At 47.5% G+C, this 71,276-nt stretch overlaps 1 protein-coding gene and 1 long non-coding RNA gene across 4 annotated transcripts in view; both read right to left on the reverse strand.

Annotated features, from left to right (window-relative positions):
* Positions 1-15,989: 15,989 nt before the first annotated feature.
* LOC140905792 (GTPase IMAP family member 9-like) lies at positions 15,990-40,771 on the reverse strand. 3 transcript variants are annotated; one of them, XM_073329276.1, is made up of 7 exons: positions 40,498-40,771; positions 37,357-37,524; positions 34,395-34,469; positions 33,362-33,491; positions 32,609-32,643; positions 28,082-28,131; positions 15,990-17,219 (listed from the first exon to the last, which is right to left on the reverse strand). In XM_073329276.1, exons 4-7 carry the CDS (start codon positions 33,398-33,400, stop codon positions 16,330-16,332), a joined length of 1,014 nt encoding a protein of 337 aa, XP_073185377.1. In that variant the 5' UTR covers positions 33,401-33,491; positions 34,395-34,469; positions 37,357-37,524; positions 40,498-40,771; the 3' UTR covers positions 15,990-16,329. The 3 variants fall into 3 exon arrangements, with proteins under 3 accessions (XP_073185377.1, XP_073185379.1, XP_073185378.1); XM_073329278.1 differs by lacking the exons at positions 33,362-33,491; positions 40,498-40,771 and having other exon boundaries at positions 37,357-37,713; XM_073329277.1 differs by lacking the exons at positions 33,362-33,491; positions 34,395-34,469; positions 40,498-40,771 and having other exon boundaries at positions 37,357-37,713.
* An 11,687-nt stretch (positions 40,772-52,458) lies between these two features.
* The window catches only part of LOC140905818 (uncharacterized), a 26,307-nt gene continuing 7,489 nt past the window's right edge, over positions 52,459-71,276 (reverse strand). The window contains exon 3 of the long non-coding RNA XR_012156955.1: positions 52,459-54,235. This is a non-coding gene — a long non-coding RNA (uncharacterized lncRNA). The remainder of the gene's footprint in view (positions 54,236-71,276) is intronic.

Consider the following 71,276-nt stretch of genomic DNA (forward strand, 5'->3'; position numbering starts at 1 on the left):
AGGAATAAGGAAAAATGGAAAAGGTTAAAGGAAACACATCACCCCACTCTGTGGCAGGGAACATCACAAACAGTGTCTCTGGAACGTCAGGGCAGTTCACCGTCTGTTCCTTGTCAGTCCCAGGCCCCCTGCTCAGGCCCTGGCCGTGCTGCAGGGATGCTGTGATTTGGACACTTGCTCTGGTGGTGGCCACGCGCTCGCAGGCTCTGGGTGGCAGGACCCTTCTTCCCAGCGTCGCCCCCGCCCTGTCGGGGTTACAGTCCCCCTCCAAGCCTGGCCTGCAGAGCCTCTCGGCTGGGGGCGTCTACCTGCTTTGGGCCCACTGCCCAGGGTCCCCCTCGCTCTCCCCAGCTGCTCACGGCGCCCGGCTCCAGCCCCACCACTCTGCCCCAGCACGGCTGCTGCTGCTCTGCCTCCAGCTCCCTGGGCTGCGTCTCTGGCCCCTCTGGCTGGCCCAGCTCTGCCCCCCACTCAGCTCCGGCCCCTGATCTCTCCTTAGCTCGGCCCCCCTCTGTCTGACCCAGGCAATTCCAGCTCACACGGGGGATGGGACCTCCCTGGCCTCCTGACTCCCTGATTAACCTGCCCGCCCTGTCAATCAGGCTGACCTGGAGCATTGGCCTCTCCCCATTGCCCCTGGGGACTGTCAGTCTCAGGGTCCTGGTTTCCCATCCACCCTTCCCCTTTTGGTACTGGGAGCTAGCAACCAAAACACCCCCGCTGAGTGTTAGTAAGGGGGCAACAGCCCCCTTACATTAAAAAGGATCCGTCAGTGAGGGGCGCGCAAGGAGCTGAGAGTGAGAGGGCGCGCTGCTGGAGGACTGAGGAGGACAAACGCTCTCTGGCATCAGGGGGAAGGTCCTGTGGTGAGTATAAGAAGGTGTTGGGAGGCGGCCATGGGGAAGTAGCCCAGGGAGTTGGAACTGTCATACCGCTGGTACAGGAGATGTAGACACCTGCTATCCCCAGGGCCCTGGGCTGGAACCCGGAGTAGAGAGCAGGCCCGGGTTCCCCCCATCTCCACCCCCTGCCCAACTCCTTACTTTACACAAGGGGAGTTGACCTCGACTGTGAGTCACATCAGATGGGGAAGGTCTTTGGCCTGTCCCCGACCCACTGGGTAGGACAAGAGACCGCAGGGTTTCTTCTCCTCCCTTTCCCCATGCTGGCCAGTGATGAGGTTACCTGGGCAAACAGCAAGTTTGAGCCACTGGCAAAAGTGGCCTAACGGAGGGCTGCCGTGGACCTCTGAGGCGAGCAAATCTGCCGGAAAGCACAGGACCCGCCAAGGCAGAGGAGGAACTTTGTCACAGTCCCCAGATGAAGTTATTCTTTCTTGTTGCTTGTGCTGCGGGGAGCTGCCCCCCTGCTGTCTTCTCAGCCTCTTTATAACTGGTGTTTACCTCCATTACAAATGTACTTACATTGTCTCTGGCTTACAAAGCTGGACCCAGGCAGCTGGACAAATTCATACTCCTTTGTGTAGAATAAACCTCTTTGTTAGCTTGGTCTAGAGATGTTTTACTAATGTATTTCCAGCATACATACATAATTCTCTATATCACACAATGATATTCATTACCAGCATGACACCAGTTTGGTCTGATATCGTGCAAGATACTCTTTGGATAAATATTATGACACGAGTGAGTGTTATGTATAGTGAGTTTGTCAGGCCTGGTAAGGTTTGTAGTTACACGCAGTGAACCGTTTGCCAGTGGGCATTGAGAGACTTATAGGGTCAGACCCTCTTTTAATTCTGTATTAATTAAGTCCAGTATCAGCCACTTCATTATCTTGCCTGGGATCAGTCAGACCTATAATTACCTGGGTCATCCTATTTATCCATTTTAAACATTGGCACAACATGAGCTTTCTTCCAGTCTTCTGGAATTTCTCCAGTGTTCCAAGACTTATTAAAAATCAACATTAATGATCCAGTGAGCTCCTCAGCCAGTTCTCTTAAATCTCTAGGAGGCAAGTTATCTGGATCTGCTGCTTTTAAAAGGTCTAACTTTAATCGGGGCTGTTTTTGCATCCTCCTGTTACTAATGGAATGGAAAATATTTCATCATCATATGATATGACAATATCATCTACCTTTTCCCCAAATACTGAAAAGAAATATTTCTTGAACACTTCTGCTTTTTCTACATTATTGCTGTCAGTTCTACCATTTCCAGATAGCACTGGACCAATACCTTTGTCAGGTGTGAGCAGGGTCCCAGGGAAAAGAAGCATGAGGTCACTTAATTAGGGCCAAACTGCAAAGAATGGGGCAAACAATCCCCAAAGCTGGTGGATATTCCAATACTTAGATTTACCAAGCCAGCATAAAGCAGCTTCTATAATACCTTACTGGTTACCCAGAAGCCAAAACGCAGTTCCGTTAGAACAACCCAGCCTTATGCATTCCACCTAGACACCCCAGTCAGATGTGATAAGGGAGCGGGTGCAACCAGTGTTTTTCCACACGTCTTTCCGGTCCATTACATGGGTGGTGCACCCCAGAGAATGGTGGGTGGACCAGGTACACCCCAACTGCAGCACATACATGGAAGGGTTGAAGCAACAATTTAATTGAGGCGCGAGAAGACGCACATGGAATGGTCGCTGGAGAAGGGATGTGTGGGCAGCACGAAACACAGGGTTGGGTGTATGAAATCGGGGGGGACCGTTGGGTAACTAAGTAACTGATAAGTCAGAATGTAAAATTGCAGCAGCAAATCAATGAGCGACTGGCACAGCAACGGTCTGCAATCTCAATGGGATGGAAAAGGGCAGCAAAAGTGAACCTGTGGCTCACTCAGTGGACAGGAAACCTCGCGATATGGGTGGGGGATGGCTTCAGAAGGCTAACTTGGGAAGGGGAGGTGTGTATGGGGATACAGAATGCTCAGCTCTGGGGCTGGCACCTGTTTAATAGTTACCATGGTGCCTTGGAATGGAACCGCTACTAAGGTGGTCCCCATGAGCCCTATGGGAATAATAAGACAGCGAGGAGCTCTCTGGGAACCACTGGAGGAACGGTGGGGAGAATGGAATGGTGTAAAATGGACAATAATTCAGTTAAGTAATTGTTTGTCCAGAGAACATATTTGTGTCCCATCCCAGTGGCCATGGAGGTGCAGAATTAATGGCCTGTTGCAAATGGGGACCATTAGGGGTAATATGTATGGAGTGTTTTCTGAGAATGTACACAACGCTTGGGGTCCAAGCATCTGGCACAGTTACAGACATCTACACGCTGCCATCAGGACTATGGTACACGAATGGATCTGTGGAACTCATGGCTGTGAACAATTGAACCAGTGTGTACTACCCAATTCCATACCATGTGGTCAAGCTGGCTTGGACAAAACCCCATTTTTCTGTGACTATCCAGTGGACTTGTGATATGGACAAAAGTACATGGACACTGCAGAGGCAGCTCACTGCAACTGCGAATAACTAGACACATTTCAAATATACACTCCAGAATGGTGTTACCGGATTTTAACCCTGTCAGAAGAAGCAGGGTTTTTGGTAATGGCCTGAATGTTGGACTATATCACAAGGGTCAGGGTTCCCGATGTTACTGTGAATCATTATGGTTGTTGACCTATTATTAAGTACACTAATCCTGCAATGTACACTGTGCTGGCTAAGGGGCGCACAGCCCCACAAAGCACAATCTCTGCTTCTCACGTATAAGCAATGTAATAGGCCCTCCACCAAAGTGTAACGGATAACCCGGCCCCAACCTTCTCGGCCCATCACTGTGGGGAGTCTGACACACTAATTGCACTCTACGTGCAGCACATCCGTACAAGGGAAGGTGCAGGGCACTATACTGCATAGGGAGCAGTGGGGCAAATGGAGCCCTGACACATTCCATCTTAATACCTGGCCCTCTCAGGAAATGTGCCACCACGTGCCCTGTGTTTTTCCCGGATACCTGGGCAGGAGGATCCCAGAAGAAAGAACGGGGTGGAGGGTTAGCATATAAGCCTGTTTGTTAGCCTGAGCTACAATTTTGGGTTTGGCTTTTGATACTCTTACATCCTTCCTAATGTGTGAAGAACAAAGAAACTGTGCTTCATTTTCCACAGCCAGCTGGGTTTGTCAGTATAATGGGAAGAGAAAAGGGATGGAGCAGGGCACGGTGGGAATGCAATGTAGAGGCGCACACTGTCTCAGCTCCTATCTTGAGGCAAGGTCAAGCAACCAGTCAGGAGGGGCAAGAGGGATTAGGGGGTGGTACAACACACTAAAAGACCAGAGAAATGCCTGCCCCTGACTGGAGTATAACCTCACGCCTGACTCCTCCCGTGGGGTACAAAAGAGGTGAGACAAAGACCCCCAACTCACGACCCTCCAGAACAGAATATGACCAGAAGTGGTAAGGGGTGTGACTAGGGGTGTACAGTACAGGTATATTTGAGCCTGCTAAGAAGGAGGAGGGGGGAGTGGGAAGGGGAATGGTAATAGGGCAATTGGTAGTTGGGAACAGGGGAAGTGGGCCATGGGGTAAAGGCCTGTGGTGTCAGAGCTGGGAACAGAAAACTGGGGAACAGACTCAATTGGCGTATGGAGATAAGCCCGACAGGTGTGAAGGGCTTCAGAATATGCTTGCTTGGAAACTGAACCCCAATAAACATTGCATTGTCTGCACTTGGACTTCTGGTCTTTTGCTGCTTGCTGTCTGCATGAGAAGAACCAGGGGAGGGGGTGAAGGGAAAGCCCTCTGATTGCAAGCAGTCAGAGCAGCTGCTTTACTAAGGGCCATGTGTCTTGTTCAGTTGTAAGAAGCGGAGCTCAGGAGCAGAAAGCAGGCTGTGTTCCCAAACGCCGAAGCATTTTTGCAGCAGGTTAATTATACTGTTAACCATCTCCCAGGGAAGCATGGGCAATGCTAATGATAGCAAGGAGAAACTGGGAGGGGAAAATAACTTCTTCTATTTCAATTGTATGCATTGAATATTGTTTTGATTTTAGCCAAATGGTTCTAGTTACTTTCTCAACTAGTGCTATTCACCAACTCTGCTTTAAATGTAGTAATGGGGAAAGAGTCATTTATATTTTGTTATTCTCCATTTTTGTATTTTCTTATGACCATTTTTTTCACAATCTATACACTTAACCTAGTAGTTGGTTAATCCGTTAGCTGTTAGCGTTAGCTGTGATTTCAGCAGAGGAAGAGGAAGAGTCTACGTGGATTCCAGCGGAAGATTCTGTTTGAGACTCAGCAGACCGTACAGATTTGGTGATCAAAGACTCTAACTGAGACTTAGGTGAACTAAATCTAAGCTTTTGGGGCTCTCAGTTTCTTCTCACTGTGTGTTTCTGTGGGGACTGAACTGTTCAGATTTTAATTTGTTTTCTGAAGATAATGTCTGTGCATTATAAAATAGTCATGCTGTAAAAATTAGTATTATTTCTTTCTTCATCAGAAGTTTTTATAAAGTTATTTAATTAAATTCATTTCTTTAGTTCCTTTCAGGACTTGAATGTGGGGAGGTTGACCCTCTGCAATTCTTACTGAAAATTCTGAGACTGAACTCTGGGTCTCCAGCTACTTTTCTGTAGGAGTTGGAGTTTCTTTTAGGCACTGGAGAAGGGCAATGAAGTGAACTCTAGCCCACCCAAAGGTTACATATGCATGCATCATTTTTGTATCTGAAGTTAGGAATATTGACTATGTATCTGTATTTCAAATGTACTACTTTGGGTGACACCCACAGCTAACCCTTCAGGTACAACGAAGAAAAAGTCAGACAGGGCTGATGGCCCATCTGCAAGGACAATGGACTGTGAAAAAGCGTAGTCTTCCTGTTGATACTCTAACAGCCTCTGCCTCATAGCAGCCGTGACACTACAGACGCAAGTGACCATGTCACCTGGTCCTAAACTCCATCTTAAACTGCTAGTATTTTTCCACTAGCAAGGGTGAGGATCAAACAGGGAAACAAAGAGTTTCCATTTTATGGAAATCCTTTCTATTTCTTTGCCTGTAGTATATTATTTCTACTTTTCGTAACTAATAAATTCTGCAATAGAGGGAAGAATATGTCCTCCAGGGGGAAATAGTAGACATAGACACAAAGGAGTGCTCGTGGTCTTGACCATCAGACTAACTTGGTATGCCTTGCGGGTGACCCCCTGTCTCTCACCATTAGGTCTCTATGGATATTGTAATTGTGGAAGGACCCCTCATTGCACTCCAAGGGCATCCTTACTAGGTATTATTGACTAGTCACTGGGGTTTAGAATCTCACAAGGAGATTCCTTTATAAACATGTAAAGGGGGCTTTGTAAGTTGAATTGTGATATAAGGGTACCTGAAGTTAAAAAAGGCAGCAGCACAGGGCTCGGTAATCCATACTCTGTGATGGCAGGGGAGTTGATTAATCTCTGTTTTTTATTGCTGCCAAAAGGCTGCAGTAACTCAGAACTTGTACCGTTCAAGCTACCTTATTTCAGTTCCCTCAACTCTCCCGGCTTGTGACTAGATCCGTCTACCAGCAACCTCCCCCTTGCTGCTTGGTAGGTCCCGACTGGGTAACAACATCTCGATCAGCTAAGAGCACATTAGCCATCAGGTGAAGAGAGACGGAGCTGACCCCTCTTCTCTCTGCTGTTTCTTGGGACTTGTTTAAGTAATCATTGAAACCGGTTAATGGGTTAATTATTTAAGGAGGGATGCCTCTAGGTATGTATCTCTATACACACATGTATAGCTTGAAGTGCTAATTAGACTAGCCAGCAGAATTTAATTGAGTTCATTTGAAGTAGGGAGTTGAAGATGAATTAAGTAGAGTTACCCAAAATTTCTGGAAACCCAGTTGTGGTTAATCAAAATATAGCATAAAATACATAAAAAATCACAAAGGAGGTTTAGTATGAATGCAATATAGCCAGGCTATTTTGTGGGGTTTGATTGTATGTTTAATGTAATGTTTAATATGTAGTATGCTATGTGGGGAGTTGATTTTGTTGAACCTTATCCCAATCTGGTAAACTGCAGAAGGCAAACACAGGATGTGGGGAACCGGTTCTGCCTGAGTAAAACTGCCTACAGAAGCCTGAAACCAGAAGCTGGGCTCACTCCTCAGGATGTGGGGGAGGTGAACGAGCGATACAGCTTGTAACAACTCTGATGCAATTAAACAGCGATCATAGGCTGAACGGTCCATGCCTCCGGAGTCGATCCTTCCTTTCTCTCTCACTTCTAACCCCCAACATGCTATAGTCCGGGAAAGTATAGAAAACTGTACTTACAAGTATCACATACAGCTAACGCTCATCAGGGGTCATGAGAAGAGATGGAAACTGTCTATGTGCTGCTGTAAGTATGAGCCGCACTTCCACCAAAGCCGGCTGTTAACAATCCAGGAAACTAAATAGAATAGAAATGGTTAAATAAAATGTTCAAAGGGAAAAAGAAAAACCCTTTACTTACCAAAAGTACTGAAAGCTCAGTCCCCCACCCCCACTGGTCATAGATACTGTAACCCAAATCTTGTACTCTGCCGGGCTGACAGTCACTGTGCTTTTAATTTATGATCTGTAAGCCAACAGGAAACAAAACTCACTGAATCTTTGACTAGCAGCTAAAAAATTGCTGTGGACACCATAGGGGAAATGCTTCTGAGCATTCGGGAGGGAAAAAAAGGAGGTGGGCAAAGTGGATTGGAGTTCGATGTTTGTCCAGAAATTGAAAGAAGCAGGCAATGATCTGTCAGCAGGGTAAAATGTCTACCACACAGCTAAGTACGGAATTTCCAAATTCTGAAGATAATCCTGAGAGATTCTCAATCTATTTGTCCCTAGTTCAACTCAGAAGTAGGGAGTGTTCATGATGGAAAGACAGCTGGTTTCTCCATGCCATTAGCAAAAACAATGTCTACTAGGAACAAATGTCTGAGATGAAACGCACTATCTGGTGCACAGTACGTATGGCATAGGGATAGCATATGCATGGACAGCTGTTTCCTGTTTCAATTGATATAACTGCGTACACATGACAGCGGCTTGGTGCCACTAAGCTCATGGCTTTCTGGGCAGGTATCCCAAGGTCCTTTGCCTCACTGCCAGTCTCTGTGCATTCTAGGATTTTTCTGTCTGCACATTGCTCAAGCCACGCAGATGCTTGTAGAATTCTAGGATTTGGGGTCAAACTCCAAAGTCCCATGATTCTCCTCCCTCTGTCCCATGGCACTTCTCTTTATGGGTGTATTAGAGCCACTTTGAGAGCTTGCATCATTTTCAGACTGCTGTCAACCATCATGGATAAAACAATGCTCCACACTGTGAAGCTGGAAACTCCAAATACACAGAGGCTTTTGGGACATTATCTGAGGTCTTGGTTCCAGGTGGGTTTGGCTTTCAGCGGAAGCATCACAGAGTGGTTTATGCAGCTACAGCAGCAGCAGGGGAATGAGGAAGAGGATGATATCAAGCAACTGCTCCTGCAGAAACTTTTGTCTGAGCAGCATCACACAATGCAGTGCCATTTCTGGGCTTAAGAAACCAGCAGTGGTTGGGAAAGGTGGATAGAAAGCTGGCTAGATTGTCGGGCTCAACGGGTAGTGATCAATGGCTCCATGTCTAGTTGGCAGCCGGTATCTAGCGGAGTGCCCCGAGGGTCGGTCCTGGGGTCGGTTTTGTTCAATATCTTCATAAATGATCTGGAGGATGGTGTGGATTGCACCCTCAGCAAGTTTGCAGATGACACGAAACTGGGAAGAGAGGTAGATATGCTGGAGGGTAGGGATAGGATACAGAGGGCCCTAGACAAATTAGAGGATTGGGCCAAAAGAAATCTGATGAGGTTCAACAAGGACAAGTGCAGAGTCCTGCACTTAGGACGGAAGAATCCCGTGCACCGCTACAGACTAGGGACTGAATGGCTAGGCAGCAGTTCTGCAGAAAAGGACTAGGGGTTACAGTGGACGAGAAGCTGGATATGAGTTGTCAAGGTTCCTTTCCCACTCTGAACTCAAGGGTACAGATGTGGGGACCTGCATAAAAACCTCCTAAGCTTACTTTTACCAGCTTAGGTTAAAACTTCCCCAAGGTACAAATTATTTTACCCTTTGCCCTTGAATTTCCATTGCCACCACCAAACTTTATCTGGGTTCCTGAAAAAACATAGTTTGGACACGTCTTTCCCCTCAAAATCCTCCCACCCCTTGCACCCCACTTCCTGGGGAAGGTTTGGTAAAAATCCTCACCAATTCCCCTCCTCCCAGCTTTTGAAAGTATCTTGTCTCCTCATTGGTCATTTTAGTCAGGTGCCAGCAAGGTTACCTTTAGCTTCTTAACCCTTTACAGGTGAGAGGATTTTTCCTCTGGCCAGCAGGGATTTTAAGGGGGTTTTACTCTTCCCTTTATTTTTATGACATGAGTCAACAGTGTGCTCTTGTTGCCAAGAAGGCCAATGGCATTTTGGGGTATATAAGTAGGGGCATAGCAGCAGATCGAGGGACGTGATCGTTCCCCTCTATTCGACATTGGTGAGGCCTCATCTGGAGTACTGTGTCCAGTTTTGGGCCCCACACTACAAGAAGGATGTGAAAAAATTGGAAAGAGTCCAGTGGAGGGCAACAGAAATGATTAGGGGACTGGAACACATGACTTATGAGGAGAGGCTGAGGGAACTGGGATTGTTTAGTCTGCAGAAGAGAAGAATGAGGGGGGATTTGATAGCTGCTTTCAACTACCTGAAAGGGGGTTCCAAAGAGGATGGATCTAGACTGTTCTCAGTGGTAGTGGATGACAGAACAAGGAGTAATGGTCTCAAGTTGCAGTGGGGGAGATTTAGGTTGGATATTAGGAAAAACTTTTTCACTAGGTGGGTGGTGAAGCACTGGAATGGGTTACCTAGGGAGGTGGTGGGATCTCCTTCCTTTGAAGTTTTTATGATCAGGCTTGACAAAGCCCTGGCTGGGATGATTTAGTTGGGGACTGGTCCTGCTTTGAGCAGGGTTTGGACTAGATGAGCTCCTGAGGTCCCATCCAACCCTCATATTCCATGATTCTATGATTCTAAGGATCATTCTGCAGACCTGACATGTCCAGCAGTGGTGCCAGAATTTTACGAGGACAAAGACAATTTTCCTGGAGATCTCTGCTGCGCTCACCCTGGAGCTGCAGTTACAGCATGCCAACATCTGAGCTCCCATACTCATTGATAAAGGAGTCCCAACTGCCCTCTGGAAGCTGGGGCTGTGGCTAATAATTTGACGTGAGCAGATCAACAGTTGAGGTTGTTCTCATGCAGGTGTGTGGTGTTATGCAAAAGGTACTAGTTCACCAAGTCATACTCATAATCCTTGATAATGCTCAGGAGGTTATTGATGGCTTTGCAGGTATGGGGTTCCCGTATTGAGGCAATTGATGGAACCCATGTGCCTATCATTTGCCTCCTTCACCGGTTATCAGAGTTATAAACAGAGAGGGGTCTTTCTCGTTGGTATGCCAAGGGCTGGTGGATCACTGTGGCAGGTTCATCAGTGCAGGGTGGTCTGGAAAGAGCCACGGTGCCACAGTCTTTCAGACCTCGTGTCTGTTTGCATTAATGAACAGTGGAGAATTTGCCACCATGAGGATCACGAGGACATTAAGGGTGTGGAGATTCCTCCTGCCATCCTGGGAGAACAAGTTTATCCTCAGCTTTCCTGGTTGTTGAAGCCCTTTGCAAGGCCCTTGGATAAAAGAAAGAAGCTGTTTAGCTATTGCCTGAGCAGTTGCAGGAAGAGAGTGGGGTGTCTATTTGGCCATTTAAAAGGCAGGTAGTTTTGGCTCATGACAAAGTTGGAGGCTACCTGCCTCAGATTAAAGCTGTGTGCTGGGTTTTGCCCAACATCTGTGAGAGAAAGGGAGAGACCCTGTCAAAAAATGTATGCAGTAAAACCACAAGTTTATCCTCCATATTCCTCCGTAAAACCCATCTCCATCATGCATACAGGACACTGCCTTCTGATAATGGCTAGACAAGTGGTGATTTGTGTTTACTGCTACTGATCACCTAAGAACTGTGCACATTGCAAACCTATGCTAAAATAGCCAATTATTTTTGTAAACTCATCCTTTCCCCCACCCCTCCGTCTTCTGCCACTTGTTTGTTTCACCCCGCTATGATGGGGTGGATAAAGCCCGCATTGGAGAGATAAATGTGCAAGAACAATTCTGGGCCCATGAACCCCTGCCCTGACAGTTCTGCTGAGCTTGCTCCAGTTGGAGGAGGGACTTAAAGGGGAATCTCCTCAGCACAGCAGGGTGGTGGTTGAAGAAAGGAAGATCTGCGCTCACTGCTACAGAGGGATGATGCCTAGAGGCTATTCCCAGGGGAGGTCTTCTGCACAGAAAAAGGACCCCCTCACTTGCTGAGACCCAGAGACCACACTGCCAGGGGCAACTGGAAGCCATGAAATGCCCCAGAGGGGGGGTAGAGAGATAGGAAGAGACCCAGAGGAGAGCATTAGCCGACTGCAGGTAGAGGACTCCTGCCTTTCAGTGCTCATGAGGGGCCCATGGGTTGGAACCCAGTAGAGTGAGAGGGACTGGGGCCCCCTAACCCCATACCACCAAGCAGTGCTGTCTCCACAGACTCTGGCCACTAGGAGAGGAGGCTTGTATTACATCTTGTGTTTTTCACTCTAAGCTTGTAGACACATGGACTGCTTTTACTATATGTTTGTACTGCACCTAGCCCAATGGGGTTCTGAGCTGGTTGAGGTGACTAGATGCTACTTCATTATTATCATCAATTATTGCATTACTATCTGGAGGGATGAACATTCGATCTTCTGTGCTTGAGTTTTATTCAGAACTGCTTTGGAGGTGCTAGGAGAGCTTTGAGACACAACGTGTGCTTTAGGCAGGTTTCTTCCTGGCTGCTGAGGCATTGGGTTCTTTACTTGTGAAGACTACCTGTGCCTCTGTCAAGGTTCCTTCCCCACTCTGAACTCTAGGGTACAGATGTGGGGACCTGCATGAAAACCTCCTAAGCTTACTTTTACCAGCTTAGGTTAAAACTTCCCCAAGGCACAAACTATTTTACCCTTTGCCCTTGGACTTCCACTGCCACCACCAAACGTTTATCTGGGTTACTGGGAAAGCATTGTTTGGAAACGTCTTTCCCCCCAAAATCCTCCCAATCCTTGCACCCCACTTCCTGGGGAAGGTTTGGTAAAAATCCTCACCAATTTTGCATAGGTGACCACAGACCCAAACCCTTGCATCTTAGAATAATGAAAAAAGCATTCAGTTCTTGAAAAGAAACATTGTAATAGAAGAAACAGTAAAAAGAACAGGACCACCTCTGTAAGATTAGGATGGCAAATACTTTACAGGGTAATTAGATTCAAAACATAAAGAATCCCTCTAGGCAAAACCTTAGGTTACAAAAAGACACAAAGACAGGAATATTCATTCTATTCAGCACAGCTATTTTCTCAGCCATTTAAAGAAATCATAATCTAACACATACCTAGCTAGATTACTTACTAAATTCTAAGACGCCATTCCTGTTCTGTCCCCGGCAAAAGCCTCACCCAGACAGACACAGGCCCCCTTTGATGTTCTCCCTCCTCCCAGCTTTTGAAAGTATCTTGTCTCCTCACTGGTCATTTTGGTCAGATGCCAACAAGGTTATCCTAGCTTCTTAACGCTTTACAGGTGAAAGGGTTCCTCTGGCCAGGAGGGATTTTAAAGGTATGTACCCTTCCCTTTATATTTATGACAGCCTCTCTTGAGGAAAGAGGGTACAAATTCCTTCAATGGATGCTTGTGTTTGGCCTCAGCTCAGAAACACCTGACAGTTTATCCAATTGGGAACCAAATGTTAGTATTCCATTTTGGTTAACGTTATGGAAAAGGCGGTGCCAAAACAACTCAGATTATCCCTCAGATTTCCTGAATCCCGGGTAATTCGGTTTCTAACATGCACATGGCACAGCAACTGCTTCTGTGTCAATGGTTGATATTCTCCTCAGGATGGATGAAGATCAGGTGCTAGGTCCACAAAGGAACTTAAGCTCCTAACTGCCATATTAGATGCCTAAATCAAAAATTTAAATTCTCCAAATCCCAGCTCCACTGTCACCTAACCCTGCAGGCACCTAAATTTCCTGCTGTAAAGTCCCCAAAGTGCCCAAATTTATGCTGCTGTGTAAATCTGAGTCCTGACAACATCTGACTCACACCTAAGCCCCATGAGATGCGCAAACTAGTAATTTCCCAACCCTGACCTAGCTCACCTGTAGTGCCCAAATGATGGCTGAGGGAGAAATGGCTCCCCCCCACTATGCCTGCTAGCCCAGTGGATAGGGCACTCACCCAGGGTATGGGAGAGCTAGGTTCAAATCCTTACTCTGCCTGGTATTGAACAGGGACTTGAACCCAGTTCTCCCACTCCCAGATGAGTTCCCTAATCACCAGGCTATTGGCTGTAATAGAGGGGGTATCACTCAGCCTCTCCTGTTCAAGGTGTTCCACTTTGTAGGCCATGGAATAACAGAAATGTAGGGCTGGGAACATAGGCACTGACTCTGTGGATGCTCCAGGGCTGCAGCACCCATGGGGAAAAATTAGTGGGTGCTCTGCACCCACCAGCAGCCAAGCTCCGCCCCACCTCCCCCACACTTCTCCCCACTCCTCCCCCCCAGTGCTTCCCATCCACCAGTCGCCTAACAGCTGTTTGGCAGTACTTAGGACTTTCCGGGAGGGAGGGGAAGGAGCAGAGACGTGGCCCACTCAGGGGAGGAGGTGGAGAAGAGGCGGGGCAGGGACTTGGAAGCGGGTGGGATGTGGGAGGGGTTGAGGTGGGAAAAGGCAATGCAGGGGTGTGGCAGTCGAGCACCCAGCGGGCAGAGGGGAAGTCGGTGCCTATGGCTGGAAGGAACCTCAACAGGATTTGCGTGAACTTTGGTTTTAAACTGAGTTGGGATATTAGTGTGAGCAATAGGCCCAAAGCATGCAAATATAGTACCAATCTATAAAAAGGGAAATAAGGACAACCCGGGGAATTACAAACCAGTCACCTTAACTTCAGTACAAGGAAAAATAATGGAGCAAATAATTAAGCAATCAATTTGCAAACATCTAGAAAATAATAAGGTGATAAGTAACCGTCAGCATGGCTTTGTCAAGAACAAATCACGTCAAACCAACCTAATAGTTTCTTTGACAGGGTAACAACCCTTGTGGATGGGGGGAATCAGTAGATGTGGTATATCTTGATGCAGTAAGGCTTTTGATACTGTCTTGTATGACCGTCTCATAAACAAGCTAGGGAAATATAAGGTGGGTACATAACTGGTTGGAAAACCATTCCCGGAGAGTAGTTATCAGTGGTTTACAGTCACACTTCAAGGACATATTGAATGGGGTCCTGCAGGGATCAGTTCTGGGTCCAGTTCTGTTCAATATCTTCATCAATGATTCAGATAAAGTCATAGATAATATGCTTATAAAGTTTGTGGATGATACCAAGCCGGGGGATGTTGTAAGTGCTTTCCAGGATGAGGTTAAAATTCAAAATGATCTTGACAAACTGGAGAAATGGTTTGAAGAAAATAGGATGAAATTCAATAAGGAGATAAGAAATATGTGGACAAGTTGGAGAAAATCCAGAGAAGAGCAACAAAAATTATTAAAGTTCTAGAAAACATGACATACGAGGGAAGATTGAAAAAAAATTGGTTTGTTTAGTCAGGAAAAGAGAACACTGAGGGGAGGACAAGATAACAATTTTAAATTACATAAAAGGTTGTTACTAAAAGGAGGGAGACAAATTGTTATCCTTAACCTCTGAGGATAGGACAATAAACAATGGACTTAAATTGCAGCAAGGGAGGTTGAGGTTGGACATTAGAAAAAACTTCAGGGTAGTTAAGCATTGGAATAAATTGCCTAGGGAGGTTGTGGAATCTCTATTTATGGAGATTTTTAAGAGCAGCTTAGACAAACACCTGTCAGGGATGATCTACATAATACTTAGTCACGTCTTGAATGCACAAGACTAGACTAAAAGACCTCTTGAGGTCCCTTCCAGTCCTTCGAGTTTATGATTCTGTGAAATGATGTGTGTTCATGAGCAGATTCAAATTTTTGTTGTGATCTTTTTGGACATTTTGGACTGAACTAAGTAGTTAACTGGTGTTCAGCAGCATTCTCAAAGGAGAAACATGAACTTGTTGACAACTTCCCGCAGTGCTTCATGGTACTCCCTCCAAACCCTCACTTGAACCTCAATCTTTTTTGCACATGCAGCCACCAACAAGTCACAAGTTGTACATCTCTCTGATCCATCCACCTCTCCAATAAAACAGACTCAAACTACTTGACCTAATGTCTCCAGACACCCAAGGCGGCAATGTGTCCTTCCCTCAACAATACCATTCCCTTGTCTCCCCAGCAGCCATGCTGCCAACCATGTTCCTTCCTTCCCACACTTCTACCTCATTCTCTTACCCACCCATTCATCCCAAGCCTATGGCCACGGGTCATCAATGAAGCAAGCAACATGGGAGGTCTTCAGACAAGGGTCTTATTGAAGTTTCCCCCTCTACTGGCATGTTACAGTGAAGCTCCTGATAGCATATTATACTGCATCCTTCAGTCGTCAGCAAAACTGTGGCCCAGTCATTTTGCATATTTTAAAATTGATTCACACCTGTGACTGTGTAGGGAAGCAGCCATCAGTTTCTGGATCAGCATCTTTTAAAGTGACTGTGCAGTAACAGGACTTCGGTGTGTGTAGAGCGTTATTTCTTACAGAGCATTCTCTGCGAGGGGCTCTGACCTTTGGAATGTCGCCTTCCACACGCTGGTCCGAAACAGCCTGACACTGCTCACCTTCTGCACACCCTGCAAAGTTCACATTCTAAAAGACAGAAGCAGTTGTAGGGGGCCGCTCTATTGAGGAGAGAGTCCGGTGTGAGGGGAGAGTTTAAATCTACACTGGGCGTGCTGACTCTTCATCGCTATAAATTATGTGTTGTTTGAAATGACCAAAATTTGATACAATGAGATTTTAATGGAAATGCTGCCATGTTTATTATACTGCCACCATTTGGTTTTCCATAAAAAAAGTACAGATTTGACACATCTGTATACAATCCTTAATGGAATCTCTTGTGTGAAGTTATTGTAAAACAAATCTAAATGACTTAATCTAATCATAAATTGCATGTTTGTCTTTTGCTGTACTCGTGGTAAGAAGCTGAGCTATAGAACATAGGAAGCTGTAGAATTAGAATGAAGAGAAATTCTGTCCATGATTATTAATAAACTACATTTCAACTCCAAGAGAAAAACAGATAGGAAACTGAGTTATCATCATTAACCAAACCAGTAATTATACAATGAAAGAATGCACCTCCATCCTATCCTACATATAGCATATATCACAAATATCACAGGTCTCCATAGATAAACTGTAATTATACGACAACATGCTTTCCCAATTCTGTTTAATACCCCACAATGCTCAGATTCTGCCATGTCTTTTTGGTTTGTGATGTGCTGTTTCACGTCTTCTCCAAAGTTTTTGCATTTTTCTTCAAAGTTTCCATTAACATCACTGAGCACCACCTCTGCCTTAAAATATAATTCGCTAGTATAATATGAGTTTCCGTTCTCCCACACCATTCTCTCAGCTATTTCTATCAGCTTACTAACCTGCTCTTTCTGTTCTGCTCCAGTTGCTTTGTTATTGAAAGCACAGTATCGGTCCCCACACTTCTGAATCAGCGTCTGGAGATCTCTGTTATCCGAGTGTCTCACATAGTCACTCAGTGAACCATCCCCTAAATCTTCTTTTCGGGTGAACAAGACGATCATGTACCTCATGGCCTCAACTCCAAAAATCTCCTCTACTCTCCTCACCGCGTCCTTGTCTTCTTCAGTGTAACGGCCCAGCTGGATCACCAGCACCAGAGCGTGCGGGCCTGGGACAGAGAGCGCGATACAGCGACTGATCTCTTGGTAAGTGTCTGTGCTACAGATCTTTGGATCAAAAATTGCAGGAGTATCAAGCACTCGAACTGTCTTCCCATTCCAGATCCTACTGCCAGCTTTACAAATCTTAGTTACTGTCTGTGCTCCCAGTATGGATGCAAACACTCTCTCACCAAGGATGGTGTTTCCTGTTGCACTTTTCCCAGCTCCTGTTTTACCTACAAGGACGATTCTCAGTTCTGATTCCCCGTATTGGCTTTGGTAACACGAATCTGTTCAGAACAAAAATAGTAATGTCACTTCAGAGATAACAAAGTTCAGCCATGGGGGAGAGATTGATGTTTTGACATTACAGAAACGACAGGGATTTTTTGGGTGCAATCTTGCCTCCCGCTGCTTTGCTGTGTGGCCTCCCTGTGTCTCAGTACCACCACCCCGTAATGGAGTCGCAGTACTGCTATAAGAAAAGGAGTACTTGTGGCACCTTAGAGACTAACCAATTTATTTGAGCATGAGCTTTCGTGAGCTACAGCTCACTTGCTCATGCTCAAATAAATTGGTTAGTCTCTAAGGTGCCACAAGTACTCCTTTTCTTTTTGCGAATACAGACTAACACGGCTGTTCCTCTGAGTACTGCTATAGTTAGGGCTGAGAATCACTTATTGTTTAAAGGATGACTTTTCTAAATCCTCTAAAACCTGCTTGGATTGTCTCCACATTTGCTGTGCCTCCTGGAGATCTAGGGCAGGGTCATTGATCTACATTTGGGGTAATTTGAGCCAGGAGTTCCTGACAGAAAGCCCCCCTAAAAATATCATGTGACATCAACACTTTTTGATTCTTCTAAGATTTGTTTTGCCTGCAGCTGGGGCTCCGACTGCGATGCTGATCCTCCCTAAACGGGGATATAACCCATTCAGGATTGATCTCGGCTAGTGCACCCACCCAGGTCTCCTTTGGGGAAGGAATACTGAACCAGCTATTGCGGCTAAAGTGTAGAACTCCAGTATGGGCTGACTCAAACTGATGCTCTAGAGCAGGGGTCGGCAACCTTTCAGAAGTGGTGTGCCGAGTCTTCATTTATTCACTTTCATTTAAGGTTTCGCGTGCCAGTCATACATTTTAACGTTTTTTGGAAGGTCTCTCGCTATAAGTCTATATATTATATAACTAATCTATTGTTACATGTAAAGTAAACAAGGTTTTCAAAATGTTTAAGAAGCTTCATTTAAAATTAAATTAAAATGCTGATCTTATACCCTGGCCTGCTCATCCCGCTGCCAGCCTGGGGTTCCGTTCACCTAGGCCAACAGCAGGCTGAGTGAGGCCTGCGTCCGGGACCCCGGCTGGCAAGGAGCCGGCAGCCAGAACCTCAGACCAGCAGTGGGCTGAGCAGGGCCGGTGGCTGGGACCCCAGACCGGCAGTGGGCTGAGCGGCTCAGCCCACTGCCACTCAGCCCGCTGCCAGTCTGGCGTTCCGTCCGCCGGCTCCTGCCAGCCAGGGTCCCGGCTGCCGGCCCCACTCAGCCTGCTGACAGTCTGGGGTCCCGGCCCTGTCCACATAGAGTGGGTACCTACCTTCTCCCTGGTTCTAGCCATTCTCTTCCTCTCTCTGCACTGAGATGAGGGTGGGAGTGTGCTGAGAACAGGGCTGGGGGTGAAGGAGCAGGCTGGGGGTTGGGGTGCAGGGTCTGGCCAGGAGCTAGAATGAGGGAGGGGGCTCAGGGTTGGGGCAGGAGGTTTGGGTGTGGAGTGCTTACCTGGGCAGCTCCCATTTGGTGCGAGGGGTGCAGGTGGGAATGTGGATGTGTGTGTGTGTACAGGCGCTCCCGTTTGGTGCTCAGGGTGGGGATATGGGGGGTGCAAGAATCAGGGCATGGGGTATGGGGGGGCTGGGTATGTGTGGGGGGTGCAGGAGTCAGGGCAGGGGGCTGGGGGTGTGTAAGGAGGGTACAGGAGTCAGGGCAGAGGGGGCTGGTTATGTGGGGGGGGATGGGGGTGCTGGAGTCAGGGCTGGGGCTGTGCGGGGGGTGCAGGGGTCAGGGCACAGAGCTGGGGTTTGTGCGGGGTGCACGGGTCAGGGCACAGGGCTGGGGTGTGTGAGGGGGGTGCAGGGGTCAGGGCAGAAGGCTGGGGGGGCGTGAGGGGTTCAGGGGTCTGGGTAGAGGGATGGGGGGTGGGCTGGGGTCGGGGGGGTGCTCCCAGCCCCCTGCCCTGAGCGGCTCACGGCAGGGCACTGGAGGGGATATGCCAATTCCACTCCCTTCCCCAAGGTCCAGCTCCACTTTTCCCTCTCCCCCTCCCTCGCAAGGGCCATCGGCGGCAGGGAGAGAGAGGAGGAGGGGTGGGAACCCGGCAAGCCAGGGGAAGAGGCGGGGGGAGGGGGAAGCTCGCCTGCCCTGCACGGAGAGAGCCGGGGGTGGGGGGCGGAGAAGAGTGGGCCGGGCCGGGCCGGGCAGGATTTTTAATGGCATGCTGCTGACTGCCGGGGTCCACAACGTACCATTAAAAATTGGCTCGCTTGCCGTCTTTGGCGCGCGTGCCATAGGTTGCCGACCCTGCTCTCGAGAGAGTGAAATGGGCATGTGCGGCAGCAATGGGGCTCTGTTGCAAGCCAGAAGCTTGCAGGCTCTGTAGTTACTGCAGCTTGATGGCTCCAGGTGGTCATTGAATCTGAACACTTCTGGTTTAAGAACATATTTTAAAGTGCTCTAAAATCCATGTGCAGACTCCAAGTTTAGGGCATGTTTACACTCCAAAATTAAGTTGACCTAACTTATGTTGGCATAAGCGGCTACAGTAATTAGATCTCTTGTGCGTGTCTATACTTAGCTCCTTGTGTTGGCGATGTACGTCCTCACTAAGAGTGCTTGCACCAAGTGAACTGTCAGTGAGGGGCATTGTGGGACGGATTCCGAAAGCCACCAACTGTCAGTGTGAGCAACGCGGTGTCTACACTGATACTGCATCAACCTAACTACGTCGATGTTGACTCTACGCCGCTCACGGAGGTGGAGTTATTAAATCGGTGCAGTGGGAGAGTTTTGTCAGTGAGAGTGAAATGTTCATGTAGGCACTTACAGAATTAGTCGACATAAGGTGCCTTGCATCAACCTAACTCTAATGTAGACCAGGGCTTACTTTGGAAGTTTTGTAAAGGAAAACAGCATCGATTTACTAGAGGGAAGATAAAAGACTCTGGAGACCAGTTAGGCTCATACAATCATGACTCATGCTCCTCACCTGATTCTGAAGGGGCCAGGGTTCTGTGGCTGGAAGGAGCTGACACAGGCCAGAACAATGAGGGAGAGGGACAATTTTCAAAATAGGATATACAAATTACCCAAACCCACAACGAAGCACAGACAGCCACCAGCATTTCATTAGCATAAGAAAATAAGGACATTGTCATGTTAATGGTGTCTTCGTGATCAGGGAAGTGCTTAGAATCCAAAGAGGGTTGTTTTCAGAGTTGTGTTCAGCGTCCTACAACACACACACACACACTTTGATGCACAAGGTGCTGGAAATGCTGGGTAGCAACCTCAGGGTAAGGATGGGTCTGAACTAGTCGGGTGGAAAGAAAGGGGAGAAAATTCAGTTTGTTTTTTAATTTTAAATATTCCAATCAGGTCTTGTCTGACCAGCACAAGAGCAGAAGGAATAAGAAAAGAAGGGGAACCTCTCTGAGGATTATATTCATGTATTAGACTTATAGGCCAGAAGGGACCATCATGATCATTTAGTATGACTTCCTGCACATTGCAGGCAACAAACTTCATCACCCACTCTCCACTTTAAACCTGCAAGTGACCCAGGCCCCATGCTGCAGAGGAAGGCTAAAAACCCACCAGGGTCTCTGCCAGTCTGACCTGGGGGAAAGTTCCTTCCTGACCCCAAATATGGTGATCAGTTAGACCCTGGAACATGTCAGGAAGACCCACTGGTCAGACACCTCCAGTTCCAGTGTCCGTAACTCAAGAAGTACGTTGATAAATTGGAGAGGGTTCAGATATATAAGCCCTAGAATGTTAAAGGCCCTCTTCCCTATCATCTGAGAAAGGATTACTTCAGGTCAGTCAGGATCAGCTGAAAAGAGGTTACCTGAGGTCAATGAGAAACACCTGAATCCAATTAAGGGATTTAATTTGAGAGAAGAGAAGAAAGAGAGGGAGACAAGCTGTGACTATGTTAGTGGTGGCAGGGAAGTGAGCATCTCGGAAAGGAGAGGCTGTGCTTCTTCCAATAGGGGAAACAGACAGGGGGAAGGTTTCAGAGGGGCAGCCGAGTTAGTCTGTATCAGCAAAAAGAAAGAGGAGTCCTTATGGCACTTTAGAGACTAACAAATTTATTTGGGCATAAACTTTCGTGGGCTAAAACCCACGTCATCAGATGCATGCAGTGGAAAATACAGTAGGAAGATATATATATACAGAGAACTTGAAGAGATGTGGGTTGCCATACCAACTCTAACGAGACAAATCAATTAAGGTGGGCTATTATCAGCAGGAGAAAAAAAACTTTTGTAGTGATAATCAGGATGGCCCATTTCAAACAGTTGACAAGAAGGTGGGAGTAACAGTGGGGGGGAAAATTAGCATGGGGAAATAGTTTTTAGTTTGTGGATGGGTCATTACATACTTGACCCTCTGCTATTTAATATTTTGATTAAGAACCTTGAAGAAAACATAAACATTTGCAGATGACACAATCACTGGGGGAGTGGTTACTAACGAAGAGGACAGATCACTGATACAAAGCAGTCTTGCTTGTGTGGTAAGCTGGGCAGAGGAAAACAACATGTGTTTTATTATGGCTAAATGTAAATGTGTACATCTAGGAGCAAAGAATGGAGGCCATACCTGCAGGATGGGGGATTCTATCCTGGGAAGCAGTAACTCTGAAAAAACTTTGGGAATCGTGGTGGCTAATCAGCTGAACATGAGCTCTCACTGTGATGCTGTGGCCCAAAGGGCTGTTCGGATGCATAAACAGTGGTACCTCAAGTAAGAATAAAGAGGTTATTTTACCTCTGTATTTGGCACTGGTGCAGCCATTTTTGACACGGAACGTAACTCTTTCACCACTTGTGCCCATAGGCACCGACTCCGTGGGTGCTCCAGGGCTGGAACACCCATGGAGAAAAATTTGCGGGTGCTCTGCACCCACCGGCAGACAAGCTCCCCCGGCCCCTCCTCTTCCCTGCCTAGGGTGACCAGACAGCAAGTGTGAAAAATTGGGACAGGGGATGGGGGTAAAATAGGAGCCTATATAAGAAAAAGACCCAAAAATCAGGACTGTCCCTATAAAATTGGACATGTGGTCACCCTACCCCTGCCTCCTCTTCCCCCGAGCGTGCCACATCCCCGCTCCTCCCCCACCTTCCCAGCACTTCCTGCCTGCCAGCTGCCTAACAGCTGTTTGGCGGTGCTTAGGACTTTCTGAGAGGGAGGGGGAGGAGCAGGGACATGGTGTTGTGATGTTATTGATAGTATCTCTAACCGTATAGATTGCTGTTGCAACCACTGTTATATATTTGCAGTAAATATTGTACAAAGGTTGTCGTGTGAGGTTATGATTTGCTGGTTATGATTATGCTATCTGTATATGTGTATCATTTTTGTAGTTGAAGTTATGAATATTGGCTGTATACTGTCTGTATTTCAAACTTATGCTATGCTTCTGGGTGACACCCCAGACAAGTTGGTGTCAGCTCTGCCTAGCCTGCTTGATGGCCCATTAAGGACCATCAGTGATACAACTGACCCACTGAGAGGAGGCAGATATGCCTTGTGACTTAGCAAAGTATGCAGGGACTTGCCCATGTGACTCCAAACTCCATTTTGCTGTACTTTTCCACAGTAAGAACAAAGAGGTGTTCTTACACCTGGAAAAGACTATAAAAGGCTGATGCCTCATCTCCATCTGGTCTTCAATCCTGCTGCTTACCTCTGGAGGGACTTTGCTACAAACGGAAGTGCTAAACAAAGGACTCATGACCCATCCCAGCTGGGGATGTACTCCAGGGACTTGATTTGAACCCGCAGTTTATTCCATCACTGCTACAAGCCTGAACCAAGGACTTTTCCATGACTGTGTGTCATTGATTCCATTGAACCCATTCTAGCTCTCATCTCTATCTTTTTCCTTTTATGAATAAACCTTTAGATTTTAGATTCTAAAGGATTGGCAACAGTGCGATATGTGGGTAAGATCTGATTTGTGTATTGACCGGGGTCTGGGGCTTGGTCCTTTGGGATCGAGAGAACCTTTTTTCTTTTACTGGGGTGTTGGTTTTCATAACCATTTGTCCCCAAAATGAGTGGCCCTGGTGGTGATACTGGGAAACTGGAGTGTCTAAGGGAATTGCTTGTGTGACTTTCTGTTAGCCAGTGGGGTAAAACCAAAGTCCTCTCTCTTTGGCTGGTTTGGTTTGCCTTAACAGTAAAGGAACCCCAGCCTTGCCCGGCTTTAAGCAATTTGTCCTGAACTGGCTCTCTCAGTTGTGTCCCGCCAGAACCAGCATCGTTACAGGCATGCTCAGGGGAAGAGGCGGAGAAGAGGAGGGGCAGGGGCGGGGACTTGGGGAAAAGGGGTGGAATGGGGTGGGGAGGGGGCGGGGCTGGGGTGGGGTGGGAAAAGGTGGGGAGGGGCAGGGACTTTGGGGAAGTGGTGGAATGGGGGCGGGGCAAGGGCAGTGCAGGGGTGGGAAGAGGCAGTGCAGGGGCGGGGCCAGAGGGCAGGAGTGTTGAGCAACCACAGGGCAGAGGGGAAGTCAACACCTATGCATTTGATCATTCCTAAAAAAGGTTATAACCATTGATTTTAACATTCCAATCATGGGAATCTTCCCACCAAGTTTCAGTAATACCAACTAACTCAGATTTATGCTCATAAATGAACAATTCCAATTCCTCTTCTTTGTTATCCTGGCTACTATCATTGGTGTACAGGCAATTCAAGAATTTCCTGTCTTTATGTCGTGTGGTTCCTTGATTGGTTTTTTTTTTTTCTCAACATCTCATTTTTGTACAGATTGAGTGCTCAGATCTTTCCTCTTTTTACCCTCCCATTCTGTTATTAGTTTAATGCCCTGCTGAATACTGTAGCCAGCCTGTCCCCAAGAACTTTGGGCCTCCTTCTATGGGATACTCTGATGTGCGGCTCCTCAGTCCCTCCTGTTCAAGCTGTTCCACTGTGGATAAATCTATAGAAGAAGGTTCCAGGATTGTCACTCTGTCTGTGTCTTGCTCTGAAGCCTGGAATGTCTGTACAATCAACGTGACACACTAGAAACAGCTACAAGCATGGCTGGGGGCTCTTTTTGTTCAGAGTATCACCAGGTTCAATCATTACTGGGGTTTGCAGCATGACACTGCCCACTAGTTAAGTGCTCAGTGATTTTCAACTCATAAATTTTCCCTTATTTAAAATGGCCACCATCAGCTCTTACTGTCAGCCGGGGGGTGGGGAGGTGGTGCTGAAGGGCAGTCCTCTCCAAGCAGCCAGAGAAGGTAGTGTGGCCAGCTCTGAGGAACTGATCATGAATCACAGGATCTTGGCACGTGCAGGAGAAGCTGTCACAATGACACCAAAAGCTCCTCTGATTCTCTGGTTTTCAGGCATGTTGGCAGGGCTAGAGCCCTGCCCTGCCACTCCCTGAGCCCTACCTGCATGTATGGCCCAGAGCAAAGAGAAGGTCCTTGGGCAGTGGGAGGCAGGAGAGGGGGGAATTGGCAAAGTGGTGCTGCTGAGAGCTGGGAAGAGGAGAAGCCCCCAGGGAGCAGGAAGCAGGGAAGTGCTGCTGTTTGATCCCATGGAGAGATGCCCCAGAGCAGCAGGAGGGAGAGACGTGTTTCTGCTGGGTCTGGACACTACTAGGGAATGGCGGCAGTTCCCCTCTGCTAGGGGTGAGGAAAGGGCAATTGGAGTCTCCAGCTGAGCAGCCAGGAAGAGGCCTGCATTTTTGTGTACATTAAAGTTTGACTTTTCAGCAGAGGATTAGAGGGCAGTTACAATGTCCAAAGCCAGACTATGATGAACGCAGTAAGTACGGTATAAGTGCAGAACTACACTGAGCCTGCGGAAACAGATCTTGGTTCAAAACTGTGTGAAAACATGGACAATCATCCTTAGTAATCTAAGAGACAACTGGGAGGTGGGAGTGTTTGAGTCAGGTCATAGGAGTCAAAGCTGTCACATGTGCCGGCATTGCAATTTGACAATGTGCATGTTTCGCATTCACAGTCTCTCTCTGTTTATTGCCGCATGTTTTCTCCCAGCAGTCCCTGTTACTTCACCTGGCTTTACGAATTACAGCCAGGCAACACAACAGGCTTTCAGCTAGTAATTAAGTAATCATTGGTGCAGGGGGAATGGACCCTGGGTCTCCCATCTCCTAGTGGGTGCCCTAACCATGGGACTATAGAATCATTCTCCTTCTCTCTGACCCGGTGACTAAGTATTTATACACAGTGGAACAACTTCAGCAGGAGGGGCTGAGGGAGCTCATACCAGACTATCCTGTGCTCTGGTGGTTAACGCATGCTACTAAGATGTGCAGGAGACCCCTGTTCAAATCCTCTCTCTGTCAAGCAGAAGGGGGGAAGTGAACTTGGGTCTCCTGCAGCCGGGGTGAGTGTTCCAACCACTGGGCTAACCGTTAGAAGGCACTGTCTCCTCCCTCTGGATTCTGAATGGGACCTGATCTAGCAGGCATGTTCAAGTGTGTATCCTGGACTGGGCCCTGCAGCAAGAAGGTAAGAAGGTGCTTCTCTGCCTGTCCTGTCCCAGTTTGTGGATTGCGCTGGGGCTCAGGCATCCACATGCCTAGGGTGAGGCAGCCTGTGAATGACCAGACACAGACATGTAGGCGCCTAGGAGGACTTGTGGATCTCAGTGGGCCTTAAAAGTGAGACTCAGACACCTATGTAACTTTGGGGATCGGGGATCAGGAACTTGAGAGTTCCTGCTCTAGGGGGCCCCTGTGGAGTAAGTAACATGAATAGAGTTAGCATGGCATTTTCCTTGGCTTGACTGACACAGCACATGTCTTCCCCTTCACTGAGGTGTCTGGGCTTCCTTGCTCCTCCTCTTTTAGGATATGTCTGCACTTCCAGCTGGAGGGGTAAATTTAACCTCAAGGAGACACACCTGCACTAGTTCTGATAGCATTAGCACACTAAAAGTAGTGTGTAGCCATAGCAGCAGAAGAGGCTAGCCACCCACGTACATACCTAGCGTCTTAGACAGGTACTTACCTGGGGCTGCTAGCCAGTTGCACCACTCAAATCTCTGTGACTACACCTTATATGTAGCACACTAGCTCAATCAATGTGTACAGGTATGTCTCCTGGACATAGCGTAAGTGGCCATGGGAGGTTCCTGGCTGAGCGAGACCCCGTCAGATTGACAGGCAATAATGCCTTTTAAACGGTAAGTGTTTAACTTCAGTTCGTTCTTATGCTTGTTCCACTAGGATTTAAAGGCACCTAAATGTCTACTTACATCATTTCAATTATTTATAATTAAATTATTTAAATGAAAATTATTATTTTGATAGCATGCCTATCACTGTAGCAGAGCAACTGATCCCATGGTAAGAGGAGAGAATAGGAGTAATAAGAATATAGGTGTTAATTAAAGAAAGACAAAACATTCACATGGCGTGATGCATATTCATAAAGTGTACAAATGAGAGAATTCCATAGTTAGGATAAAATGTCCAGATTTCTGGACCTTCAGCCTTAACAAATAGAGTTGGGTCAAACAGGCGCTGTTAAGGGAGTGGATTAGCTGACTGCTTTCCCATACAAATACTGTCGGTCAGAATTTCAATCAGGGCTCAAGCTGTTGGAGTGTCTGTCAGGCATCTCTCGGGCATGAAGAACAAGGGGTATCCTCTGCAATACAAGTTCCAGGACAACTTAGAGGAGGACATGGATTGTCATTGCTACAGAGGGTATCTGACAGATGTGGGACTTACTCCAGGGTCTGCTGTCCTCGGAATCCAGAACTGCATTCACTTTGCCAATGTCGATTCTTCCACACCTGCTATTCCCTATACATTGCCACTGTCCACTAAGGTACTCATAAAGCCCCATCGCTGGAGTATCAGAGAATCTCAGTCTTAAGGCCAAGGTCCCCTCAGGTCACCTAACTCCCATTGAAATGGGAGCCCTGGTCTCCCACAGATTGAAGAATTGCAGGGCAAGTCCTGCTCAGCCCAGAATACGTTTCCAGTTTTGGTTCTCCCTATGTCCTGTGTGTTTGTTGTTGGGGTGAGGATGTGGAGGAGAGTAAGGTGGAGCTAAGAGCACACAGACCCTGCTTCATGTGCTCCTGGACTAGCCCTGCAGTAGGGGAAGGGAAGGTGGGTGCTGGGCAAGGAGCTGTAAACTTTTGAATCTGGCAAATTAACAGGAGCTGAGTCATAGCTAAAGGGGCAGCGTCTGAGAGTATGTGAAGGGCTCCTGCTCTCCTCTGCAAGTGAGATGATGAGACATAGCCTGAACCATATTCTTTCCACTCCCCTTTGTTTTCTGTTGTCACAGATATGGGAATTTGCTGTACTAACCTGAACAAACGTTACTGAATTACGTTTAAGTAGCTTTGGAGTCCATTGCTTTAAAAAATGCAAAGACTATCTATTATTGTGAGATTGTATGCAGCTTCTCTAGGAGGGAAGTGTTCTGAGCTTCAAAGGACTCCTTCAAACGATGTGCCAGACAAGAATGGTCTTTGGGGACAATATGTGTGAAGTGGAATTCCTCGGAAGTATCTAGTGGGAGGTGAATGCAAATACCTTCCCCGTTTATGCAAAGACCCAACCTTTTGAAGCTACTCCCTGAGGAGAGAACCATTGTCTATGATTTACCCATTCCCAGATTAAAGTCCAAGGCTGTATAGGGGAGGGAATAAACATTTCATGAGCGTGCTTGTTCTGAGGAAAAGGTGTTAAGAATTTGTAACTACAGGAAAATCCCTGTGTGGGGTTTGAAGGACTAACCCCGCCAGAGCCATTATTGGTATAATTATTAGCATGTGTGTTTGCTCTTTTATCTAGAACACAGGAAAATCTGAAATGAGCCCTATGGCACAAGTGAAGGCAAAATACGATATATTGTTTTTTTACCATGGGGAGCTTCTTCGTCTGCTGCCTGCTGTTTTCTCACCATATTTTTTCTGAAATATTAATGGAAAAACAGCACCATTTAGAAATTTATAATCACTTAGAAGTGTAGCAAATACAAATGGAGAGCTAAAACACACAGTATCTCCTTACATACATTTGTGCAGTATTGATCACCAGAAATTGAGAAGGATTTGGTGGGAGAATCAAAGGTTGTCTGAAGAGTATTTTTTTCTCTCTCTCCTTTTTTTTATTTAGTTATTTTTACGATGTTGAGGGGCTCAGGAATCCTGCCTTCATGGAATTATTTAAATATTGTGTGAAAATTCTGCATGGAGACCGTGAAGGTTAATCAAAGCCCTGACTTAGCTTGTTTTGGTTCTTCCAGGTCATCGGGGACCCATGAAATCAGTTGCCCCTTCTGCATAAAGTCTGAACACAAAGAGATGGGGAAGTACAAGTGGAGCCCTTCACACTGCTACAATGATTGTTGACCTCTAGTTCAGAGCTACTGTACAATGAAAAACACATGGAAAAGTGTGTGTGCGGGGGACATTTCAAACTCATCTAGGTGGCTTAAGAATCAATGGGACTTGTGCTTCTAAGTCACATGCCAGGATTTTCAAAAGTGACTCGTTAATTTAGATCAGGGGTCTGCAACCTATGGCACGCGAGCCAATTTTTAATGGCACGTTGCGGACCCTGGCAGTCAGCAGCATGCCATTAAAAATCCTGCCTGGGCCAGCTTGGCCCGCTCTTCTCCACCCCCCACCCCCGGCTCTCTCTGTGCAGGGCAGGCAAGCTTCCCCCTCCCCCCGCCTCTTCCCCCAGCTTGCCGGGTTCCCGCCCCTCCTCCTCTCCCTCCCTGCCACCGATCAGCTAACGGCCCTTGCTATGGAGGGGGAGAGGGAAAAGTGAAACGAGACCTTGGGGAAGGGGGTGGAATCGGCATATCCCCTCCAGCGCCCTGCCATGAGCCGCTCAGGGCAGGGGGCTAAGAACACACCCCCAACCCCAGGCCACCCCCCCAGCCCTCTGCCCTGACCCCTGCACCCGCCTCACATACCCCCAGCCCTGTGCCCTGACCCCTGCACCCTCCTCACACCCACCCAGCCCTCTGCCCTCAGCCCTGTACCCCCCTCACACCCCAGCCCCGTGCCCTGACCCCTGCACCCCCCCACAACCCCAGCCCTGACTCCGGCATCCCCCCACATAACCAGCCCCCCTACCCTGACTCCTGCACCCTCCTCACACACCCCCAGCCCCCTGCCCTGAATCCTGCACCCCCCCACACCACCACCCCGAGCACCAAACAGGAGCTCCTGCACACACACACACCCACATTCCCACCCGCACCCCTCGCACCAACTGGGAGCTGCCCAGGTAAGTGCTTCACACCCAAACCTCCTGCCCCAACCCTGAGCCCCCTCCCTCATTCTAGCTCCTGGCCAGACCCTGCACCCCAACGCCCAGCCTGCTCCTTCACCCCCGTCCTGTGCTCAGTGCACTCCCACCCCCAGCTCAGTGCAGAGAGAGGAGGAGAATGGCTAGAACCAGGGAGAAGGTAGGTACCTACTCTGTGTGGACAGGGCCGGGATCCCAGACCGGCGGCAGGCTGAGTGGAGCCGGCAGCCAGGACTGTGGCTGGCAGGAGCCAGCAGACGGAACCCCAGACCGGAAGTGGGCTGAGCTCAGGCCACTGCCAGTCTCGGGTTCTGGCCGCCGGCCCCTTGCCAGCCGGGGTCCCGGCCGCAGGCCTCACTCAGCCTGCTGTCGGCCTAGGTGAACGGAACCCCAGGCTGGCAGCGGGCTGAGCGGGCCGGCAGCGTAAGATCAGCATTTTAATCTAATTTTAAATGAAGCTTTTTAAACATTTTGAAAACCTTGTTTACTTTGCATATGACAATAGTTTAGTGTTATAATATAGAGACTTATAGCGAGAGACCTTCCAAAAAACGTTAAAATGTATGACTGGCACGCGAAACCTTAAATGAAAGTGAATAAATGAAGACTCGGCACACCACTTCCGAAAGGTTGCTGACCCCTGATTTAGATGCTTATATTTTTGGGTGTACACCTAAGACACCTTGAAGGGGACAGATTTTCAGAGAGTGGGTGCTCAATAATTTCTGCAAATCAGGCACCTTTTAGGGGTCTCAAGTAGGGCCCTCAAAACTGAGGCATCAAAATTCAAACTGGAGGGCTACTTCAAGCAGAGAAGGGCTACTAGGATGATCCGAGGAATGGAAAACCTACTTTATGATAAAAGTGGCAAAATGTCCAGTGCACCTTATAGACTAACAGACGTATTGGAGCATAAGCTTTCGTGGGTGAATACATGACATGCATCCAACAAAGTGGGTATTCACCCACGAAAGCTCATGCTCCAATACGTCTGTTAGTCTACAAGGTGCCACAGGACTCTTTGCCACTTTCACAGATCCAGACTAACACGGCTACCCCTCTGATACTACTTTATGATAGAAGTCTCAGGGAGCTTCGCTTGTTTAGCCTAACCAAGCACAGGCTGAGGGGAAATATGATCACTCTCTACAAATACATCAGAGGGACAAACCAGGGAGAGAGAGGAGTTATTTAGGTTAAGTGCCAATGTGGACACAAGAACAAACTGGCCACCCACAAGTTTAGACTTGAAATTAGATGAAGGTTTCTGACCATCAGAGGAGTGAAGTTCTGGAACAGCCTCCCAAGGGGAGCAAGTGGGGGCAAAAAACCTAACTGGCTTCAAGACTGAGCTTGATATATTTATGGAGGGGACAGTGTGATGGGACTGCCTACAATGGCATGTGGCCCAACAGTGACTGCCAGTAGCAAAAATCCCCAACAGTCAGAGATGGGGCACTAGATGAGGAGAACTCTGAGTTACTACAGAGAATTCTTTCCCAGGTATCTACCCTGGCAGGTCTTGCCCACATGCTCAGGGTCTAACCAATTGCTGTATTTGAGGTTTGTAAAGAATTTTCCTCTGGATCAGATTGGCAGACCCTGGGAGGTTTATACTTTCCTCTGCAGCATGAAGCATGAGTCGCTTGCAGGTTTAAACTGGTGTAAATGGTGAATTCTCTGTCACTTAAGTCTTTAAACCATGATTTGAGAACTTCTATAACTCAGCCAGGGGTTCGGGGTCTATTACAGGAGTGGGTGGGTGAGATTCTATGGCCTATGTTGTGCAGGAGGTCAGACTAGATGATCACGACGGTCCCTTCTGATCTAAAGACTATGAGTCTAACTCTCCAGTCATTTTGAAGAATCTTAGCTTTAGGCACTTTTGAAATAATTCATATAGAAACTGAGAAAAACTGAGAAAAAAGTATTAAAAGGGATAACATTTTTAAAAAGAGAAATTTGTCTAAGGTACAGTAATAATTAAAGAGAGGCTAATACGAAAAGGTTAAGGATTAATAATAATGGTAATAGTTAAAAGTTAATAATTAGCAAAGAACACTCTGAGGTGGATAAAAAAAAGATTTGCATGAACTGTGCATTATCTAAACTGAATGAACAATGAGAGGAAAATGTCTTCTCTGTAATTCTATGTGAGCAGGAAACAGAGCCAGTTCCAGAGGCACAAAATAAATCAAGCTGACCACACCCTACTTCAAAACAATTTAATTGTTAAATTAATGTAACAAATGGGCTCAGTGACCAATATGTCTTTTAACACAGCCAAATATAGTGTCACCCATTCATAAAAAAAGAATGCAAGTCCCAGTTGAAAGAGGGGGATTGTATCCAGGACAGCAGTGACTCTGAGACAGGTGTAGGGGTGCCCTAGTGCCCTAACCAGGAGATGTCACACTAAGATTAAATAGGTTTTGTAGTCAAAGAGGAAAGGATCCATTGGTGGTGGTTCAGATTGGCACTAATGACACTGCGTTGAGGGATATCTTGCAGATAGTGAATGACTTTAGGGACCTCCGAAGCATGTTGAAGAAGAATGTCCAAGCGATCTTCCGCAAGATCCTTCTTGTTCCACAAGCAAAGGAAGACAGAAGGCAGAAGTTTATGGAAGTGAACCACTGGCTAGGTAAGTGATGTAGGGCGAAAGATTTTGATATTGTGGAATACATTGCTCCACCTTCTATGGGGTGTGGAGATTGTATAGTTTGGATGGCCTACACCTCCATAGAAAAGGGACCAATTTTCTCAGGACAGGTTGGTTACAGTAGTCAGGAGGGCATTAAACCATCAATAGAACAAGAGGGTAAGAAGAGGAAAGATGAGTACTCATCACAGAATTAATATCTTGAGAACAAAAATAATCAAGGAACCAAAGGACATGAAGAAAAACATTCTTGACTTGCCTATACACTAATGGTAGGAGCATAAGTAACAAACAAAAGGAACTGGAATAGTTCATTTATGACCATAAATTCTATCTAGTTGGTATTACTAAAGCCTGAGAGATGATTTCCATGATTGGAATATTAGCATAAATCATTATATTCTATTTAGGAAGGATTGAGTGCAAATGGAGAGTGGGGGTGATAGGATGAAATATTGCATTACCTGTTTATGATCTTGAATGCTTGTGGATCAATGTCCTAAGAGATAAAAAGCACAAGATAAGGTATTAGTTGGTGTCTGCTACTAGCCACCAAATCACACTAGGGAACAGGATAACTGGCTCATTATGCACCTGTCTATAATGTGTAGGAAAAAACCTGCATGATCACGGGGGACTTCACTCTGAATGACAAATGCCGGAGGTCTCACGCTGCCAGTACTAAAACACCCTTGGAATTTCTAAATATTATACCTGACAATTTCCGAATTCAAAGAGTGGTGCAGAAAGTGTGGTGGGGAATTCTACATTAGCCCTCATCTTGGTGGATAAAGACGAACTGATCACACAACTGAATATTTATAGTAACTTGGGTACAAACGCTCATGACATTTATAATGTAGAAACCGAATAAAATCCAGACCAGTGATATATATACTTGGTGCTTTTAAAAGGCCAATTTCACAAAGCTGATAACAATTAGAGCCAATGCAGCTGGAAGGAAGAATTTAATCAGAAAAAAATGTGAATAATAATTAGGAATTGTTTAAGAACGCTTTACTAGAAGCCCAAAAAGCCACAATCAAGGAAGAAAGCCATATTGGTTAAAATGCCAACCTGGTTTAGAGGGCAAGTGAAGCAGCTATACAAATAATAATAAAGGGGAAGTTGACAGTAATCAATATAAGGCCTAGTCTACGCTGCACAGCTTTGTTGACAAAAGAGTAGAGGGTTACACACTGAAATGCTCCTCTCACCAATGTATCTCCTCTGCTAGGCCGACATAATAAAGCCATCTCAAAGAGAGGCTTATGTTGGTGGAGTTAGGGTGAGGCAGTGTTTGTGTAGAGACTGCATTCCTTACATCAGCTGTTGGCTGTCATTCTTCTGTGAAATTGACAAGAAAGTCAGGTAGCTAGAGCCCAAATGACCCCCGCTCCTCTGGGGAGCTGGATCCCACTCATGGCTAGGAGCTGGAAAGAGAAGCCCAAGTGGATGGACCCTACTCCCGGCTGGGGGTCAGAAGCCCAGGTGGCTGGACCCCACTCCTGGCTAACAGCCGGGGAGAGAAGACATGGCTCTGGAGCCAACTGACAAGGCTGTCCAGCAGTGAGCGGGTGTGGGGATAAAAGACTGGAGCAGCTGGACCCTGTTCCCTCGGGGCAAGAAGCCCTGGGCAGCTTCCCACCCCTGCTCCCATTAGGGAACAGGGAGGTGAGAAGCACTGGACATCTTCCCCCCCACACTCCTGGCAGGGAATGCGGAGACAAGAAACCGGGGTGACTTCTCCCCACTCCCAACAGGGAACAGGGAGCTGGATGGAGGAGGCAGATTGCTGGGAGCCTGTGGGGCAGCCAGGCAGGGAGCTGTTAGCGGAGCTGAGAGACTGGGGTCTCAGCTCCTGTCAAGGTTCCTTCCCCACTCTGAACTCTAGGGTACATATGTGGGGACCCGCATGAAAAACCTCTAAGCTTATTTTTACCAGCTTAGGTTAAAACTTCCCCAAGGTACAAACTATTTTACCTTTTGCCCTTGGACTTTATTGCTGCCACCACCAAGCGTCTAACAAATATATAACAGGGAAAGAGCCTGCTTAGAAATGTCTTTCCCCCGCCACCAAAAATCCTCCCCAACCCCTACAACCCCTTTCCTGGGGAAGGCTTGATAAAAATCCTCACCAATTTGCAGAGGTGAACACAGACCCAAACCCTTGGAACTTAAGAACAATGAAAAAGCAATCAGGTTCTTAAAAGAAGAATTTTAACTGAAGAAAAAAAGTAAAAGAATCACCTCTGTAAAATCAGGATGGTAAATATCTTACAGGGTAATCAGATTCAAAACATAGAGAATCCCTCTAGGCAAAACCTTAAGTTACAAAAAGACACAAAAACAGGAATATACATTACATTCAGCACAGCTTATTTTATCAGCCATTTAAACAAACCAGAATCTAACACATATCTAGCTAGATTACTTACTAAGTTCTAAGACTCCATTCCTTTTCTGTTCCTGGCAAAACAACACACAGACAGAGAGAGCCTTTGTTTCTCCCCTCCTCCAGCTTTGAAAGTATCTTGTCTCCTTATTGGTCATTTTGGTCAGGTGCCAGCGAGGTTATCCTAGCTTTTTAACCCTTTACAGGTTAAAGGGTTTTTCCTCTGGCCAGGAGGGATTTTAAAGGTGTTTACCCTTCCCTTTATATTTATTACAGATCCCCCCACTGTCCCTGTTAGGTTGGTGGAAGTGCTTCTGGTGAGGACACACACCACTGATCCAAGGAAGGTATTGTGGACATCAGCCACCACAGAAATTATTGCAGTGACTGTAAGTCAACTGTAAGTCATAAGTCAACTTATAAGTCGACCTAACATAAGTCAACTTATCTTTGTAGTGTAGACAAGGTCTAATTCAGAAACTAGGAGTGGAAGAAAATTGATAAGGGAAGCAAAGGGACACAAGGAAAAATCTGTGGTCAACAGAGTTAGTCAATAACAAGGAAATTATAAATTATATGGGGGCAAAAGAATGCTAACAATGGTATTAGTCATTACTAGATGTGAATGGTAGAATTATCAGTAATGGTGGTGAAAGGGCAGGAGTTTTCAACAATATTTCTGTTCTGGCACTGGAGAAAAAAAATCATGTCATTTCATAAGACTCTGTCCATTCCATAGTATCTCAGGAGGCTGTTAAACAGCAGCTACTAAAGTCAAACATTTTTAAATCAGCAAATCTTGATAACTTGCAACCACGAGTTTTAAAAGAGCTGGCAGAGGAGCTAATTGAAAAATTGATATTGATTTTCAGTAAGTGTTAGAACATTGGGAATTTCCAGAAGACTGGAAGAAACTAATGCTGTATCAGTATTAAAAACAGTAAAAGGGATGACCCAAATAGTTATGCGTCTGTCAGTCTGATGTTTATCCCAGGTGAAGCCATAGAGTGGCTGATATGGGACTTGATTAATAAAAAATTAAAAGAGGGTAATATAATTAAGACCAATGTACATGCATTTATGGAAAATAGATCCTCTTAAAGTAAGTTGGTATCTTTTTTATGAGATTACAAGTTTGGATGATAAAGATAACAGGGTCGATATAGTATTCTTACATTTCCATACTTGATACCGCACAGCGTTTTGATTAAGAAACTAGAATGATGCAAAATTAAAACAGCAGACATTAAATGGATTGAAAACTAGCATCCACATTTCAAGAAGGATGTTGAAAGACTGTAGAGTGTTCAGAGCAGAGCCATGAGAATGATTAAAGGATTAGAAAACCTGCGTTAGAGTGAGAAACTCAAGGTCAATCTCCTCATCTTAACAAAGAGAATGTGAAGAGGTGACTCGATCATAGCCTCTAAGTATCGATGTGGGGAACAAAAATTTGATAGAGGGATCTTTAATCTAGCAGACAAAGGTATAAAAATATCTAATGGCGGGATGTTTGAGCAAGACAAATTCAGTCCGGAAATAAGGCACACGTTTACAATAGAGAGTGTAATTAAACACTGGACTAAGTTACCAAGAGTTGTGGTGAATTTTCTCTCAATGGAAAATTTTAACTCAAGACTGGATATTTTTCTAAAGCCCCACCAAAAGGGAGCAAAGTCTAAGTAGCCCAGGAGAGCCCTGGGATGGGTTCCAATCCCTCTGAGAGGGGACCAAGTACCTGCAGCACACACGTGCTCATATTTAGGACATCTTCATAGTCTGTGACTGGCATCTCAAGAGGGCAGAGTCTGGGAAGCTTGAAACGCACTAGGAGCTCCTCAGAAACCTGCTGCATCCATTCTGATTTATATGTTCACTGTCAACCACCTAGTTCTTCTCCTGGAAATCAATATCTAATGTACAATTATTTATCTAAGGTTCATTACTATCAAACAATTTCCAAGGGAATCTCCTTTCTCCTTTGAAGTTCAGGGATGATTTAGGCACCCAAATCCAGGTTTTTAAAGGTATTTAGGTGCCTAAAGGTACAGATAGCCACCTAATGTAATTTGCAAAAGCACCTAAGCAGGTTTGGTGCCTAAGTTCCACTGAAATTAACGAAAGTGCTTAAAATGCTTCAAATATTTCTTGTAAAAATGTGAGCAGACAAAAATGTAGGATCTAGCTGGTCTGCATGAAGTGAGAAAATCATGTTCTACCCAGGACTTGGTGGAATCATTGAAAATCTCACTTTTCCATTGTACTTTCATCACCTGTGGCAATGATTCAACATACAGTATGTTAAACCAAATCCCCACAAGGTATCCTAGATACATACCAGGTTTGGTTCTTTGAGGTGCTGAGCGCCTGCAGAGAAGGTTTGCGGGCACTGGGCATCTCTGCACCCAGCTGAGCTTAGCACAGTGACTGAGTAGGGAGGAAGGTGGCTTTACAACACCTTTAACTTGGGACAAAGGCAGGAGCGGGGGGGAGGGCTGGACTCTCTCGCAGGGTAGAGTAGCCTCCAGACTGCCCAAAATGACACCCAGCTGCCTTGCGGTTGTTGCAGCAGTTGGGAACAAGAAGTTACATCATCTGTGCATTTCAAGCATTCTCTGTCCGAACTTTGTTCCCCTCACTCCCGCCCCCCACATTCTCCCATCTCAGGCAGGCTTTAGGCACCCAAATGCCAGAGAGAAACCGGCTTGTTCCCTGCATTTCCACCTGCCTAACTCAGACATATTTTCATTTTTCACTCTTTGTAGGCAGTTTAAAATACTCCCCCTTGCCAACCCCAGTCCCTCCTATACATACAACCTTTTCGGTGTCAGTTGAGTTTGGAGATCAAATCTGTGAGATTTCTTCAGATGAAGCAGATATTTACAACTTCTGCACAGTCCTCCCAGCTTGTGGTATTACTCAAAAATGTCTGAAGTCTTCTGGTTTCTCTTTTTGACAGTAGTTTCGTATTAATAGTGGATGAAACTGTTGTGAAAATGAAAACGAACTACTCAGTGATTCAAATTTCTTTGTAACTAAATGCAGTGCGATGAGCCGCTGCCACTGACCAGGAAATACCTTTTGCTAAATGAAGAAGTCTGAATTTTACAGGAAGTGGGTTTGTGCTGAACGTATGAGAACATTCAGCCTGCATCCAAACTACCCTGTGTTTAAGGACAGAACAACATCAACCGCCATAAAGAAAGCCACACAAAGATTATATGAACAGTATGCAACAGATCTAACCATTTAGACATGACAAATCCTGCATTTTGGCAGGGGGTTATGCTAGATGACCCTTGCGGTCCCTTCTAACCCTATGAGTTTGCAAATATGTGCCATTTTAAGTGAGTAAATAAATACAGGACTGTACCCAGGAAGATGTATGTGTGTGAGAAACAAAGAAAAATGCACAACCAGATTCATCAGAGATCTATACAATATTTGTGTGTGTATCTATCTATATAAAAACCTTTTGATGCTCTGACAAAAGTAGCGATCAGAAATCTTGGGCTGTGATATTTTTCTCTGATGACACATTGTAACCATTAACGATTAATAATAATCATATCTCTATATGTATTATTATTTTGGTAGCATGTGAAGGCTCCAGTTGAACCCCATCATTCTGAGTAGTGTTCAGACACAGAAAAGACATACTCCCTGCCCACAAGGGCTTACAGTATAAAGACACAAACAGAAATGAAGACTAGGGGATGGGATAAAACATACAAACAAAAGAATCTGGTGAAGAATTGGGATGTACTAAAAATGTGCCAGATTTCCCCATACAGAAAACATACAAACTGCAACATGTGGGAGGCATACGGTGCATCCTTTTAGGGAGGCAACATCAGTTTGTCACTATAATTTTGCAGATATTTCTAAACTATTTTATTGACAGAAAAAGAAAAAAAACCCAGGTGAATCCTAGTAGTTTTGGCAGAACAGCAGCATCCTGGAAGGACAATGTAAAAACTGGAGGGATCTGTGAAGCCGAAGTCTGCATTCAGACAGCTAAAGCCAAATTTTCAGAAGCAGAGGGGAGAATTCCATGTGCAAATAAACAGCTGCAGTTACGCAGGAATTACTGAGATTAGACATTAACCACATACACAACTAGATACCGAACCAAGGGTCTGTGCTCTCTGGGGTAAACTGGATCTACACACTGTGGCAATCATCTCTTTGTTTTTGTACAGCACCCAACGCAATTCAGTTGCCCACTCAGAATCATAGAATCATAGAATATCAGGGTTGGAAGGGACCTCAGGAAGTCATGTAGTCCAACCCCTGCTCAAACCTGGACCAATCCTCTGCTAAATCATCCCAGCCAGGGCTTTGTCAAGCCTGACCTTAAAAACTTCAAAGGAAGGAGATTCCAGCACCTCCCTAGTGAAAAAGTTTTTCCTAATATCCAACCTAAACCTCCCCCACTGCAACTTGAGACCATTGCTCCTCGTTCTGTCATCTGGTACCACTGAGAACAGTCTAGAGCCATCCTCTTTGGAACCCCCTTTCAGGTAATTGAAAGCAGCTATCAAATCCCCCCTCACTCTTATCTTCTGCAGACTAAACAAGCCCAGTTCCCACTAATTCTTCCAAGTTTGTGAGCAGCAGGTCAAGAAGAGCTCTGCCCCTAGTTGGTTCCTCCAGCACTTGCACCAGGAAATTGTCCCCTACACTTTCCAAAAACTTCCTGGATTGTCTGTGAACTGCTGTATTGCTCTCCCAGCAGATATCAGGGTGATTGAAGTCTCCCATGAGAACCAGGGGCTGCGATCTAGTAACTTCCGTGAGTTGCTGGAAGAAAGCCTCGTCCACTTCATCCCCCTGGTTTGGTGGTCTATAGCAGACTCCCATCATGACATCACCCTTGTTGCTCACACTTCTAAACTTAATCCAGAGACTCTCAGGTTTTTCTGCTGTTTCATACCGGAGCTCTGAGCAGTCATACTGCTCCCTTACATACAATGCAACTCCCCCACCTTTTCTGCCCTGCCTGTCCTTCCTGAACAGTTTATAACCATCCATGACAGTACTCCAGTCATGTGAGTTATCCCACCAAGTCTTTGTTATTCCACTCACATCATAATTCCTTGACTGTGCCAGGACTTCCAGTTCTCCCTGCTTGTTTCCCAGGCTTCTTGCATTTGTGTCTAGGCACTTGAGATAACTTGCTGTTTGTCCTGCTTTCTTATTATGGGGCAGGAGCCCTCCCCTCTCAGGCTCTCCTGCTCGTGCTTCCTCCCGGTATCCCGTGTCCCCACTTACCTCAGGGCTTTAGTCTCATTCCCCCAGTGAACCTAGTTTAAAGCTCTCCTCAGTAGGTTAGCCAGCCTGCTTGCGAAGATGCTCTTCCCTCTCTTTGTTAGGTGGAGCCCATCTCTGCCTAGCACTACTCCTTCTTGGAATACCATCCCATGGTCAAAGACACCACCTGCGTAGCCATTCGTTGACTTCCACGATTCGATGGTCTCTACCCAGGCCTTTTCCTTCCACGGGGAGGATGGATGAGAACACCACTTGCACCTCAAACTCCTTTATCCTTCTTCCCAGAGCCACGTAGTCTGCAGTGATCCGCTCAGGGTCATTCTTGGCAGTATCATTGGTGCCCACGTGGAGAAGCAGGAAGGGGTAGCGATCCGAGGGCTTGATGAGTCTCAGCAGTCTCTCCGTCACATCGTGAATCTTAGCTCCTGGCAAACAGCAGACTTCTCAGTTTTCCCAGTCAGGGCGGCACATAGATGACTCAGTCCCCCTGAGGAGAGAGTCCCCGACCACCACCACCCGCCTCCTTCTCTTGGGAGCGGTGGTCGTGGAACCCCCATCCCTAGGACAGTGGATCTCATGCCTTCCAATCGGTGGAGTCTCCTTCTGCTCCCTTCCCTCAGACGTATCATCTAGTCCACTCTCCGCATTAGTACCTGTGGAGAGAACATGAAAACGGTTACTTACCTGTATCTGCATTGCTGGTACGTGGACGCTCCCCTTTCTTCTTCTGGAGGTCACATGCTGCCAAATTTCTTCACCGTCCTCCTGTCCCCGCTGCACAGCCTGCTCTGAATCTTCAGAACATTGTGTCCGTAGAAGCATATCCTGACGTCTGTCCAAGAAATCTTCAGATTCTCTTATGCAACGCAGGGTCGATACCTGTTGCTCCAGACCTTGAACCTTCTCTTCCAATATGGAGACCAGCTTGCACTTTGTACAGACAAAGTCGCTTCTGTCCTGTGGAAGAAAGACAAACATGGCACATCCAGTGCAGGACACAACAGCTGAACACTCCCCATCCATATTACCTTCCTTCTACGAGCTTCCTCAGGAGTTGTAGTAACTACTCAGAGAAGCCGGCAAGATGTCAGCCTCAGTGGGCTCTCCCCAGGCAAACTCCCAGGCAAACTCCCTATGTTAGCCTCTCTGCTGTTCACCGCTCAGCTGGTACCATGTTTTATAACAGTCTGGGCCACTCAAGGCTCACCTGGAACAAAGCACTCCAAATTCACACTGTTCAAACAACCAAGCAAGCAAGCAACACACGGTCAAACTGTCAAACTGTCCCCACAACAGATACTTGCTTCATTAGATCCTGAATTTGTGGCTTCTTAGGAGATGATGTAAAAGCAGGCTCCATTCTCTTGGCGTTTTTAAAGGGAATATTGATTAATGAGAGTGTAACAGGGGCAGGGCTTGGATGGCCAGCCAGTCATCTGGTTTGATTGCCTGGCTCTCAGCTAGGGTTGCCAACTCCCTTGAAGCGGACGCCATTTTGTGGCGATGGTGTCTGGTCCAGGACAGCTGGCAACCCTCCTCTCAGCCTCCCTGCCCCATAACAGCTGAGTGTCCTCAGTCTTTAAGGCTGAGAGATGGGTAGGGGGACTCAATCCCTTCCTCTCCACTAAGTCTCAGCCCAGGGCCATGTGCATGTCAGCCCTTGAACAGGGGGTTGGTGTCCCTCCCAGCAGGGAGTCAGAATCCGCTGCCTTGGGCTACTTCCTACCAGTCTGTTAGTCCATTCACATTGGGGCAGAGCCCCCTAGTCCAATATACCAGGCAGTTTGTTACCTGCAAGATTCCCCCGGGGGTCAGACAGCACCTTGCTGCGTTCCCAGGCTCCTCCGGGCTGGGCAGCTGCAAGCTGGTGAGGGCAAGCCCCACAATGTCTCTGGGGCTCACTCAGTTAGTAATCTGCAGTGCTGGGGATTCCTCCACAGTTGCCCTTTGTCAGGAAACCAGTGCTTGCCTGCAGGGCTGTGCTCTGTGCCTTCAGAAAGGGACCTCCCACCATCTATGCCACTTTATGTCAGCTGAGAGCTTCCCCCCACCAGGGAAGTGTTACCAGATTTGCCCATTACTTTGGGGTACACTGATTTATGAGGGTTTCTCTTCGGGGGGGAGGGGTTCTGTAATTCTATCAATGTACTGCTTGTGTCACTTGTGTTTTCATATGGAGTTCTACTTCTCCCTTCTGCAAGTCCCCTCCCAATGGAGCTTCCTGCAGGACCGAGATTCCCCAGGACTGGGTTCCTCCAGCCCCAGAACCAGATGAACACACACACACACACACACACACACTAATAAAGCGAGTCTGAGTGGACCGGGTCAGTCAGCACTCTCAAGCTGACCCCTTATATGTCCCTGGGCTCAGTGGCCTGGGTCAAGCAGCACTTTCAAGCTGCCACCCTCGTATTTCACAGGTTCATCATGTCCCTATCCCCACTTTCATGTTACAGTTGTTCTGGTCGTAACCCACTCGATGAGCAAACTCCACAGGATTTTGGGGCACTACGGGGATCTTTATCTTAGGTAAAAGAAGTGTTGCTGCAGAGTAAATGGGGAAGCCAAAAACACAAGAGAGTAAAGTTCGGGCGGGGCGGGGCGGGGCGGGGCGGGGCGGAGTGGGGCAGGGGGGAAGCAACCAGCTTAACCATAAACGTTATTTATTGAATAATAGTGATAACCACACATGGAGAGCCTAAATAAACATGACAGTTACATTATTAAAGATTACAGAAGTCATATATAGAAAACTATACCTGATCAAACAAGTCAGGGTTAAAAGTTATACCTGAGGTAGAAAAGAAAACAGAGAGAGAGAGAGAGAGAGCTGGGGTCTCACCACTCCATGAAGCTTGAACTTGTGCTTCCCGGTGATGGTGGTAGCTCGGGGTCCTGAGTGCTGGAGACAGGCAGAGCCCCTAGCACGATCAATCAGGAGAAGATGAAGTCCCAGTGGGACTAATGCAGAGTTTGGATCCAGGCATCAGAACATGTACTTGAGCGTGGGTAGGGGTTTTTTGTAGGGCAACAACAGTGGTTCCAGGGAGAACACTAGATTTGTTTATGGGTAAACTGATGACTCAAGGGTTTTCTTTAGGCTAGACAATAGGAACTGATCATTCCTGGGTATGTGTTGCGGTTCAAATACAAGACAGCACAAAGCTTTAAGCAAGCAAACAGGCTGGTCTGCCAACGGACTGGTGCTGTCAGCTTTCCACCCTCTCCTTTATTCTTTCTCTCCCCCCGCGCATTACATTCTCCAACAGATAAAAGGAATACACTGGCTTTGTTTAACATTCTTATTTACCAATTTCTATCTACCGCATTCCTTGCTCTCGGGCCTTGAGCCCAGTCCTGGGAGGCTTCCCACGGTTCATGTCATCTGGGCGAGATTCCAAGGTTCATGCCCTTGAGAGGAGCTGTGTGTGCACAGCTCCTACACAACACTCCGGGTGTGCCCTGAATGTTGCCAAGTGCATGAGCCTTGTATGAATCCTACAGGTACGGGTGGTGTTCCTTCAAGGGAGCTCACAATGCAATTAGGCAGCTTCAGTATTTTGGATATCAGTCAAGGATTCATTACTAGAATTGGTCTGATAACTGTTGAGCTGGGTGTGTGCAAGCGTGGGTTCATTGACATCTGGAGAAGAGATCCCCCATGATGCATTGCTTCCCTGCTTTTCTGGTCCCAGAGTTCAGAGTGGTTCTTGCCTTGGAATCTCTGTTCTCCATTCTGTATGCTAATGGAGATGCCTCCCTGTCCCATTTTTGATGCAGATGAGGCTTGGGGAGTTGCCTTAATCCTGTCACCCTTGTCAGGAGGGGTGTCATAAATAGGGGTTTAGGTTTGTCTCCCACGGCCTTTTCGTTGCTTTCTGTAAGTCTTTCTTCTGATTGGTTTTGGTTCAAGCAGAGCCTGGGGTGTGGGGGTGTCCTTCATGAGTCAGACAGGCTGGATACTGTGCCCTGGTTCCCCAAGAACACAGAGCTGACTGGTGTCAAGTGTCCCAGACACAACCCTAGGAACCTCCATCTTGCAGTGTCCAGTTATGCCCACTGGATGCTGCAAGCTTATATGAGTTTGTCAATTTAACAAAGAAATTGATATGTACCAGGCTTGTTATCCCAAGGGGAGCCTCTGACATGCTTCAAACCAAACGCACTGCTTCAGATAGAATAAACAAACTAATTTATTAACTACAAAAGATAGCTTTTAAGTGATTATAAGTCAAAGCATAACAAGTCAGATTTGGTCAATGAAATAAAAGCAAAACACATTCTAAGCTGATCTTAACACTTTCAGTGTCCTTACAAACTTAGATGCTTCTCACCACAGGCTGGCTGGTTGCCCTTCAGCCAGGCTCTCCCCTTTGATCAGCGCTTCTGTCACTTGGTGGTGACGTCTGTAGATGGAGATGGAAGAGAGAGGAAAAGCATGACAAACGTCTCTCCCTTTTATCATGTTCTTACTTCCCTCTTAGCTTTGTCCCCCACCCCTGCTTCAGGGTCAGGTGAACATTATCTCATCGTAGACCCTGACTGACCAAGGGAATGGGGGTGACTCACTGGACAGTCCAACAGATCCTTTATTGCTGCCTAGGCCAGTATCCTTTGTTCCTGTGAGGCTGGGCTGGGTTTGTCCCATACATGCCCTGATGAGATGTGAACTGCCCCTTTGGTCCTGGAGAGTTTTGCCTGAGCTTGTTTTAAGCCATGAGGACACATTTTCAGCCTCATAACTATAAACATGAAATTACAACTTATAACATTACTACAACAACAATGCTCAGTGCATCATGAGCCTTCTGAAGACACCCAACATGACAAACTTTGCATTGGATACCACACAACCATACTATGAGGATGAACATGGGGGTGCAGGGTCTTCCCCCGAGATAGAGTGTCACACCTGCCCCCTTAGTTTACTGCAAGAGGGTTAGCCACTGACTATCTCGAAGGCAGTTTGTGTTATAGTTCTCTTGGCATCCAGCCATTAAGACCATGAGGCAGCGTGCCTCAGTTTCCCCATTCAGCAAACCAGGTTTTTTAGGGTTTCTCTGCTGTGATAAGCTTTAAACCTGTTTACAGGTATTAACTGAAAAGTAGCATTATCATAAGGTTTAACTTCCATGTCAAAATTCTTATCCCCAAAACTTAATATTAATACCAAAATTTTTATCACAGATGGGTATTTACAAGTATCTTTATGATACAATGCCCTCTGTTCAGATAGTGTAGTTTGAGGTTAGTTTGTTCATTACCCATGGCGTCCTTTGACTCATGCCCATATAATCAGTCACTGGCTTTTCTTTCCCTCCAGTGTCCCCTCTGTGTGGACTCTTCATTTAATCATGTTTCTGGAATTTTGGTATCTCAGGATCTGGCAAGATAAGAGTCTAGGGGGATCCTGCACATTGGCTGGCCCTTTGGGGAGCAGTCTCCCAACCCCAGGACTGTACATATACCAAAAATCCAGCTCTCTTTTTGGGGGGGTGGGGGGGGTACTTTGGGGCTGTGAACACTTATCTGCACCACCAGGGTTCCAAAAGCTTAGTTTTGCGTTTGCATGAAAGGTGCCTTTGGGGCTCTTGCTAATGCTCCGTTCCTGTCCCGTATCCTGCAATCTCAGTCAAGAACCAGTCACCTAATGTCTGATCTCATTTCCCAGAGTCAGTTGGGAACCTATGGGACAGGGGGCTGCTCTCAGCTGAGAGCCATTAGCATGAGGCAGCTAACACACGTGTAACACTAGTCCAGGATCGCCACACACACGGCTGCAGCACACAGGTTATTGTGGTTCAGCCTAGGCTGAGCCCTGGGACACACATGTTACCTAATCCCCATCTAACACGAGCTTTTCCCTAATCTAGACACAGGTGAACACCTGGTACCTCGATTTCACTGGTCCAGGTCAAGCTTCAGGGAACCTGGAGCCAGCATGGACCAGTGAAATTGAGGCAGGAGGTGTTGGCCTGCATCTACACTCGGGCTAATGTTGATATTAGGCCAGGTTTAGCTAACCCTGACCTATACTTGACCTATTCTCCACTGCTGACCCCCAAATGGGGCACCCTCACCGGGGAAGAGGAACATCCACCTGCAGAGGCAAGAGGCAGAAAGGGAGATTTGCAGAGGCACAAGGGGCCACTAGGCTCCTAACTCCCATGGAAAGTCAATAGGGGTTAGGCACCTCACAGCAATGGTGGCCTTTCACTCTGCCCCAGATTGCCCAGGCAGCCTGCTCACAGCTCCTCCTCCATCCTCCTGAGCCTTCCTGGCCCCTGCCTGGCTCTGCCGGGGCTCCAGGATTTCCCCAGAGTTCCCCTCTGCAGTGTATTGAAGGGCAGTTGCTGAAGCTTTGGGGCCTCAGACTGGGGTTATCTATAACAGGGTTTTGCTTGTGCTGCCCTCTTCCCCCCGCATCTCACCCCCCCCCCGGGGCACTCGCTCATTCACTCACCTGCCCACACAGGCGACACCTGCTCCCAGGTTTGCGGGACCAGCCTGGTTTGGAGGATCTGGCCGGGGAGCTGACGAGGGCAGAACCGGCACCTGTGTGTGCTGCACCCCCTGCCTGTGACGTCACCATGGGGCTACTGCTGGGGCAGCCCCTCCTGGTGCGGGGTCCGTCCTGGGGGACTGATACTCACATGGCAGCTCCGTGTCCCGTCACTGCCCCAGTGTGGGGACTGCAGCATGCGCCCAGCTCACTCTGTGTCCTCACGTGGGGGTGTGACACACCAGCCTGGTGTCCTAGTGTGGATGCTGGGTGCTGAGGCCAGTCTCATGTATGGAGTCGTGTGGTCATGACACAACACGGCACCTCTGGAGACTCAAAGCACTGGGGACCCTGCTTGCAAGAGGCGGACAGACCCATAAAAACCAGGCCTGTCCCCGGATCTCAGAGGGGCTGGAGCCCCCACTCGGTGCCTGGCTAAAGGACGTGTTCACTTCTCTGCCTGGCCAGGGTGTGCTGCGGGGGGGGGGGGCGGTCAGGGGGGGGGAAGGGGTGTTATGGGGGGGAGCGGCTAACAGCAGCCCCGAGCACTGCAGCTCTGACAGGCTGACAGCGCACCTCGGGCTCCCTGGCTCCCATGGCCTTTCTGCAGGTCCCTCTGCAGCACAGGGCGTGTGGCAGGCAATGACCCAGCTGTACCCCCCTCTCCTGGCATGGGACAGATGGAGGGAGTGAGGAGCAGCCAGAGAGGGGATGGTGCCACCCAGCCACTGAAACACAGATGCCATCAAACCCACCAACCCCAGCTACCGCCTGAAACGTGCTCCCAGAGACAGAGCCAGCGAGCACCTTCAGCAGCCGCGGAGGAGGAGGAATGCCGGGGTGAAATGAGGGAGCAAAGGGAAACACACTGCCCAAGTTGAAGGGTCACAGCGCTGGGCTCGGTTCAGTTCGCTGTGCAATAGAATATTCACTGGGCTCTGGTGCAGTGTTTCCAGGTCACTCTGGGAGCAGCCTGCTCTGGAGATGGGCAGGGGGCTGGACAGGCCTTTCCCACCTCTAAGGGCTGGGACTACAGGGAAACCTCTCCAGAACCATCTCTCCCCGCGGAAGGGAAGGCAGAGAAACCAGGTCTCTCTGTGTTGTGGGCGGCTGCTCACCCACTTCTGGGATTTGGCGCCATCGTGTGTCCTTTTGCTTCCCCAATTCATGATGTGGTGTTAGCTGTCATTGTTTATTCAGGCTGCTGTTACGATACTAACAGTGGAAAGACAAAGGCGTTATTCACAGATTGTATCTTGCTCCACTGGTGGATCTTGGGCTCTTTCACGTAACAGCAATAATACAGACAGGAGGCAAAGACAAAACAAGAAGCTCCGCAGCTTCAGGGTGAGCTTCAGCCTGCACAAGTGGCCAGGTGACTCCAAGTGCAGCCGCACACACAGCAGAGCAGAACTTGGCTTCCCGTTGTCTCTTTCCTCATACAACGTGCCCCTGGGGGATCATCAGCAAGGATTGAACCCAGGGGGCAGACATCTAAAACCAGGAGCCGCAGCACTTCGCCAAGCAAGTATAGACACAACCAGTCTTCTAGGCAGGGCTGGATTTATACCTTACGCACCCCTAGGCCCAGCATTGTCAGCGCTCCCCCCACCCCCAGCTGACCTTTGTGTTTTCCGTAAAAAATGAAACTTTTAACCCACTTTTAACTTTTAGGTGCCAGTAGAACACCGGTGCCCCAGGCAGGTACCTACTGTGCCTAACTGGAAATCCAGCCCTGGTTCTAAGCATGTACTGGACACACCAATACCATCCGGCAAGCAGTGGCTAGCAGTGGTTGGAGACGTGGGGCTCAGCCGTTATACTGAGGAACATACAAATCACCAAATTTCTTATTACAGCCACTTATGATCATCAGTCATAGTCCTCTCTTCTGACAAGCCAAAATCCCTGATAGTTCCTCTAAACCCTGCATTCAGCGGACATAGTCTGGCCGTTGACCATGTCTAAGAGTTTTCTCTTCACCTGTTCCAAGGCGTATCACAGGATGAGGCATTTGATTGGCGGAACAAGACTGATCGTTGACACAGAGAGCCCTAGATCTCATTTATAAGACAAATGTACAGTTTGGGGTGACGGCCAGGCGGTTTGGATTTCTTGGGGACTAGGCAGTTTGCCCCATTTGACCTTCGCTTTTCTGGGTCTCACAGCAAGTTATTCCAAACTCGTTTAAACTTACATTTTCTACCCCTTTAAAGCTGTAGCTTAATTAAGGCTCCTTATTGGGATGGGCCTATTGACTCTCATTCTCTTTTCCTCCAAGAGGAAGCCAAAGGTTTGGAAGATGCATAAAGGTGATTGATGGCAGTCTGAGAACAGATTGAGACAGAGTGAGAACCACCACTCTTAGTAATATATTTTCAGGAGAGACAAGGTGAGGGAGGTGATATCTTTTATTGGACGAACTTCTGTTGGTGAGAGAGACAAGCTTTCGAGCTACACAGAGCTCTTCTTCAGGTCTGGGAAAGGTACTCTGAGCAATCACTCTGAACCTGACCTATCAGTCCTCACCCTCATCCTCAAAGGAAACCTGCACAACACTTTCAAAAGATGAGCCTGTAAATTCACAACTCTGCTAGACACTAAAATCATGGGCTGAACAGAGACATGGGAGTCCTGGCTTATTAGAACCATCTGTAACCCACGAACCCCTGCTGTTTTACCCCATGGCTGCAGAGTTGTTAATGGGCCACTCTGCCTTGAATGGTCCCTTGGAAGGTGTGTTAACTACTGATGCTAAACAATTTGTTCTACCTGGCATTTAGCTGTGATGCTTGGGGTACCCTTTTAAAAAAAATGTTGATATGTTGAACATTTTAAGATCTTGTTGGATTGTATCTATGATCATTGTAGGTGACGTTATGAAGTATTGTGATATGTGCCACTGAAATATGTTGCGAGGCTGGGAGATGCCCACAGGTGGCCTTTCTGTAGGGACAAAGGAGCAGCCATCACTGGCCAGACAGGTGTTAATGGCTCATCAAGAAGAATTACTCCTGGGGGAATTCTGCGCCACTGCCCACGGCAGAATTCATGTGTCCTGCAGAATTTTTTTCCAGAAAATACATTCTGCCCAAGCAGTGCTGCAGTTCTGCCTTTCACCCTCCAGATGCTGCTTTGGCACCAGAACAGCCAGCAGCATGAAGGCAGCCGTTCCTCTGCCTCTTTCTGAGCTTTGTCCCCGGTCCAGCACAGAGACAAAGCCGGAGATGATTTGTCTGTTACCAGTCAGGGGATGCCATTGTGTAGAGAGCTCCCCTCCATCCCGGCTGCCATGACCTTACCTGCGCAGTGCGGGCGAGGTCACACCGGCTGGGGCGGGCCAGCGAGCTCTTCAAAACAGCGTCCGCCATGCAGTTTGATGGTGTGGGTGAGGTCACGCCAGTGGGGGTGGGATCACATCAGACGGGGCAGGGTCACGCCGTTCCCAGAAGTACCAGAACATCCGGTATTCCAGGAATGCGTGAGTGGCCCCCCTACTAGGAGCTTCCATTTGAGTCACCCGACCCCAGGCACCTGACCACTCCTTGACCCTTCCCAGCTGTGTCTAATTACCCCAAATGCCAGTCTGGGGCAGCTGGGAGAGGGGGAGCACTGCCCCACTCCTGCTACAACATTTCAGGTCTCAGGCCTTTGGAGGAACTGTGGTCTGGGTTTTTTTCTACCTTCAATCTCCCATAACAGCCCCTTCCCCAGGACCAGCAGCGTCTCTCCCAGGGGCTGCTTCCAGGCCTGCATCCGCTTTTCCCTGGACACATGGAATGAGTAACTCCGTCCTCTAGCCTTAAAGGGCCAGACCCCCATTACAGGCTGCATTGCTGGAGAGTCTTTGTGGGGCAGGAGAAAGCTGATCCAGTGGTCAGTGCAAATTCCCTTCTCTGGCTTCAGCGTCCTCAATATTGGCTGTTTGTCAAAATCTGAACGTACCTCTAGTAACCCCCCCCCCCACTATTAGCTACGGACTGTTTGACAGCCGCTAGTAACCTGTGCAGAGCAAAGCCTTGAGCTGAGACCCTTTTGCTTTTTATCTCTCTAGCTTTGTGAGGTGTCAGACAAACTTGCTGCCATGCTGTGGGATTCGTCACAAACCTGAAACCCCAGGGGCATGTCTCTGCACTGAGCACGGTCAGTGCAAAGGAGGAGATGGGGTGCTGCTTATGGACAACAGCCTGGCCTCATCTCATCTATCCATCTTACTTGCTTGAAAACTCCTGACCTCAGTCTCAGGACTCTGTGTCCTGCGAAAGGCAAGCTGTTTGCAGGTCTCTGATGTGGAAAGAGCGGAGAAAACGTGTGCTTTGTTTGGGGTGGGTTTCTGGCTCACGTTTGGAGCCAGGCATTTTGGTTTCTTGATCAGGGTCAGGGGAAACGATCTTTGCTCCTTTCTGCAGAGGGCGATGCTGTACGAGTGTCTGGCAGAAGCTCTGCCTGGGTCTGCCTGGGTGATGCTGTTCCCCTGTTCACACCACAGAACGTGTTGTGTAGTCAGCAGAGCTGGAGTGAGCAGATGCAATTTTTATTTGGCGGTGTCCCTCCGTAGAGCAGATTGCCCCCCTGCAGAGGGAGCTGCTGCCCCCTTGCCATGGGGCTGGCGGAGGAGGTGTCCCGAAGCTCCTTGTGTCAAAGCACCGGAGGGGTGATAGACAGAGGAGTCCTGCACTGTGGGTTCACCTCTCTTTTATATCACTGATCTGAGCTGAGGTGCTGAGGGGAGAAGGAGCTGGGAGCCCGTTCAGCTCCGGAGTGGGGAGCTGGGAGGACCAAGAAAGGTTTCTGTCCCCAGCAACAGATGAACCCCTTAGTCTGGGGGTTTGTTTCACAACCTTCTTCTGTGAACAGACGCTTTAGGGTATGAAGTTATATCAGCTCAGTAGATACGCATGTGTATAGAAAAAGCTTTACCGGCAGAGGGTGAGTTCTGGCTACACGACTGTATCCAGCTGTGCTGACCTAGTTGTACTTTTTACAGTTATTCAGTAGCTATCACTCCTCTAGGAAGATTTCAGGGGTTGCTTGCAATGGAGCCTGGTCACTCAAAGAGAAAAAACCAGCATCAATAGGATTTAGGTGAATGAGGCTTCAGGTAGCTCTTGTATAATTACATGAACTGGTGACGTTATAATAAAAACCTGCTGGATTCTTCTCGTGTTGTAGGGCTCAGCACTACAAATAATACAAACCTTCTTCATTTCCTGGAGGGAGGGTGTTGCACTTCCCAGTGAGACCATCACTGAACTCCAGCAGCTGCCCACCTGCCTGAGGCATTACCGCACAGCCTTGCAGTGGTGCGATTCCTGAATCCAGACTTCAAACAGGCTTTTTGCTTTCGTTTAGGCAAAGGGCTTGTCTACACTACCGAAGGGTTGATCTAAAATACGTAACTCCAGCTACGTGAATAGTGTAGCTAAAGTTGACGTACTTAGATCTACTCACCGTGGCGTTTCCCCTGCAGTAATAGAATAATCATAGAATATAATCATAGAATATAAGGGTTGGAAGGGACCCCAGAAGGTCATCTAGTCCAACCCCCTGCTCGAAGCAGGACCAATTCCCAGTTAAATCATCCCAGCCAGGGCTTTGTCAAGCCTGACCTTAAAAACCTCTAAGGAAGGAGATTCTACCACCTCCCTAGGTAATGCATTCCAGTGTTTCACCACCCTCTTAGTGAAAAAGTTTTTCCTAATATCCAATCTAAACCTCCCCCACTGCAACTTGAGACCATTACTCCTCGTTCTGTCATCTGCTACCATTGAGAACAGTCTAGAGCCATCCTCTTTGGAACCACCTCTCAGGTAGTTGAAAGCAGCTATCAAATCCCCCCTCATTCTTCTCTTCTGCAGGCTAAACAAGCCCAGCTCCCTCAGCCTCTCCTCATAACTCATGTGTTCCAGACCCCTAATCATTTTTGTTGCCCTTCGCTGGACTCTCTCCAATTTATCCACATCCTTCTTGAAGTGTGGGGCCCAAAACTGGACACAGTACTCCAGATGAGGCCTCACCAGTGTCGAATAGAGGGAAACGATCACGTCCCTCGATCTGCTCGCTATGCCCCTACTTATGTTGTACCAATAAAATAAAAACCAGCAGGATCTTATTAAAGGGAAAAAAGCAAAATACCACATTTATTGTGAATACAGAAAGAATCATAGTAAGCAGTTAGTTATAGTTATAACATTCCATTCAATCTCAAATTTATTCTCACATTCATTCATTCATTCATTCATACACACACACACACACACAGGTTCTGCAAGGTTGTTATCATAGTTACCAGCCTTAGAGTTGCTCATGCCAAGCCACTGGCCAGGTGGCCTGGACATGAGGAGGGAGCAGGGCCTTGTCAGATGCTCATCTGATGCTCCTGGAAGTTGGTTTGCAGAATCAGACCCCCAAAGTTCTCACTTTTTAGAGTCTATTTTTATAGGAATTTCTTCCTATGCCAGTCTATGGGAATTGCTTCATCATGCTGTTGCTGAATCAATCAGCAGATAGCACATTCCTGACGGCTCCAAGATGTTATCTTGTTCTTTGGTTCTCCCATCCTTGAGGCTGTTGGGTGGATTCCAGTCTGCCCTCCAGGTGGGGTCCTCTGGTTATTTCCACTTGACGCCTTCTTCAGCCGATGGACACTGGATTCTTAGGCTGGCACCTCCCTGATCATTCAGTTATTATCCACACCAAGCATCCATCCACATACATCCTCTATCTCTATTTTAATCACAATGGTTAATACAACAAAAGGGCGGGGAGTCTCTGGGTGCTGTTTCTGTTGTTAGAGTATTGCTTTGAGTCTCTCTCTCTGTGAACTGCTTTGAGAACAGACTCTGTCTTAGAATGTACTAACACAGTTAGCAGCTTGCAAGTTTCACACATAGAGGGAGAGAAACAGCACCAAAAACCAAGAGACCTCTTCATTAGTAATACCCTGGAATTGAAACTCTGGGGAATCAAACTCATTTGTGATTTTAATACAGAACTTCTTTAATATGATCCAACATAATCCCCCTTTTGACACTAAGATTTATAATCGTCAGTGTCACTTTCTATGTAGCCTATTCAAGAGAAAGTACTGTGAGGCAATTTGAGTTTGTGATTCCAATTCATGCCACATACATGATCCTAGTGATGTATCTTTACTACAAGGTTCTGGGGAAACAGGCAAGGTGAGGCACACCCACTTTTGAGGAGTCCATTCGGTACAACCTCTAGTGTCCAATAGCTTCCCTCCCTCCCCAGCCCACTGGCTCAAGGTCCAGGGTAGCCAAAAGGATCCCATGTGTAATATGGGGAGTGGGTTAACCTTCAATACCTTTGCCTCCAGGGACTGTTGGTGTGCAATTTTGACAACAATTTCTCCCATTAACAAGTCTGGTTTACAATAGTGGAAACATATTGCATCCATTCATATTGATAAGTGTCAAACAATGATCTCTTTCTTTTTTAACAAATGCATCAAACCCTTAATATTTCCCAATATGACCCAGAACATTTTGTGTTCCAAAGTAGCTAGTGCAAGTATCTGCATTTCAGTGCATCCCATAGCTATGGCTGTGTAGTTTCCTATTTCTAATATTTTTTTTTTCTTATGGATAAGCCATGTGGTAGTATTAAGCCATTACTAAAGATTCCATTGGCCTTTTAGGTTACCTAGACCAATTTGGACCAAGTCTACATTGGCATGTACTTGTTTTTGTATCAGGCTGTCCTGTAGCTGGGACAGAAAGCTTAATTTATTTTTAAGTTCCTGCAGGTCTTCAGTATTTTTTTTTTTAAACACACAACAGTGCTAGCAACAACACAAAACACAAGACAAAACATAGAACACAGAACACAATTTCTATTGTGACAGTAGATTCATGGTATTGGGTTGCTTTTCAGCTGGCAGCTTTTCCTGATTTTCTGAAAGACAAAAAAACATGTTTCTACCCCTTTTGGGGTGGCAGATTATTGCTTAAAATATTTCTTTTACAAATACCCTTGCTGATTGCAGGCAAAACAGAGAAATTGCCCCCATATTTTCCTGTTTTTGTTCTATAGGCAGGCCAGGTTTCAAAGGCTTTTATCTTTTAAGGGTTATGGGGAAATTATCCCACTGTTTAGTCATTAAATCCCTGAGTTTTCCTTCTTATACAGCAGACTAAGTTTATAATGTTTTTCCTGCTGTGTTAAGCTTTAAGTTTTATTTACAGGTAATAACTGAGAAGCATCATTACCATACGACCTTAAAGGATTTTTCCAAAAATCATACACACTATACGTTGTTACAGGGATACTTATTATCATTACATTTATTAAAATTATCTTGTTGTCCCATGCCTTTTATTTAGACAATTTGTTTGCTGACCAGGTATGTCCTTTATCTGCAGCTCCTTTGTGCTGCTAGTTCTTTCCTTCCTTTATCATTTAGGTCATTTGCATTTTCACAGAAACTTCCTGCTTTTGGATTTAAAGCCATCAGCAGCTCAGAGACTCTATCTTAAAAGGGACACAATCAACTTTCACCAGAGTTTTGATTACTTTTAACTTCTGCTTCCAAAACACACAGCAATCTGAAAAAGAAAACCCAACCTATTGTGGCTCCCTTTGGAGCCCTAATAGCATTTTAATTAAGTAGCATGGTATGTTTGCATTTCTTTTGCCCCTTCTACAATATACCCTGCACATGTTCTGGGGCAAATGCACATTCCTTCCATAGTTTAACTTCTATAACATTGTCCAGATCCATTTTTACATAAGGTGTCACTATTTCTTTTTTTTTGCTTACAGAGTTTTCATGTACCTTTATCAAAGTGACAGTCTGATTACTCAGAGCCATTTTAAGACTCAGTGTTTCTAACATTGCTTCTTTTTGTTTTGTGCACCTCACCCCTGCTGTTGCTTCAGAGAGGCAGTCTTTTTTTAATTTTTTTTTTTACTACAACTCTCATCTGCTATTTTGTTACAAAAACAAACAAACAAAAAACAAACAAAAAGAATCCAAAACAATTTTTTTTTATATTCTCCTGATTTTGACTGCCCTGCTGCAGCCACAACTTAAAAACATTTTAAATTTTGTAAAGCATTGAGTTACCTTTTAAGGGTTAAATGCCAAATCCCAAAGCCAAACAACACTAATTACCTGTGTCTAGCAAAAAGGTCTGTCAGTTTTGCAACTTTGAATTAAAGAGTCAAATGGATTTTTAGTGGCATTAACAAAAACAAAACTAACTGGTCCTTAGAACTTTACATATTTACACACACACAGACAGATACATACACATTTTCTTTTCCTTAACATCCCTTCCACACTGCTCTGTTTTTTACATCTTACATTCCCTTTTACATTTGAGGCAGTTAAGTTCCAATAGAACCCTCTTATGTTCTTTTAGCAAATTTGACTAAATTGTCCAGTCAAATGATTTTAATCAGATAGTTTATTTTTGCCTGGCTAATTTACAGACATTCCTTTGGAAAAGGGCCCATTTTTCTTTCAGAATGGCTGCAAAGAAACCAAGAATGCTCTAACACTTTTCTTTTTTAACATTTTCGGTTAAAAGTTGTTTGGGTGAAATACAAAGTTTAACTGCTTAATTCCCTCCAGCCTCTGCAGAGTTAACTTTTTTTTTTTTTTTACTCTCTTTTCTCTTTGTAATTATGCCTGGGGGTGCCGTACATAGGACCTTCTCCCCCTTTACCTGCCTCCCTCCAGCCTCTGCAGAGTTAACTTTTTCACTCTTTTTGTATTCCTGGAGTGCCTCTTTCACTATTTTCAGCTGGCTTTGGGTATTTGTAGCCAGCACCTTCCAATTGTCTGCTCCCTTTTCCATTTGTGCCTTTTCCTCTTTACATGAAGACAAGCGGAGGGAAGAATCCTTACATGCCTCCCACAACAACCAAATTGCTGCTGCATCTCTTTTGGCAGCACTAGAAGGTTTGTATATGAGGATATACTGAGCCAATCTATCCTCTAGGTCCGAAATAGTGCAGACATCAGCTAGGGCTTGTTTAGTCCAAGGACTGTGCCCAAATTTTTGAAGGATTTGTTTAAAAGGTGTAATTTCTTTAACAAAAGGTGAGGTTGGAGTTCCTTCTGACTCCATTCCTCCCTCTAGTACTGGCTTACCCTGTTTTCTTTTAAACATCTTAACATGGATATTTCAATCTCTTTGTCACTGCTGGTATTACTTAGCAAGTGACACAGCCTAGATTCTGAAATCATAGCTTAATCTATGCGTTTTTCCCCTGCTACCTTCCCGGAGGCCAGCAGGTCCCCTGCTACCTTCCCAGAGGCCAGCAGGTCCAGTTAACCTATTTCTCCCTGCTACCTTCTCGGAGGCCAGCAGGTCTGGTTAACCTGTTTCTCCCTGCTACCTTCTCGGAGGCCAGCAGGTCCGGTTAACCTGTTCTTCCCTGCTACCTTCTCGGAGGCCAGCAGGTCCCCTGCTACCTTCTCGGAGGCCAGCAGGTCTGGTTTAATTTGTTTTCCCTACTACCTTCTCGGAGGCCAGCAGGTCCCCTGCTACCTTCTCGGAGGCCAGCAGCTCTGGTTTAATCTGTTTTTCCTGCTACCTTCTCAGAGGCCAGCAGGTCCCCTGCTACCTTCTCGGAGGCCAGCAGGTCTGGTTTAATCTGTTTTCCCTACTACCTTCTCGGAGGCCAGCAGGTCCCCTGCTACCTTCTCGGAGGCCAGCAGCTCTGGTTTAATCTGTTTTTCCTGCTACCTTCTCGGAGGCCAGCAGGTCCCCTGCTACCTTCTCGGAGGCCAGCAGGTCTGGTTTAATCTGTTTTCCCTACTACCTTCTCGGAGGCCAGCAGGTCCCCTGCTACCTTCTCGGAGGCCAGCAGGTCTGGTTTAATCTGTTTTTCCTGCTACCTTCTCGGAGGCCAGCAGGTCCCCTGCTACCTTCTCGGAGGCCAGCAGGTCTGGTTTAATCTGTTTTCCCTACTACCTTCTCGGAGGCCAGCAGGTCTCCTGCTACCTTCTCGGAGGCCAGCAGGTCGGGTTTAATCTGTTTTTCCTGCTACCTTCTCGGAGGCCAGCAGGTCCCCTGCTACCTTCTCGGAGGCCAGCAGGTCTGGTTTAATCTGTTTTTCCTGCTACCTTCTCGGAGGCCAGCAGGTCCCCTGCTACCTTCTCGGAGGCCAGCAGGTCTGGTTAACCTAATAGAAATGCCTAGCTCACTAGAGCTGGCGGTGTGCACACCAATATTTACAATAACTGAGGTTTTTTACCAATATTCCCCCTTTCGCAATTCTCCACCAAAATGTTGTACCAATAAAATAAAAACCAGCAGGATCTTATTAAAGGGAAAAAAGCAAAATACCACATTTATTGTGAATACAGAAAGAATCATAGTAAGCAGTTAGTTATAGTTATAACATTCCATTCAATCTCAAATTTATTCTCACATTCATTCATTCATTCATTCATACACACACACACACACACAGGTTCTGCAAGGTTGTTATCATAGTTACCAGCCTTAGAGTTGCTCATGCCAAGCCACTGGCCAGGTGGCCTGGACATGAGGAGGGAGCAGGGCCTTGTCAGATGCTCATCTGATGCTCCTGGAAGTTGGTTTGCAGAATCAGACCCCCAAAGTTCTCACTTTTTAGAGTCTATTTTTATAGGAATTTCTTCCTATGCCAGTCTATGGGAATTGCTTCATCATGCTGTTGCTGAATCAATCAGCAGATAGCACATTCCTGATGGCTCCAAGATGTTATCTTGTTCTTTGGTTCTCCCATTCTTGAGGCTGTTGGGTGGATTCCAGTCTGCCCACCGGGGGGGTGGGGGTCCTCTGATTATTTCCACTTGACGCCTTCTTCAGCCGATGGACACTGGATTCTTAGGCTGGCACCTCCCTGATCATTCAGTTATTATCCACACCAAGCATCCATCCACATACATCCTCTATCTCTATTTTAATCACAATTGTTAATACAACAAAAGGGCGGGGAGTCTCTGGGTGCTGTTTCTGTTGTTAGAGTATTGCTTTGAGTCTCTCTCTCTGTGAACTGCTTTGAGAACAGACTCTGTCTTAGAATGTACTAACACAGTTAGCAGCTTGCAAGTTTCACACATAGAGGGAGAGAAACAGCACCAAAAACCAAGAGACCTCTTCATTAGTAATACCCTGGAATTGAAACTCTGGGGAATCAAACTCATTTGTGATTTTAATACAGAACTTCTTTAATATGATCCAACACTTATACATCCCAAAATGCCATTGGCCTTCTTGGCAACAAGGGCACACTGCTGACTCATATCCAGCTTCTCGTCCACTGTCACCCCTAGGTCCTTTTCCGCAGAACTGCTGCCTAGCCATTCGGTCCCTAGTCTGTAGCTGTGCATTGGGTTCTTCCGTCCTAAGTGCAGGACCCTGCACTTATCCTTATTGAACCTCATCAGATTTAAGTAAGCTGACAGCTGACGCTCTCCCGTTGACTCCGCTTGCGCTCCTCGTTCTGGCGTCCTCAGCTCATCCTCCTAGTACCGGAGTCGACGGGAGAGCGCTCAGCAGTCGATTTATCGCGTCTAGACTAGATGCGATAAATTGACCCCTGCTGGATTGATCGCTGCCCGCCAATCCGGCTGGTAGTGTAGACAAGCCCTAAATTTTCAATTCAGTTTCAGAAGAGGAAAAGAAATCATCAGGTAATCTGAACAGGTAGGATATTTATTCCCTACCAATGGTCACCTGTCTGATTTGTTCTGAAGCCAGATGGTATCAGCCTCACTCCTACAAACCGAGACAAAACAGTGTCGTTACTAGGGCACTGTCTCATGAAAAGTGAAAATTTACTTAAACACATTTGATCTGTGCTCCATTTTAAAATGTGTGTAAAATCGCCATCTCTGACGGGGCAATTGGGGAAAATCTCCCCTAACCCTGCCCCAACTTCTTCCCCCCTCACCCCCTGCAGGACATTTATCCCCACTCTCCTGCCTCACCAAAACATCCCTGTTTTCCCTTAAATCTTATGTGGCTTTGTGACGAAGCAGGACTGTTCTTAATGTTTCCTCTGAATATTGTGGGGGTGCCTCAGTTTCCCCTATGCAGTTCTTAAGTATCTAGGTGGTGGGGTAAGGGTGTATGATCATTGCAGAGCCCTAGAGGGCAGGTGTGTGCAGGGGTCTGGACACAGAGAATGGCCGACACCCTGTTTCCTGGCCACTGATGGCCTGGGCCCTTCCCCCCTGCAAGGTGAGAGCTAAAGGGTTGGAGAACAAAGGAATCAGGTGACCACCTGGCCTGGGAAAGCCCAGAGGAGGAGGGGCTGGAGGGAGTTTCAGTTTGGGGCTGGCTGGAGACAGGGAGTGAAGGGCAGACGTGGTTGTCTGGCTCACTGCCCCCCAAAATGGACCCAGCTGAGGGGTCCTGTTCTCTGCACCTACAAGCTCTGTGTTAGACCATGTTCCTGTCATCTAATAAACCTTCTGTGTTACTGGCTGGCTGAGAGTCACGTCCGTCTGCGAAGTTGCGGAGCAGGACCCTCTGGCTTCCCCAGGACCCCACCTGAGCGGACTCTCTGTAGGAAGCGCACGGAGGGGCAGAGGAGGCTGAACACTCCGAGGTCAGACCCAGGAAGGTGGGAGCCGGGTGAGCTGTGTGTCCTGCAGACAGGCTGCTCACAGAGAGGAGACTTCCCAGAGTCCTGCCTGGCTATGTAGGGAGCAGTTCCAGAGCAACACCTGGGGACTCCGTGACAGGCTTCAGGGGACGTTGTGGGAGGTTCTGCACCAGCTCTGAGGGCCTTTCCCTCTTTGCCAGAAGCTGGGAATGGGTGACAGGGGATGGATCACTTGATGATTCCCTGTTCTGTTCATTCCCTCTGGGGCACCTGGCACCGGCCACTGTCGAAAGACAGGACACTGGGCGAGATGGACCTTTGGTCTGACCCAGTCTGGTGGTTCTTATGTTCTTAAGAACATGGGCAAGGGGACTGGGCCAGATAAAGGGGTTTCCCCAGCCTGGGGAATGCCGGGTTCGGGAGTGGCACCGTTTGAGCAGCGGGCAGATTGTGGCTAGATCCTTGTGGTGGATCCTGCTACCTGCAGCAGCCACGCACCATCCAAGATGATACATTAATATTGTCACCAGCTTTCATTTGAAAGCCCCGTTTTAGCCCCCTTATAACTTTAGCCTGGAAAATATCTTAGGCCCAAAAAATCCCAGATTCACTTTGTAAGCCAAGAGCTTCTGAGGAGTCTGACTGTAACTCGTGAAATGGTGTTTGAGTTACGGAACATGAAAACGTTCCCCCGATTTGACATTTTCACATTTCAATGTTTCTTTGGCTCCCTCTAGCTCAAAGAGCCGCTTGTTTGTTCTTCAAAGTTCCTATATTGTTAAATCGCCCTGAGAGCTCATGCACTGGCGATATTTGGTAAAAAGAGATTGTAATTAGGCTGTTATTTAATCTTTTTTTTGTTGGGGCCCAGCCTAGTTCCTGTTGATAACAAGAGGAGTCGTTTCTCCTGGGCTTCGATGGGACCAGAACTGGGCTCTGTACGCGTGTGTGCTCTGTACGGGAGTCCCTCCTTGGTCCCCTCCACTTCTCCCTAAACACACTGGTTTCCGGCGATCTCAGGCCTGCTGACGGGGGAGGGGGCAATTGCCCAGGGGCCTGGGCGATTTCAAAGGGCAGAACAGTCAAGGGGCCCCCTATGACGTGGGCTACCTGACATTTGGGCAGTGCTGCGCAGGAATGATTCAAGTAGGGTGACAAGATGTCCCGATTTTATAGGGACAGTCCAGATATTCAGGGCTTTTTCTTATATAGGCACTTATTAACCCCCCACCCCCCGTCCCGATTTTTCACACTTGCTGTCTCGTCATCCTAGATTCAAGTGCTGCCTGGCTGATTATCAGAGCGCAGTGTTCAGTGGTGCTCCTCCCCACATCGCTCCGTCCTGCTGCGGCTCCCGGGACCCGCACCCGAGCTGTGCAGAGCGGGCAGTAGGGGGTGCTGATGTGAGGGTGTCCCCGCCTCTGCACCCCATCTCTGCAGAGCAAGGCACAGGGGACATGACACGACACCGCCTGGTTCAGGAGGACTCAGAGCTACTGCAGGCTCCTCTGTGGTAAGTGCCTGCCTTTCCTAAAGAGACACTGCTCTGATTGTGAGATTTTCCCAGCAGCCAGCTCACACTGTCTCTCTCTCTCTCTCTCGCACACACACACTGCCCTGTCTGTCTCTGTGTCTCACACATACTGTCCTGTCTTTGTGTTTCTCTCACACACACACAGTCCTCTCTCTCTCTCACACACACACACACACACACTGTCCTGTCTCTGTCCCTCTCTCTGTCTCACACACACACAGAGTCTCTTTCACACTCACCTCCCAACACATACGTGTATTATTGTTGTTGTTACTTCTTGGTACTTCCTGCAGTGCACATATATTCTCTGCCATTTTATTCTTTTAAAGTGTGTTATTTTCATATTTTAACTGGTCTGTACATTTCAGTATTTGTATTTCTCTTACACTTTAAATTTACTTCTTTGAGTAGTGAGTTCTAAAATGCCTAACCTGTCCTGGCTGGAGTAATTATCCCTATGGTAACTTTTTAATCTATATATACATAATAGCTGGGAGGGGGGGTGTTTGTTTCTACAGGTGGTGCGCATCCACACGTACCTCGGTGCACACAACAACATTTATTGCTCACTGGATGGGAAAAAAATAGAGGGAACATGCAAGCAGGGCAGGCACAGCACTGCCCAAATGTCAGGCAGCCCGCGTCATAGGGGGCCCCTTGACTGTTCTGCCCTGGGGCCCAGAATTGCTATCCGCGGGCCTGGGTGATCTCACTCAGCGGTCACCTCTATGCTGGGGACCCACAACAGGCCAGATTCGACGGCAGCTTCTCTGCCTCGGACCCAGCGTGGAGTCCAGGAGGGCCTGGGCTCCCATACACCACCTCCGCTCCGCGGTGAACAGAAGCCCCGGTGTAGTGGTGCGGCAGCCCACTCCAAAAGGGGAGCAGGGAAAGCAGCCTTCGGGAGGCTGCGCAAACCTGCAGCCAATTAGAAAGGGCCTGTGGGGAGCCAATCAGGGCCCATGTCAAGGTTCCTTCCCCACTCTGAACTCTAGGGTACAGATGTGGGGACCCGCATGAAAGACCCCCTAAGCTTATTCTTACCAGCTTAGGTTAAAACTTCCCCAAGGCACAGATTCCTTTCTCGCCTTGGGAACCAGCGTAGGTGAAAACCTGTACGCTGCCACCACCACGCGATTTAACAAAGAATCCGGGAAGAACCCACTTGGAGACGTCTTCCCCCAAAATACCCCCCCAAGCCCTTCACCCTCTCTCCTGGGGAGGCTTGAGAATAAACAAGATTCTAAGATTCAAGATTCTTATGATTCTAAGATGAGCACAAACCAGCCTTGGATTTTTAAGACCCTAAAAACCCCATCAGATTCTTAAAAAACAGAACTTGATTAAAAGAACAAAACAAAGATAAAAGAATCATAGAATCATAGAATATCAGGGTTGGAAGGGACCCCAGAAGGTCATCTAGTCCAACCCCCTGCTCAAAGCAGGACCAATTCCCAGTTAAATCATCCCAGCCAGGGCTTTGTCAAGCCTGACCTTAAAAACCTCTAAGGAAGGAGATTCTACCACCTCCCTAGGTAACGCATTCCAGTGTTTCACCACCCTCTTAGTGAAAAAGTTTTTCCTAATATCCAATCTAAACCTCCCCCACTGCAACTTGAGACCATTACTCCTCGTTCTGTCATCTGCTACCATTGAGAACAGTCTAGAGCCATCCTCTTTGGAACCCCCTTTCAGGTAGTTGAAAGCAGCTATCAAATCCCCCCTCATTCTTCTCTTCTGCAGGCTAAACAATCCCAGCTCCCTCAGCCTCTCCTCATAACTCATGTGTTCCAGTCCCCTAATCATTTTTGTTGCCCTTCGCTGGACTCTCTCCAATTTATCCACATCCTTCTTGAAGTGTGGGGCCCAAAACTGGACACAGTACCCAGATGAGGCCTCACCAATGTCGAATAGAAACACTGTGTAAGATCAGAATGGAAGATAATCTTACAGGTAATCAGATTCAAATCATAGAGAATCCCTCTAGGCTAAACCTTAAGTTAAAAAAGACACAAAAACAGCAATACACATTTCCTCCAGCACAGCGACTTTACAAGCCAAAACAAAGAAAACCTAATGCATTTTCTAGCTAGATTACTTACTAACTTTACAGGAGTTGGAGGGCTTGCATCCTTGATCTGTTCCCGGCAAAGGTATCACACAGACAGACCAAAGCCTTTTCTCCCCCCTCCAGATTTGAAAGTATCTTGTACCTTCATTGGCCATTTTGGTCAGGTGCCAGCGGGGTACCTTAGCTTCTTAACCTTTTACAGGTGAAAGGGTTTTGCCTCTGGCCAGGAGGGATTTTATAACACTGTATACAGAAAGGTGGTGACCCTTCCCTTTATATTTATGACAGCCCATCTGGGCCCTATAAAAAGGCTGCAGAGCTGAGAGGAGATGAGTCTAGCCCTGACCAGCAAGGGTGAAGGACTGGTTCCCTGTAGAACATCAGTTCTCAAACTGGGGGGCGTGAAGAAATTCCAAGGGGGGGTGCAAGGCTACCCGACCCTTGAGCTCCTGGCCCCTCCCCTCCTGTCCACCCTCCCCTGCAGCTTGCGCCTGCCCAGCTCCCAGGCTTTCCAATAAGCCAGTCCTGCCACTCTGAGAGGCCTGGTAAGGGAGCGCAGAGAGGTGGGATAAGGGGCAGGGGGTCCTGGTGGGGCAGTCAGGGGACAGGGGGCAGTTGGATGGAACGGAGGTTCTGGGGGGCGGTCAGGAGACAGGGAGCAGAGGGGATTGGATAGGGGGTGGGGTCCCGGGGGGGGCAGTTAGGGGCAGGGGTCTGGATAGGGGGCAGGGCAGTCAGGGAGCAGGGGGAGTTGGATAGGCGTGGGAGTCCCAGGGGGCCTGTCAGGGGGTGGGGGTGTGAATAGGGGTTGAGGCAGTCAGGAGACAGGGAGCAGGGGGGGTTGAATAGGGGGTGGGGTCCTGGGGGTGTGGGGGGTCCCGGGAGGGGGCGGTCAGGGGACAGGGAGCAGGGGGGGTTGGATAATGGTAAAAGAGAAGTGGGGGGTGTGAGGGTTTCTCGAAAATTAAAAAGGGGGCATGATGCCGAAAAGTTTGGGAACCACTGCTGTAGATGGAGCAGCACCTTGGACAGAGCCGTGCTGGGCAGGCTCAGGGGAGCAGAGCGAGAGCTCCGGCCTGTTACCTGCCAGGTTGAGGCCCCTGACAGAAAGAGCCGAGGACGTGCAATGGCCAAGGGGAAGTGGCCCAGGGAGCATGAACAATAGAGGGGAGAGAAGGAGGGCAGGACACGGCTGCTGCTAGAGGGTCCCTGGGTCGGGACCTAGAGTAGTGGGCAGGCCTGGGTCCCCCCACCCCCACCTCCCTTGCTCTGCACTTGTTACGGAGCAATGTGGCCGAGACAGATTGCAGTTTGCCCTGAGGCTGCAGTTGGCCACAGAGGCCATGCAGAGACTGCAGACAGACTGACAATACCCCCGGAAGGGGGCAGAATGGAGTTGGGGGCACAGCTGGAGTGCTGTGTCCTGAAGCGACGCTGCGGCCCAAGGCGCAACATGGGTCCAGCTACAGGCGGTGGAGACAGAGCAGAGCAGACACCAGGCGAGACACCAGCCGAAGGCAGCGCACTCAGACTGGATTGAGCTAATTCCCGGACTGACCAGCAGGAGGTGCCGCGGTGGTGAGTCTGCGCCCCGTCACACCCAGCAATCAAGGGGGCAAAGGGACTGGTTGGAGCCCTTGCAGCCAAGGCGTGAAAGGGCTTGTTTGGTTTGTTTACACTCTTGTTTTATCCTGCCAGGGCAGGTGGAGGGGTCGAGGAGAACTCTTCCTTTGGCCAGAGATCTCAAAGCACCAAACTACCACCTCATTAATGCAGCCCATTACCAGATGTGGAGGGAAGCTGAACCAGCAGTCGCTCCAGGCAGAGAGTCAGGTGAGCAGCCCTGTTACTCTCAGATTCAGGAATCTGGCTTTTCTCATTTCAAAATGTCCAAATGCCGGGTGTCTTGGAGTCACCAGAGCTTAGGTCAGCAACTGACAGCAACAGGCTTCTGGAATTTCTGTCTAAAAGTGGGATGTTCCTTGCACTCAGGTGTATTTAGAGACTGAGGTCTGGAAAGTTTTGTTAGCTCTTAAGGCATGTTTAAGTGTTTGTACAAAGCATTCCTCTAGTCCCTGTGTAGCAGGGTGGTGTGGAGCTGAATGTCTGTGCTGAATTCCATTTAAAGACGTGATGCCTAGCCTTCATCCGTACAATGCCAAAATGACCTTCATGAAGAGTTTCCAAACCCCGAGACTGATGTGATTTCGGAATGATCACTCGCATTCCCCCCAAAACACAACTGTGATTCACAGATAATTCACACTGATGTGACACGAATGGTGTGAACTGGGGATTCTTTTGATCCAATGCTCTACCTTGTAGCACCATCCCCTTCACAAGAGAAAGCACATCATCCTTAGTGGTTTCTTCGTTGATGTCTGCGCTAGTGACGGGTAACCTAGCCACCAAATTGAGACAAAGCACTTTGTCGCAAGTTTCTTTGGGTTGATGAGAGCTTGGACTTGGCAGATGTGACTGCCCATCAGCATTGCCATGCTGAGTTCCTTCACAGAACTGAATAGTATAGGAATGAGCTGAAAGTAGCAAGGCCCATCGTTGCATACGAGCAGCAGTTAGTGACGAAGTTCCACGCTTTGGTCCAAAAATTGAAAGTAACAAGCGATGATCCTTCAGCAAGGTAAAATGTCTAGCACACGGATAGGAAATTTCCAAATTCTAAAGATAATGCTCAGAGCTTCTCAATCTGTTTGCGCATAGTTCTTCTCAGACATGGTGAGTGCTCAAGAGGGAAGGCAATTGGTTTTTTCATGCCATTAGGAAAAAAGTGGGGAAAAACTGCACCCACTCCAAGTGGTGAAGCATCACAAGTCAATTGCAGTGGTAACAAAGCATCTAAGCATGTAAGAGCGTTGGCTGATTTCAGCAGTTTCATTGCTTCCTTAATTTCACACTCGCAATCTTTAGTCCATTTCAAGTTTTTATTTGCTCATAACAGTTCACACAAAGGTGCCAATACGTTTGCCAGATTAGGCAGAAATTGGCTGTAGTAGTTAAGCAGTCCTAAAAATGAATTTAACTGTCACATGTTCTCTGTCAATTTCCTTAAGCTCACGGCACCAGTTACGTGTCCAAGGTATTCAAATTAAGGTTTGAAAAACTCACATTTGTCTCAGCGCACTCTCAGTCCATGGACTTCCAAATGTCGCAAAACAGCATCCAAATGTCAAAGATGATCCTCTTAATCCTTTCCTGTATTAAGAATGTCATCCAAATAGCACTGAACTCTGTTCAGTCCCTTCAGAATCTTATCCATGGCTTTCTGGAAGAGGGCAGGTGCCCAGTGTGATACTGAAAGGTAACCTGTGGTAGCGAAATGTAACCCACACACCTCCTGGAGGTGGGGTTCTGTCCCATCTCGTGGCACCGAGACCACTTACGGAGAGAGATAAAATGAGTCTGCTCGATAGCCTGAGCTAACAGCCAGCTGGCTTTTAGCTCCTGCGGTAGAGGCTCATGCACTAAGCTCCAGAGGCCCCAGGTTCGATCCCGCCCGTCAGTGACCAGGGTCTGATGGCATTACGCAAACAAGACTGTTTGTGAGATATTTGCGAGATGCCAGGTCAGTCTCCATTTGTACATATGCGCTGAGCAAATCCAATTTACTGAAACACTGTCCTCCACCAAGAATAGCAAACAAATCCACAATATGAGGTAGTAGGCACTGCACATAAAACTGGATTCAGTGTCACTTTGGAAAGTCAGATGGAGCCATCCTTCTTGATCACTGGTATCATGGATGTAGCCCACTCACTGCTGCGATGGGTGTAGCCAGGGGTGAAAGTAACTTAAATTTCTTACAGGTACTGTCATATCATATGAATGCAGGGGGCTCAGGGCAGGGGGTTAGGGGTCTGGGAGGGCTCAGGGCAGAGGGTTGGGGTGCAGGGGAGTGAGGGCTCTGGGCTGGGGGTGTGGACTCTGGGGTGGGCCCGTGGATGAGGGGTTTGGGATGCAAGAGAGGGCTACAGGTTTAGGGAGGGGCTCAGAGCTGGGGGTTGGGGTGCAGGAGAGGGTACGAGCTCTGAGCTGGGGGTGCAGGCTTTGGGGTGGGGCGAAGATGAGGGGTTTGGGGTGCAGGAGGGGGTTCTGGGTTTGGGGGGGGCTCAGGGCTGGGGCGGGGGGTTGGGTCTTGGGCTTACCTTGGGCAGCTCCTGGGCAGTGGCGCTAAGGCAGGCTGCTTGTTTGTCTTGGCTCCATGCTGAGCCCTGGAAGCGGCCAGCAGGTCTGGTCCCTAGGTGGGGGTGGGGAGCAGGAGGCTCTGTGGCATGCACACTGCTCTTGCCCACAAGCACCCCTCCGCAGTTCCCATTGGCCGGTTCCCGCCCAATGCGATTTCGGAGCCGGTGCTCAAGGCAGGGGCACTGTGCAGAGCCCCGTGGCTCCCCTGCCTAGCCTGCCTTGGCTCCGCAGCACCGGCAACCGGACTTTTAATGGTCCGGTCGGCGGTGCTGACTGGAGCTGCCAGGGTCCCTTTTCAACCGGGGGTTGGGGGATGTGGAGGGTGTGGGGGGCTCAGGGCAGGGAGTTGGGGGGGCTCAGGGCAGGGGCTTGGGGGCATGGCGGGGTCAGGGCAGGAGGTTGGGGGGGGGGTGTAGGGGTTTGTGGGGGGGGGAGTTGGGGCTAGGGCAGTCCCGGTTGCAGTCGGTGACCCTGCCCTGCACTGCTCCTGTTCCCAGCCAAATGGGAGCTGTGGGGGTGGTGCCTGCAGGCAAGGCAGCGCACGAAGACCCCCAGCTGCTCCATTCCCCCCAGGGGCTGCACGCCACAGGGACAGACCTGCGCTGCTTCCCCAGCTCCTCTCCTCCCCCCCAAAGTGCACCGTGTCCCCGCTCCTCTGCCTACCTCCCAGCGCTTCCCGCTACCAAACAGCTGTTTGGTGGTGCTTAGGGCTTTCCCGGAGGGAGGGGGAGGAGTGGGGACACAGCACGCTCAGGGGAGGAGGCAGAGAAGAGGCGGGGCCGGGGCGGGGATTTGGGGAAGGGGTGGGAATGGGGCAGGGAGGGGGCGGGGTTGGGGCGGGGATTTGGGGAAGGGGTTGGAATGGGGGCAGGAAGGGGTGGGAAGAGGCGGGGCAGGGCCCCATGGAAAGGGTGGAGTGGGGACAGGGGCAGAGGGGAGGTCTTGAACAGAAGTAATTCTAAAAGTAAATGCGTGGTTTGTTGTTTGAGTGGGGTGCATTATTGAGTGTTTATATTTTATTAAAACCCCTCGGAAATTACTTTGGCATCGAAAAAAAGAACACTTGTGGAAGAAAAGAGAGTTTTCCAAGACAAATGGGAGAATTTATATTTTTTCACAGAGGTAAAAGATAAAATTCAATGCCTTATTTGTCAGCAAACGATTCCTGTTCCCAAGGAGTATAACGTATGACAGCCCTACCACACGATGCACTGTGAAAAATGTGATGCATTCACTGGAAAAATCCGAGAGGAAAAAGTTCGGCAACTTAAAGCAGCATTTGCCAAGCAAAGAAATTTCTTTTTGGAGATTAACAAATCTAGTGAAGATTCAGTAAGAGCAAGTTTTGTAATAAGCAAAATGACAGCTAAATCATTGTGACCTTTTACAGAAGGCCTATTTGTAAAAGAATGTCTTGTGAAGGCCAGCGAAATTTTATGTCCTGATAGGAAGAAAGTTTTTGAAGGCATAAGCTTGTCTGCCACTATGGTTGCCTGCAGGATAACGGATTTAACGGATAATGTACAAAAACAATTGATTCAAATGGCAAAAGACTTCACAGCATTTTCAATTGCTCTTGATGAGAGTACAAATGTATCAGATACTGCACAGAGTGCAGTGTTCATTAGAGGTGTGGACTGCAATTTGAGTATAACCGAAGAATTGCTAGACGTAATGCCACTGAAGGGTCCCACAGTGGGACGTGACATATTTCAAGGACTGGAAGAGTGCATTGAAAAAGCTGCGCTGCCATGGAACAAACTCGTATCTTGGGCTACGGACGGTGGCCATCAGCGTGCTCTGAAAACGTTGGCATGGTTGGATGATTGAAGACCGAAAGGAACAGGCCCAATAGACCAGGCATTAGCTTCACCAGCATACACTGCATTTTGCACCAAGAAGCCCTGTGTAGTAAAAGTCTACAAATGAAGGAAGTTATGGATGTAGTTGTTAAAACCGTTAATTTTATACATGCACGAGGGCTGAATCACAGACAGGTCACTTCTTGTCTAGCAAGTATGGACAGCGAATATGGGGAACTTCTGTATCACACTCAAGTGAGCTGGCTGAGTCGTGGAAATGTTCTGAAGGGTTTTTCGCACTTAGAGAGGAGATTGATTCCTTCATGAAAATGAAAAACAAGGAGGTTGCATAGCTTGCTGATTCCACTTTTATCTGCAGCCTTGCTTTTCTCACAGACAGAACTGATCACCTGAACGCACTGAACGTGAAGCTTCAGGGCAGAAAACAGGCGATAACACAGATGTATGACAGTGTGAAGTCATTCAAAGTCAAGCTTACTTTGAGGGGGAAACAGCTGACTGCTGGCAATTTGGTCCATTTCTCAACTTTGAATTCCTTAGGAAAAGTTGAACCCGAATCCTTGAAAGAATATGCAGATATCATTTCTAACTTACACATACAGTTTGATGTGCGGTTTAAAGATTTCAAGGTGCTTGAACCACATTTTCAACTTTTTTCCACACTATTTTCTGTAGAAATTGACAATGTTGCAGAGGAAATGAGGATGGAGTTAGTGGAGCTTCAGTGTGATACCATTTTGAAGCAGAACTATACAGATGTTGGAATTCCAGAATTCTACCGGTTTCTTTCACAAGAAAGATTTCCCATGTTATTCTCTGCTTCCGCAAGGGTAATGGCAATGTTTGGAAGTACATAGATATGTGAACAGTTTTTCTCTTCCATGAAGATTAACAAATCTGTGTTAAGATCAAGGCTCACTGGTGAACATTTGCGAGCAACACTGAGATTGGTTTCATCTCCGGATATCAAACCTAATATTGATGCTCTGGTTGATGCAAAACGCTGTCAGCTAAGTGGACAAAAATGAAATGACTGTCAAAATTAGCACTTCGCATTACAATTCTTAAAAAGTTAAGACATTGATTTTTAATAGCATATTACTCTTCATTTTTTTTCATTTTTTACTATACTTTTGTATCGTTGTATGAAAAGGTTTCAGTGACGCAGCCCTTGGGCCAATGTACTAGTCCTCATGTGGCCCTCGTGGTGATCTGAGTTTGAGATCCCTGATCTTGTTGAACTTTCACCTGACGTATCCCTTTTGGGACTAACTTTTCTCTGGTATAAGGCTTCAAAACCGTGGCAGTTTCTTCCGGAGGAACTTGTGACAAAGTCTGGTGACAGGTGAATGCAGGAGACAGCAGCTCCAGTATCAAGCTCCAAGCTTGTAGGAACTCCCTCGATCGAGGGTGTGACCCTGATGCCATCTCTGACTCCAGCTTCCGATAACCCATGTAGTGCTAGGTCTTGGGCAGTGTCACTAGAGCTCTTGTCTTTTCCCACATTATGAATTCCTGACTTCGATGCTGTCTTAGGTTCACTCTTCATAGGTGTCTTCTGGGGTGGGTGGTTAGTCTGTGCTCCTGGTCATTGAACTCTGCGACAGGACACAGCGAGGTGTCCTTTCTTCTGGCACTTCCTGTGAATGACCTGGCAGGCCCAGCAATCCTGCTCTGCATGCACAGTTTGTTCACAACATCCACATGGACATTCCTTACATGTCTGTGTTTCTCTGCGTCACCAATTCAGAAGGT

The sequence above is a fragment of the Lepidochelys kempii genome, chromosome 2, assembly GCF_965140265.1.
Source record: "Lepidochelys kempii isolate rLepKem1 chromosome 2, rLepKem1.hap2, whole genome shotgun sequence".
Classification (NCBI taxonomy): domain Eukaryota; kingdom Metazoa; phylum Chordata; order Testudines; family Cheloniidae; genus Lepidochelys; species Lepidochelys kempii.

What these genes read in the sequence shown, in the direction of transcription:
- LOC140905792 (XM_073329276.1), bottom strand. Translation starts at nt 33,400, where the DNA reads ATGGCTTTATTATGTCGGCCTAGCAGAGGAGATACATTG. An exon ending in GCATTCAAGATCATAAACAG is followed by an intron (nt 28,132 to 32,608) that starts GTAATGCAATAT and finishes TTAATATTTCAG; the next exon opens with AAAAAATATGGTGAGAAAAC. An exon ending in AGACGAAGAAGCTCCCCATG is followed by an intron (nt 17,220 to 28,081) that starts GTAAAAAAACAA and finishes TGTTCTGAACAG; the next exon opens with ATTCGTGTTACCAAAGCCAA.